This window comes from Lontra canadensis, unplaced genomic scaffold (genome assembly GCF_010015895.1).
Source record: "Lontra canadensis isolate GAN:19392208 unplaced genomic scaffold, GSC_riverotter_1.0 scaffold68, whole genome shotgun sequence".
Taxonomy (NCBI): domain Eukaryota; kingdom Metazoa; phylum Chordata; class Mammalia; order Carnivora; family Mustelidae; genus Lontra; species Lontra canadensis.
The window spans coordinates 1,398,001-1,470,089 of record NW_022631062.1 but is presented as its reverse complement, the minus strand read 5'-3'; the positions used below and the strand labels follow the sequence as shown (position 1 = coordinate 1,470,089).

Sequence of the window (72,089 nt, the reverse complement as noted above, 5' to 3'; positions counted from 1 at the left end):
TTGCTCTGTGCTCAACTCCAGAGGCCTGTGGGCTGAGTAGACAAGAGAGCTTGCAATCAATAGACGAACCTTCTGGGTTGCTGCTGGGAGCCTAAAGCAGCTGTCCTCAGGGGTATTGTGAGGCCCTGTTCAGTCCCCAGCCCTCCTGGTGACCTGCTGTGTCACTGTGGAGGCTTCTTGACCTCCAAGGGCCTCTGTTTTCTTGACAATTCGGCGAGAACAGTAGCACGCACCTTACTCTCTCTGGATGGCTTTGAGGCATGGACTGGGGGGCGGACTGCACACCCAAATGCCTTCGGGGCTCACCAGCCCTCTGGGAAGTCCCTGAGGTTGCTGCCGGTCAGAGGGAGGAGTAGGGACTACAGCTAAAAGGGGCCGAAATCATACACAGCCCACCTCCCGGGTTGAACAAAATCTTTAAAGGAATCTAGATCTTGGCCCAACCGAGCCTAGGCATGGGCTGCTTGCTGCCCTTCGGCAAGAGTGTGTACCCTGTACATGGGAGCTGTGGTCTCTGCCTGGAGGAGGTGGCACGAGTGTGACCTCCTCTCCCACGGGAGGGGTCCCTCGCCACACCAGTCGGGGCAAGCGAGGTCAGGCCACGGGAATGACTCTAAAATGCGAGCGGCTTTAAACAGCTAAGGTTTACCTCTTGTTCACACTAGGTGTCCCTGGAGGCACGACGCCAGCATGCACATGGCAGGAGGCTCACCCCCACATCCTCCCCTTGCAGACCAGCCAGGGCTGCGCTGGAGCCACACGCGGGCGGGCCGGGCTGGGCAAAGGAACGGAAACTTGTGCATGGGGCTCGTGAAGGCTGCTGGCCAGACGGGTCCTGCGCCGCAGGCACCCCCCAGGGCAGTCTTCTGCTGTCTGGAAGAACTGGAAATATCTGGGCACAACCCTGATGAGGCACATGTCCCTTCGGACAGCCAGCCGAATGTATGCATTCCTTTCTTCTGTTTCTACAGTTTATTGGAGAACGCTGTTCCTCATCTGGCTCTGTTCTTTAGTCTCGGTTTTAGAGACATCCAGAGTGACATTGATCGCGTCTCCGGGACGGTTCTTCTTCCTCGTTGCCATGGCACTCGATGCCTGAGCTCGTGCCAGCCGGAGCTGCGCCAGAGTGGCAACACTGTCCCCACTCCAGCTCCTGCTAGAACTGGGGGTCCTTCCTTTGGGGTCCATTCCCTGGCAGGTTTTTCTCCCGACTTGATTTTTGTAGAATTGTTTTAGGTTTACATGAAAATGCAGAGAAAGTTACAGAGATTTCCCATATTCTGCCACCCCACGTGCACAGCACAAACCCCCTCCACCCCACTCTCCATGCCACTCGCTCCGGCCATACCTACGTTATAGAGGATGAGCGATCACGGACATGTCATCGTCGCCCAGAGTCCACAGTTTACTTTAGGGCTCACTCTCTGTGGTATACCTTCTGTGGCTTGGGACCCATGGATAATGCCACGTAACCATCATTATCGTGCCATGCAGAGTGTTTTCACTGCCCTTACAATCCGCTCTCCTCCATCAATTCCTCTCCCCCAACCCCAATCGGCAACCACTTATCTTACTGTGGTCTCCACGGTTTTGTCTTTTCCAAAGGGTCAGTTGGAATCGTACAGGATGTACCTTTGGAGATTGGCTTCTTTCACTTAGTAATACGCATTTAAGGTTCCTCTGTGTCATTTCATGGCTTGATAGCACTGTTTTTCTTCAGCACTGAATAACAGTCCATTGTCTGGATGGACCACGGTTTATCTACTCGCCTACTGAAGGACACCCTGGTTGCTTCCAAGTTTTGATAATTATGAATAAAGCTCCTATAAACATCCATGTATAGATTTTTGTGTGGACATAAGTTTTCAACTCCTTTGGGTAAATACCAAGAAGCATGATTATTGTATTATACGGTAAGAGTATGTTTAGCTTAATGAGAAGCTGCCAAACTGTGTTTCAAAGTGGCTGGACCATTTTGCACTCCCACCAGCAATGCATGCGAGTTCCCTGTGGCTCCATGTCCTTGCCAGCATTTGGTTGTTGGTTTGGGTTTTGGCCATTGTCTAACAGATGCATAGTGCTTGCTCATTATTGTTTTAATTTGCATTTCCCTAATGGTACGTGATGTGGTGCATCTTTTCATACGCTTATTTGCCATTTGTATATCTTCTTAGGGATTTTTGCATCTATGTTCATGCGACATATTGGTCTGTAGTTTTCTTGTACTGTCTTCGTCTCGTTTTGGTATTAGAGTAATGCTGGCCTCATAGGATGAGTTATGAAATATTCCCACTGTTTCTGTCCTTTGAAAGAGATTGTAAACACTTGGTATGATTTCTTCCTTAAATATTTGATAGAATACACCAATGAACCCATCTGGGCCTGCTGCTTTCTGTTTTGGAAGATTATAATTATTGATTCAATTTCTTGAATTGATATAGGCCTATTCAGATAATATATTTCTTCTTGGGTGAGTTTTGGAAGATTGTGTCTTTTAAGGAATTGATCCACTGCATCTAGGTTATCAAAGTTGTAGGCACAGAGTTCTTCAAAGTATTCCTTTATTATCTTTTTAATTTCCATGGGATCTGTAGTGAATATCATTTCTGATATTAGTAATTTGTGCTGCATTTTTTCTTTGTTGCATTTTAATCTACTCATTCTCTGTCTTTTGTAGGTTTTTTTTTTTTTTAAGATTTATTTATCTCTTTGCCAGAGAGAGAGACAGACAGAGATCACAAGTAGGCAGAGAGGCAGGCAGAGGCAGAGAAAGAAGCAGGCTCCCATTGAGAAAGGAGACCAACGTGGGACTCGATCCCAGGACCCCGGGATCATGACCCAAGCTGAAGGCAGCTGCTCAACTGACTGAGCCACCCAGGCGTCCCTCTGTCTTTTGTAGTTTTAACCAAGCATTTTATATGAGTCTATTACCTCCCCTTTCTTAGAATATCAGTTATACATTTTTTTAACATTTTTAGTGGTTGTCCTAGAGTTTGCAATTATATATTTACAATGAATCCAAGTCCACTTTCAAATAACACTATACCACTTCACATGTAGCATACTTTAAAATAACAAAATAATCCTAATTCCTCCCTTTCATCTCTTCATTACTGTCATTCATTTCACTTACACATAAGCATACATGGGCGTGTACACTCCTAAAATATATACACGGTATACATAATTGAATACATTGTTGCTATTATTTTGAGCAAACTGTTATCTGTTAGATGAAGAATAAGAAGTGAAAATAAAAAATAAAAAAGTAAAAGAATCTGACACCATACATAAAAATCAACTGAAAGTGTATTAAAGGCTTAAAACCACAAAACTCCTAGAAGAAAACATAACGCGTAAGCTCCACGGTATACATAATTGAATAAATTGTTGCTATTATTTTGAGCAAACTGTTATCTGTTAGATGAAGAATAAGAAATGAAAATAAAAAATAAAAAAGTAAAAGAATCTGGCACCATACATAAAAATCAACTGAAAGTGTATTAAAGGCTTAAAACCACAAAACTCCTAGACGAAAACATAACACGTAAGCTCCTCAATACGAGTCTTGGCATTGACTTTTTTGGATTTGACACCAAAAGCAAAGGTAACAAGAGTAAAACCAACAAATGTGACTAACTAAATAGCTTCTTACAGCAAAGGAAACTATCAATAAAATGAAAAGACAACCTATGGGATAAGAGAAAATATTTACAAGTCATGTATCTAATAAAGGATTAATATCTGAAATACATATAGAATTCATACAGCTCAAGAGAAAAAAACCCAATCTGTTTAAAAATGGGCAGAAGATGTGAACAGACGTTCTTCCAAAGAAGGCACACAGTTGGCCAACAGGTACATGAAAAAGTGTTCAACATCACTCATCATCAGGGAAATACAAATCAAAGCCACAATGAGATATCTTTGTGAGATGTCATCTCACATCTTTTAGAATGGCTAGTATCAAAAACAAACAAACAAACAAACAAAAAATAAATAACTAGCATTAAGGATGTGGAGAAAAGGGAACCCTAGTGCACTCTTGGGGTAGGAATGTAAATTGGCACATCCACTATGGAAAACCTCAAAAAATTAAAAATGGAACTACTCTATAATCCAGCAATCCCACTTCTGGGGATATATCCAAAGGGAATGAAATTACCGTCTTGAAGAGAGATCTGCACACTAATGTTCCCTGCAGCATTATTCATGAAACACCCTATGTGTCCATTGATGGATAAATATACAATGGAATATTATTCAGCCAAAAAAAGAAGGAAATCCTGCCATTTGCAACAACATGGATAAACCTTGAAGGCATTATGCTAAGTGACATAAGTCAGACAGAGAAAGACAAATACCACATGATCTCACTTATATGTGGACTGAAAAAAAACCAAACAAACCCCAAATCCCTATAAACTCACAGATACAGAGAACAGATTGGTGATTGCAAGAAGCAGGGAGTGGGTGAAATGGGCGAAGAGGGTCAAGGGTACAAACTTCCAGTGATAAGATAAATGGGTCTTGAGGATCTTATGTTAACAATATGTATGAAAGTGGCCAAGAGAGTAAATCTTAAAAGTTCTCATCCTAAGAAAAAAATTCTAACTATGTGGGCTGATGGATGTTAAAGTAAACTTACGGTGATCATTTTACTACATATACATACCAAATTATTATGTTGTACACCTAAAACTAATACATTATATGTCAACTATATTGGGGTGCCTGGGTGGCTCAGTGGGTTAAAGCCTCTGCCTTCAGCTCAGGTCATGATCCCAGGATCCTGGGATTGAGCCCCACATTGGGCTCTCTGCTCAGCAGGGAGCCTGCTTCCCTTCCTCTCTCTCTCTGCCTCTCTGCCTGCTTGTGATCTCTGTCAAATAAATAAATAAAATCTTAAAAAAAAAATGTCAACTGGGGCACCTGGGTGGCTCAGTGGGTTAAAGCCTCTGCCTTCAAGCTCGGGTCATGGTCCCAGAGTCCTGGGATCGAGCCCCACATTGGGCTCTCTGCTCAGCAGGGAGCCTGCTTTCCCGCCTCTCTCCTGACTGCCTCTCTGCCTACTTGTGATCTCTGTCAAATAAATAAAATAAAAATCTTTAAAAAGAAAAAAAATGTTAACTATATCTCTTTTTTTAGTAAAAAAAAAAAAAAGTAAAATTAAAAAGAAAAAGAAAGAGTGAGACCCCTCTTAGCATTTAGATTCCAAAAGAGGTAGCTGGATAGGTTAACTTTCATATACATACTGCTGAATCACTATATTGTATATTTGGAACTAATATAGCACTGTGTGTTAAGTATACTGGAAATAAACTTAAAAGATAACTGCTAAATGATGGATTTTGTTTTCAAATGATCACATTTCAGAACGGTTTCTTAGCCCATGTCTCATACGTGACTCATTAGCACACACCCACAGCCATTTTGGTGGGATGGACTGTAGCATTTCCCAAAGAACCTGACTTTTAACTTGGCAGAATGAATGTACTCAGACATTCTGAATTTTTCCTTGGGGCAGACCAAGATTCTAAGTCCCTGTTGGACTAATGTATCACTAATATTTTAAAGCAAGAGGGAGAATGTAAAGCATAACCTAATTCTCTTTCCTAGAGAGATTCTATTTTACTTAAACTCTATTTTTACACTGGTTAGAATCCTGGTCATTGGCCAAGCACTTGCCTTGCATGTCTGCCCTTGCAGAGACTGGGGTGGATCACAGCATGCTAATTAAGGGAGCTAGAAGTAGTTGGCAAAGCTTGCTCGCTCCTCATTTTCCCATGATCGCCTCCATCAAGCAGCCCTACCACCAGCTGAGGGAACAGAGATTTTCAATTCAGCTGGGATAAATGTTCTGAAAGGCTGTGCCCAGAGGAATGAGCAAATAGGCAATGTTTCCCAACTACTTGAGTGTTTTTTAAAAAAAGAAATGTTCCAGAATAAAACAATCTTACCAAGATATGCAGAGAAAATATTTAAAAACAACAAACACATTGCTGGTCATGTTGGAATTTGACAAAATCATGTTAAGATAGAAGCTGTTAAGTGTTTTGTTCAGAAGGGAAATGAACCACTTCACATATCTGCACTATCTTGAACAATGAAATTGCATTAAAACAACTAAACTTTACTTTAAAAAATTAAATAGGTAGATAGGTAGGTAGTTCGGGGTGCCTGGCTGGTTCGGTTGGTAGATCACGTGGCTCTTGACCTTGGGGTTGAGTTTGAGCCCCACAGTGGGAGTAGAGATTACTAAAAAATAATAATAATAATAATAATAAACAGACTTTGAAATTTAAAAAAAATACAAAAAATGTTTTTATTTTACCTTGACTGATTCCTTCTTTGATGCTCTTCCTTTCCCTGTGTGGATCCGAGTTTCCGACTGTACCATGTCCCTTCTTTCTGATCTTCTGTTAGCATTTCCCGCGAGGCAGCAAATTTCAATTTTTGTTTGACAAGTCTTTATTTCTCCTCCACATTTGAAGTCCAATTTCACCAGGTACAGAATTCTCAGTTGGTGGGATTTTTCTCTCAACACTTTAAATATTTCAGTCTACTCTCGTCTTGCTGGCAAGCTTTCTGAGGAGAAGTTGGATATAACTCTCTAGGTAAGGTGTTTTTTCCCTCTGACTTCTGGAGTTTTTCCTTTATCTTTGGTTTTCTGTAATTTGGAAATCATATGCCAAGGTGTAGTTTGGTTTTGCTTTTGGCATTTATCCTGCTTGGTGTTCTCTGAGCTTTCTGAATCTGAGGTTTGTTTGTTGTTTTCCATTACTTTGGGGGAGATTTTCAGTCGTTACTGTTTCAAGTGTTTCTTCTGTTCCTTCTTCTGGAATTCCCATCGTGTGTACCTAACACGTTTCGTAGTTGTTCCACAGTCCTTGGATGTTATGTTCTGGTCCCTGCCCTCACCCCCCACCCCGGCCCAGTCTTTGGTCTCTGCCAAAGTCTCTTTTGCTAGAGGATGGTCGATAGCTCAGAGATGGTTTTCCTCAGCTGTGTCCGGTCTACTAATAAGCCCATTAAAGGCATTCTTCGCTTGCTCCAGCGTTGTCAAGCTCTAGCATTTCTTTTTGGTTCTTTGCAGGATTTCCATCTGTCTGCTGTTCCTCCGCGCTGTCTACTTTACCCCTGAGGGCCCTTAGCATATGAATCAGAGCTGGTTTTTAAGTTCCTGCTCTGATAATTCCCACATTCCTGCTCTGTTCGGTTTGGGTGGTCGCTCTGTGTCTTCGAATTGTGTCTTTGTCCTCTGTGATGCCTTGTAAGCTTTTCTGGCTAGCTGGACCTCAGGCACCAGCTGAAAGGAGCTGCTCTAATAGGCCTTTGGGCCTGTGGCGGCGAGGAGAGCGTGGAGGGGAGCCTGCGACAGTCCTGCGATGAGGTCCCCGTCTGGCAGTGGACCTGGGCCTCCGGGCCGTGAACAAGTGTTTCTCAGTGTTTGCTCTCCCCACGGAGGTGGGGTGGGATGGCTGGAGTGGGATTATTTTCCATCCCCAGGTCGGTTAGGTTTTGATAATACCCCAGCAGGTTAGGCTGTGGGGAACTAGCTTCCCCTGAGGGCATGCCCTCTCAAGAGACACACAGTGCTCTCCGGCTTATTTCAAAAACGGTTCCTGTTCCTTGTCCCCTCCTGGAAACCCGAGGGGATTTTCCTCCAGTATTTATTTTTGCAATCTGGTCAAGCTCACAAAACTGTGGTGCCCCCCGCCACCCCCAGGAGTTGTCCACACGAGGCCTCGGGCAATTTGTCAACTAGACTTCATGTTTTCCCACCTCCGACCCTGGGACCCAGACCCTTCCTCGGGCGCTGCAGTCCCTGCTGTGCTAAGCCACACCTCGCACGCGCCAGTCTCCCTCCAGGCTCCCTCTCGGCCCAGCGGTTTGCACGCCTTCCCCTCTCTGCCTTCCCCTCTCTTCCGAATCCCAGGGGACTTGCTGTTTTTTTTTTTGTTTTGTTTTTGTTTTTGTTTTTGTTTTTGTTTTTTCTTTCAGTCTGTTCAGCTTTGTACTTGTTATTAGGATAGAGGGGTGACTCCCGAGCTCCTGTGTGTGTGGAACCAGCCTCTGCCGGTTTTAAATCTCCACAAACAAGTGACTGAAAGGGATACATGCAAGTAATTTCAAAGTCAAATAATCCTGCAGCCCTTACTCAGAAAAGCAGCAGTCCCGGAGCCCATCATTCCACACCTGATTCCACTCCCTGGAGACCACCGTTGTCAGGTGGTTTTAAGTGTTAAGGAGGAGATAAAGGCCCTGGTGGTGGTGGTGGTGGTGGTGGTGGTGTGTGTGTGTGTGTGTGTCTGTCTGTCTGTCTGTCAAGGAGTGCCTTCCTGGTGGAGGGGCTGCAGTTTTCGAGGGGACATTCAGAAGGTGACACAGGGATGAAGGAGGGAGGGAGTGATTTATGGGGGTACTCAGAGGGTAAGCTGTTTGGCAAGGGGAATGAATACAAAATCCTGGGGTAGGAGTGTGACGGGCTGTTCTGGATCACTGCTTCCCACGACGACGATGTGTGGTGGAGTACTGGGAGGGGGGTTGTGTGTTAAAATGCAGATTCCGGTTCTGCAGGTCTAGGGTGGAACCCGAGATGCGGCATTTCTAGGGAAACGAGCAGGTGCTCACGTTGCTGGTCCAGGCAGCACACTTGGAGTAGCAGCATCCTAGAAAGAGGACGTCAGAGCAAACAGAAAGGGGCCGGTAGGCGGAACCGATGTCACCAAGCCCATAGGGGACCAGATCTTGCGATGCTTTAAAGGCCACGGTAGGAAGCTGGGCTATTGTTGTGAATGAGATGGGAGCAAAGAGATGTAATCTGGCTTCTTCTTTAGAAGCATCTCCGCAGGGGCTGTGCTGAGAAACGATGGCAGGAGGGCAAAGGCGGGTGGATGAACCCAGAAGAGCGAGGGCGGTCCTTCTGACCTGGAGGCAGCCGTGGGAATGGGGGAGAGGCGGCGGCACTGGGCGCTCGCGTGGTGGACCGGCTGCATGAGAGGGAGAGTTGCTTGAACAGAGTGGCCATTTCTGCCCCATCCCTCACATCCATCTTCTCTCCAGTTCTACTGGGGCCCCTCTAGTCAGGGCCCTTACTTCTCATCACTGTGATTGTCCGTGAGTAGATACTGCAAACACCTTCTCGAGAAGTGCTGTTCAGTCCAGGCCTGGTAAAGACCTTGCTGTTGCTTACAGAGTCCAGGATCCCACGGTCTAGCTGGCCTAGCAGGAAGAGCCTTCGGGAACCGGCCCCTTCCCACACTTCTGGGTCATCACTGCCTTTTGTGACCCCATTACCGTAGCCCAGGGCTTCAGGACCCTCTCCCCAGCAAACGATGTGGAGGAGAGAGCCGCGGGGTATTTGCAAATCCTGACGGGGGTGCCCTAACACCGCCCCGACGCCTCCCATTCCCACACTTTCATCCACTAGTGCTCTCCCCTTGTTCCTGACTGTTGTGTCGCATTGCTTCTCTCAGTGCTACTCAGTACGGAGTCCAGGCACTGGCAGCATCCACACCTGGGAGCTTGATAGGAATGCAAGTTCATGGCCTCACACCAGACTGCTGATTTGGAATCAGACAGCAGAGCCCAGGAGCTCCCCTGGGGATTCTTACACACGCTCGAGCTTGAGAACCAGTGATTACCCCCATACTTCAAGCTGCACATCAGTAGGTCCCTACGCCGTATTTGCAAAAGCTGATCTAGACCACTGGGCTCACCCCCGGCTGCACATCTGGTTCATAGGGGCGGCGGGGGGTGGGTGGGTGGGTGGGAGATCCACGCAATTCCAATGTGCAGCTGGGTCTGAGAATCCTGGGAGTTTGGCAAATGGGCCTACCTTGTTTCCCACACACAGCTACCTTTTCTGCCTCTCGCTGGGTGCTCTACCTGGAGTGTGTGTCTGTGCCACTTGTGTATTGTCGTGACTATCTATTCTAGGGACAGATGGAACCCAGATAGTTTCTCCTCCAACTGGTCTCTGATCCTCTTCTTTGAATTTCCTGAAGCCCTGTGGGTGGCTTCTATGGCACTTGTCGCCAAGTAAGACTCCTACATTGTTCTTTGTTAAAATGTAGCCTCATCCAATGTACTAGTGTTTCTCGAACTGTGTCCTATGGAGTATTCGCATTCTGTCATATACAAACGCCCATTTTGTGGAACAACTGTTCTTTGGTCAAAACCTAAAAACTGAGGGGTGCCTAGGGGGTGTGGCTGTCGGTTAAGCGGCCAACTCTTGACGTCAGCTCAGGTCTTGATCTCAGGGTTTTGAGTTCAAGCCCTATGTTGGGCTCCAGTACTTAAAAAAATAAAAATAAAAATTGAGAAATACTGCACACCACTTGATTTCTGTACATCGCACTTTGGGTTTTTCTCCCATCCCTAGACAACCATTTCGTCTTGCTTTGTTACTACATCTTTACGGAGCTGGAACTCACAGACCACGAGAACAGCCATTTTGAAGTGAACAAGTTCCACGGGATTTGGTAAATTCACAGTGTTGTGCCACCATCTTGATCTATCCAGTTCCAGAACGAGATTTTCATCACCTAGAAAGGCAACCCCACACCCACTCACAGGCACTCCCCATTTCTACCCCACCTCTAGTCATTGGGCATGTTCTTTACTTTTTACTTTGACTCTATTTGCTCATCAGAAAACTGGGGATCAGACTTCATCGGGTTGTTTGAAGAAACGAGGCAGGTAATTTGTGTACCAGGATCCAATCCAGGATCCCACGGTAATTAGCCGTCATGTCTCCTTAGTTTCCTCTGTTGATGATTTCTGTCCTTGTTTTTCATAACTCTGAGGGTTTTGAGAAGAGCTAGGTAGGCATTTTGTAGAATGTCCCTCAATTTGGGTTTGTCTGGCGTGTTTCTCACTATGACACTGGGCTTATGGATTTTGAGACCTACCACAGAGGTGAAGTGCCCTTCTCGTCACATCAAATCACATCAGGTAGCACGAGGTATCCACAGAACTTATTACTGGTGATGTTAACCTGGAGCGCTAGGAGAAGGTGGTGGCTGTCAGGTTTGTCCACCGAAAGTTGTCATTTTCCCCTTTCTATCCTCCGTTCTTTGGAAGCCAGTCACCAGTGCAGCCCTGACTTGGTAGAGGAGGGAGAGTAAGGTCTGCCTACTAGAAGGGGCAGTATCTACAGATATTTGAAATTCTTCTGTAAGGAAGACTTGTTTCTTCTCATTTATTATTCAATCATGTGTGTATTTCTTTTCTACTTTGGGTTACAATCCAGCACTATGTTGTATATTTGTTGTTCAAATTGTTCCAGTTTGCCCACTGGGAGGGAGCTCTTTCAGACTGGCCCTGGTATCCCCTTGACACGCCTCACTCCTTCCCTGCCCCCACCCCAGGATGTTAGCTTTTGATGTAAAATTTGGTTTTCTTCCCCACCTGTGCACTGAAATTGCCTTACGGTCCTTTAGATTACAATGGCTTCTAGATTGTCAGGCCAACGTCTGATTTTCTTTTCCTAGTTTACCAGATCTTTCTGTGACAATACAATTCATCTCTTTCTTCCAAATTGCATTTCATTTTCTACAAACTTATTATGGCATTTTCAAACACAGACCAAGCTACATAAAGAGCATAATGAATCTCCATGTGCCCATCTCCCAGCTTCAACACTTCTTAACATTTTGCTCATCTTGTTTCACTGGTCACCTCTCACATGCTCTGTCACTGGAATGCTTTATTTTTACTTTTATTAGACGAGGGGAGGGGGAAGAGGGAGAGAGTCTTAAGCAGGCTCCATGCCCAGTGTGGAGCCTGACGCTTGGCTCAGTCTCATGACCGTTTGAGATCATGACTGGAGCCAAAATCAAGAGTTGGATGCTTAACCGACTGAGCCACCCAGGTGCTCTGCCACTAGAATACTCTAAAGGAAATCCTAGGCAGGGGTACCTGGGTGCCTTAGTTGGAGGAGTGCGTGACTCTTGATCTTGGGGTCATGAGTTCGAGACCCATGTTGGGTGTAGAGGTTAAATAAAACTTAAAAAAAAGGGGGGGGGTGCGACTGAGTGGCTCAGTTGGATAAGCAACTGCCTTCAGCTCAAGTTATGATCCCGTCTTGAGATCGAGTCCCGCATTGGGCTCCTTGCTCAGCAGGGGGAATCTGCTTCTCCCCTTCCCCTGCTCATGCTCTCTCACTCACTCTCTTTCAAATAAATAAACTCTTTAACAAAAGAAAGAAGGAAATCCCAGAATCCTAGACATTCTATGAATTCAGCTGTAAAGAGTAGTATCTTTAACAGGTAAGAACTTTAAACAAACAAAACAAAGCATAACCACCAAAATACTATCACACCTAACAAAATTAATAATTCTTTGATATCCTCTAACACCCCATATTCAAATTTCCCCCCAGATTTTAATAACTAATTTGCTCAAATAAGGATCCCTACAAAGTGCACACATTACGTCTTGTAACAGTCTCCCCCTCTTGCCACCACCCCTTCTGCAACAAACTTTTTAAAAACCCAGTTGTTGAAGAAACTAGTTTTTTTTTTCCTATCAAATTTCATATATTCTGGAATTGTTTCATAATGATTGTATCTTTGTATCTTCATAGTGTCTTTTAACATGTTAGTATGAACTTCCTGCAAATTGGTACTTAGTCTTAGATTCTGTACATGTACATGTATGTATCTGCAATATACTTGAGATCCCTCTTTGTATCTGTGTCTTTGCAAAAAATGCTACATCAGTGGTGAAGTCCACTTCCCAATGCATCATAGTAAAAGCCATATTGTCTGGTTGTCCCACTTGTTATTTTCCCTTTTGAGACACGCCTAGCTCCCGGCTTTCCTCCTCCTCATCGTTGCCGTTTCTTCTCCGTTCTTTTCACAGACTTTTATGTTTTCAAGTCCTTGTTCTTCAGGGCCCCGCTGTCACTGGCCTATATATATGGTCTCTATATGGTCCCCTTTTCCAGATTCCCAAGGCTGAGGACTCAAATGTCTGTATTTTTGTTGCAGACCCTCTCCACTGAATTCCAAAGGCCAATGCCCAGTGACTGGCAGGAGGATGTCCCTGTATGTCGTGAGCTCTTCAAACCCTGTCCTGTACGGAATTCGTCCCAAACCTTCCTCATTGTCTTCTTTACCTCAATGACTAGAACCACCATCCCAGATGGAAACCTGAGCCATCCTAGCCTTTTCCCCACCTGCCCAAATCGCTGAGCCACAGAACATCTAGATCCTCGATATCTCACGTGTCCCTTTTCTTCTAGCTGCTCTAGCCTCATTTCTACAGTTCAGACACAAGTGCGCTACCCAGGGTCACGCATTCTCAAGCAGAGCTAGGACTCGTATGTAACCCCATGCTCCAGCACGGAATACATTGGAATCTTGCCGAGGGCTGTCATCGGCTCGATTCTTTGCTATGCTTTGGGTATATTGTGCTATATACATCTTGTGAATATGGTTGTAGAAGTCGACTTCAGCAGGGGAAAGCAGCCCAGTGGGGAGTTTAGGAGTCAGAATATCTGGGTTTCACACCCACTTCCACCACCCAAAGTGCACTCGGTTAAGTTGGTTTATTTCTCTGTACTGTTTCCTCATCTGCAAAACAGGGATCACACCCCCTCACTTTTCTGAAATCCCCAAAGCTCTGGAAACCGGAGGGTGTGTGTGTGCGTGTGTGCGTGTGTGTTTAAAATAATTTGTTTGGCAGTCAAGACCTGACTTGACGGTAAGGATTTGATGACAAAACCTGACCTGAATGAAACGGAGGATATTTATGGTTTTTACTTATCCCAGTTAGAATATCCTTCCATTCTACTGCACAACTGTCTTTGATGACAGGCTGCCCACCCAGCCTGCTGGGACAAGCTCTAGAACATGCTGTTGTACTTGTGAAAAGTACAATGTCTGTATTCCACAACACGTCTGACCTCAGGGTTTTGGGAAACAGGTTGTATATCTGAAATAGCTGCTTTACAGGTTTGTCACGCGGGCTGGCTGCTAAAGCAGTTCGTATTCGTAGAGCAATTAGAGAAGTGTGTGGCCGTAGTAAGCCCCACAGAAGCATTTAACGTTTCAGTACCAGTTAACCCTATGAATGCAGTGAAAGATAAACTGTATCAGAATAGAGTTTGAGGGGCGCCTGGGTGGCTCAGTGGGTTAAGCCTCTGCCTTCGGCTCAGGTCACGGTCTCAGGGAGCCCCGCTCAGGCTCTCTGCTCAGCGGGGAGTCTGCATCTCCCTCTCTGCCTACTTGTGATCTCTCTCTCTCACCCTTTCTGTTAAATAAATAAAATCTATAAAAAGAGTTTGATGAATTTGGGGGCTTCCATCAAAGTGGGGTTCCTACCATAGCTTTTCTGTAGAAAGAGAGGAGTATCAGGGAGACGGGAAAAGCCCTTCTGAATGGCACTCCGACCCTCTCCCTGCTCAGAAGCAAGCACTATTCTGAAACTGTATGGATCTTATCCATGCAGGGTGCTTGATTTTCAGACATGTATACGCATCCATAGTATGTCTTTTTGTTTAGAACAAAGAACGACCCAGCCCCGAAAGGCAGCCGTTGGGAGGCCGAGGAGCCCGGCCCTTCCCGTCCTCGCTCCCACTGCTGCAGCTCGCGCGCAGGCTACGCTGCACACCTGTCCACTTCTCCTCCTAGCAGGCCCGTTCCCCGCGGGAAGGCACTAGGGCTTAGCTAAGTGGAACAGAAAGGACTCAAAACCTCGCTGACTAAATCCACGAACAAATCAATCACGGGTCCCTCCCAGACCCCAAAAAGCCAAAGGCGCCATCTGAAGAGCGGACAGGGAAACATTTCTCGTTATTTGGAAGAAGTTTCGTGCCCTGGGCTGCCACCGGCACTCTGGCAATCTGTAAAGGCAGGGACTACACGGCAACGTTTCCTTAGTCTTGCCCATGGGGCCAGCACTGTGTGTTCACTGTGTGAATGCGCATGCGGCCTTCACGAGGACCCCACGCGGGGGCATCCGTACCCACCTGGGAGAGGAAGGCCGAGCGGCTCGCCCGCCCGCACCTGCGCTGACAAAGCCAGTGGGCCTCGGGCCGGCTGCCTGGTCTCTTCGGGGGGAGGGAACGCGAGTCCTTTGTCAAGAGGATGGTTCACTCTGCAATAGCTAAGAATCTGCTGCAATTACAGGCTTTGGTTTGTATTTGTGCCCGAGCCACACTTATTTTCTACTTTGCTGTAGGAGTTTCACAGAAAAAAAGCGAGAGCTACTAAGGCTTTGAAATTTTAGTCATGTGTCACCTCAGGGGAAGTTAATTCTGATTTTTGTTGGCAAGACTCAAGCACAAATCACAGCTCCAGGAATACAATGAGCGCTGGGGAAAATAAGCACCTGGGGCTGGTGAAAGCAATGCATTTGTCTCAGGGCAGGGGCTGAAATGTGGTGCGCGAAGTGTTCTTCGGGAGAAACATGTCAATACTCAATCTTTTCCCCAACCTTTGATGGATGTGCTAATCTTCTCAGGTCAACTTGGGCTCACCCTGCAACATACTGTAATAACTTATTTAAAAGGCAGCTGGCTTTTATAAATGGACTGTTCCATCAATTTTTAGATTTTTATCCTCAGAAATGCATTGTCTTCGCAAAGCAACATCCGCTATACACAGTAAAAGCTCAATTATACTTTCTCTACGACAGAGGATACTGCAGAGGTGAGCAGGTTTGGGAATTACTGATCTTTGCTCTCAATTCCGTGCGACATTCAAGCTCTGTAGAGATAATGAGATAACGGGAAAAATGTCAAGACGGTTATTCTCATTCCATTAGAGCAGCCGGTTCGCAAACTACTGCCCATAGGCGAAATCTGGCCCGAGGCCTGTTTTTACAAATAAAGTTTTGTCAGAACGCACCCATGCCCATTTGTTTACTTACCATTCAGAGCTGCTTCCAGGCGGCAGGGGCAGAACAGAGCAACAAAGGCTGTGTGGCCTGCAAAGCCGGAAATACTCTTTGCTCCTTTAGAGGACACGCACGCTGACCTCTGCAGCGGAGAGAAGTGGTGTCTGTCCCACGGGGTCACTTTCAGTGGGGGCTAAAGGAGTTTGAGCGGGAGAGGACATCGGACTCATTTAAGGCACGTGCGCTTAAGTTCAGGTGGGTTAAAGACAGGACAGAAGAAAACAGAAAAAGGCAAAAAAACCTAGGCGGTGTCTCTAAGTGAGGACTTTAATGAACTGGAGAGTATCAGTGATATACATGAAAGCATGATATACATGAAATTATCATTTTGGATCAACAGAAAATCTTTCATGTTGGCAACAGCACACATCTTGCTGACTTCAAGTGGCCAACGTGTTACATCCAGCCCTGAGACGGGCCCCCTGGGACTTTGGTGACCTGCTGATTTCTCAGTATAAGAGAAATTTCCCTGAGAAGATGCACAGGAGAGATTCAGTGAATCCAAAAGGAAGGGGGGTGATGGCTGGGTACGTGGCGCCCCGGGCTCAGAACTTGAGCGGGATGACCGGCCAGTACTTGGGCTGCTTCCTGTCACAGTGCTTGTCGAAGCTCAGCTGCACGGCGGCCTCCATGGCCTGGATCTTCGCGGCGCTGTCCCCATACAAGCGCTTCATCTCGGCCTGGCGCCGCTCGCCGGGCCTCTCGGAGGGGGGGTGCACCGAGCGGTGGGTGCTGTAGTACAGGTCGTGGTCGGCGTTCACGTAGTCGTCCAGGCGCTGGGCGTCCAGCTGCTGCTGCCGCCCTGAGAACGAACCGACACGGCGGTGAGCGCGGGGTGTGGCTGTCAGCTGTGTGGCCAGGTGGCGGCGGCTGCCCAGATACCCGCACACCACTGCCCGCATGCCTAGGAAATGCACCATTTGCTCATCCGGGAGGCGACCCTGCTAGAAACATGTCACCCAGCACCGTCGAACCTGCGCACTGAGCCCCGAATACAGCTCTCCCTCTTCCATCTGCGCGGCTTGGCCGCCCACAAGCCGCGCCTCTGGAAGGGCTGGCGGAGCTCGCCTCGATTCACACACTGTGCCAGGCCAGCAGGGAAACGAAACGCTTCCTGCAAAGTCCAGGGTTGCAAGAAGTAGTAGTTCAGCCCACAAAGGAGGTGCTGGGAGAAAAAGTCAGCCCCGCGTTCGAGGTACTGATTTTAGGTGATCTGGAACAGAGCAAGTGCGGGTACTAGGGAATCGCAGCGATGATCCCTGATCCTTCTACACGGAGGCACGGAGCACGCGAGGAAATGGAGTCAGATAATAGGACACTTGCCCAAGCAGACGGGGCCGAGCCAGGCTAATTCTGCCAATGGAAGGAAGAGCTTCACAGCTCAGCATAGGCTAAATTTCAAGTGACAGAGCCATGTGATTTTAATCCTAGTGATATAAATGGATTCTTGTAAAGCAAGAAATCCAGTGTGTTCTCCCCTGTACACGTTTTCCTAAAACAAGTCCCAGTATCAGAACTTCTATCCTTATGTATACAGAAACAACGTATCCCTGCATAAGGTAAAATTTAGCCAGCTGACAGATTTGTGTAGGCCACTCTGTCGGGACCAGAGAGACGGGAGAGTAGAAGGCACACGATGCACCCATCTGTAGGTACTGCTGCTACCGAGGAAGGAGTGAAGATGGTTACAGGGGATAAAACAATGACATAAACCACGCATTCCTTGTGAACCCTAAAGGGAGCAGCAAGGTATGCCTGTGGCGAGGCAGTCATGCTCCTAAGTCTGTTATTCGCACGTATCCCCTTGGAGTTGGACGGAAGGAGCTTTGGACACCCAGGAACACGAAAAACGTGGGCGGCCACTTCTCAGCACATCCGCAGCTTCTTTCTAACTGCAGGAGGTCACCTACAGATAGGCAGGCCAAATGACCGCCAAGCAGGTAAGCGCAATGTAACTGCTCCCTTACCCGCAAACGGGAGACGTGGCTGACTTGCCGTGAAATGCAGAACTGAACCGAAACACTGGCGTAATGTGCAAACGAATGCGAGGTCAGTTAACCACTCGTTTCTCGGTTTTGGTCGTCTTGCCAGTCTGAAACCTTAGGATGTAAGCTGTTCCGTTCCCACAGGTGTTTACATTGTATAGCCCCACCCTCCAAAGACCACTCCTCTGAAAGCGGGACATTTCCACATTAGCCAGGGACAGCTGTTCCCTCTGCCACCTATGGGAGCCCTGCGCTGTTACTAGCCCTTGGACCCGTTTCCTCCCGGGCCAGGAGGAAACAATCCCGTGGTGGAGGGTGGGGAGAGGCCTGCGGGGGCGCCCAGGGCCTGTGCATCTAGAGGACAGAGGTTCCCAGACTGCAGTCCTTTTACTTTCACATTTGTCCCAAGACTATAATCAGCCTCACCGACAGATCTAGTGACACAGCAGATGTTCAACTTCCTGTGTGAGTCTGAGGCTTCACATTTCCAAGTCTGAATAAACACCGGATCCACACTATCTTACCAAGTGTTGCTCTCTGCCGCCAGGATACGTGAATTTAACCTTCTTTCTTTCGCATCTTTCTTTTTCTTTTCCTGATAATTTACCATGGTTCTGCTACTCTTCTGACCAAAACTATCTTACAGGTAGGAAATCAGTGTAACAATTCTACATCGAGATGCTTTCTTACGGCTGACATCTGTCGATGAAGCACTGTTAAAAGGAACCAAGTGCAGCCGCCAGTCCGCGTAGCCAGTGTAGCTTTCCAAGTTCACACCTGGCATGTGCTCATGGGTACCATCACAGGGTTTCAGCTTATGAAGCTCATTCCGTGTAAGAATAACAGAATAAAAGACACAACCCTCTGTTCTCAATTCTTTTCTTGTATCTTCTTCCTATTCGGGTCTCCTTATGAAAATTTAAGACTCAACCCTTGTCCTCTCCCGGCCTTGAATGAGGCTTGGGGCTTTCCTGGTTTCCAGCATGGTGGGTAGGTGCCCTAAAACACAGACCTAAAAGGCAGGGAGCCTGTCCCCTGCACTGAACGGCTAGTGCTAAAACCCGCCTGTGGAAGTCATGCATGGGAAAAGGGCACTGTCACCTTCACCAGCCCCCGCTGTCCCCAGGCCGAGGAGGACACAATGCCTGACACTAAGCAGGTGCTCAGGAAATGACTGTTGAGAGAAAGTCTGGACAGAGGCCACACATTCTTGTTTGTAAACGGCTGTTTCTTGCAGATGCTGTTAAAGAAGAATGATGACAACTCAGGGATAGAGAAACAGATGGTCAAATCTCAAAGGGCGCCAGGTAGAGCTCCCTCCAGAGGGTTCCTCAGAAGCCTCCACGGTAGAGAGGCTGAGGGAGATGTGGGCGGCCGTGAGATGGGGTCTGATCTCGTTCCTTTACTTCTGCGTCACCGTGCCTCTACTGACTTAGACAATTATAAAAAAAGAAAAGTCCTATGGCTAGACTACAAATTTGAAAAGCGGTCAGCTTAAAATCCAACGCGCTCAGACGGGCTGCACACGGGAAGCCGCCGCTAGCTTTTCGAAGTACTTCAGCTTACACCGACTTAGGGGACCAAGCAAACTTCAGAACACAATATACTCGTTCGAAGGCATCACTTATTCTGTTTTCTATTTATTGTTCCTTCCTCCCGATGAAGGAAAGGCTTCTCCCTCACTAGCAGTTTTTCTTCCTGTCAAAACAAGGTGAGGGCTCAACCAGATGGGAAGCCTCTGACTGAGGCAGAGGAGGAGATCACACTTCGGACAGGACAGGTCCCGTGTCGCCGAGTGGCTGATCATTCTTTACTGAAAACAGCTGTGGGATCGATGTTCCCCAGTGCTTTTTCTCCTACAGGCTATTCTGATAAAAACCGGAATGTGTTATTAGATTTCAGGTTTCATGCAGGGCTGGAGTGGGTTGAATAGTGTCCCCCCCACATTCACACCTACATGGAACCTCAGACCTTCTCTCTCTCTCTCTCTCTCTTTTTTTTTTTTTTAAAGAAACAAGGTCTTTGTAGATGTAACGGAGGATCAAGATGGGATCATACTGGATGAGTGTGGACCCCAAACCCAATGAGCGTGTCCTTATGAGAAACAGAAAAGGACACACAGAGACATAGGGGGGAAAACCAGGTAACCAAGGGGGCAGGACTAGAACAATGTCCCCACAGACCAGTGAACACCAGAAGCCACCAGAGGCTGGGAAGAGGCAAAGTCCCAGAACCTTTGGAGGGAGTGGGTCCTGCTGACTCCATGATTTCAGACTTCTGGCTTCCGGAACTGAGAATACATTTCTGTTGTTTTGAGCCCATTTATGGTCATTTGATACTGCAGCCCTAGCAAACTAATATAAAGGTTAATATGTATATAGGGTTAAAACAAGAAAACAGTAACATCTTATTAAGGACAAACACTACTGAATCCTGTCTGGGTTCAGGATATATAACCTTGCTATCTTCCCCATCAATCTACCAATTTACATGACGCTACTATCAATGTGGACTTACAGTTAACAAAGGAAAACAAAATCATGAGGAATGACTTAGATTTTAGAGGACCTGACCTAGCGGGAAAACATTCATTCAGTATTCCACAGATAATCAGCCCAAAGGCAGAACATTCTGGAAGACAAAGCACTAAGACAAGTGAGTTTCAATGTTATTTTTCTAGGATCAGCATGTCCGACTGTATTCTCTGCTATGCTGCCAGAATTAATGATTTTAGCACAACCGAGCACAAGCACAGGCTTGATTTATGTCACAAGTGACTCGCTTCTGGCTTGTCACTCCTGGCTTGTCAGCGACACACCCGGAACACAGGTGCTTGCCAGCAGACCTGGAGCCGTTTCTGCTGGGCCTTCGTCCTCACCTCCCATCCGTCTCCCCCTGACAAATGAAGTCAGTGGATAATTACTGTTTTCAGAATAAGAGCACACTTCCATCCTGCCCTTCCACTTTTCTTCAGCCTTTTATATGCATCTTCACTCCGACTGGTTTTCCGTACCTCGAGCATCGGGACTGGATGGGACATGGTGCGGTGGAACTGTGTTCGGTCAGGAGGACGGCACAGTGGCTCACTCAATACCGTGCCGTTCACTATATCCTCGATGTTTTCCCCAGAGGGTGGACTGAGGGTGAACTGGCTGGGGTTCCAGCGGCCTGATGGAAGGTTTGGTGATGAAAAGTGGTCTAAACCTTCCAACTCTCCCAGCTAATGTCTAAAAGCACTGCTGGGCCCTGTGGTAAGAACAGCACGTTGAGTGCTAAGTGGGGAGTGGACTTACCCCCTTTCTTCCTCTCTTGATCCCAACGGACCCCATCCCTCAAGGCTAGAGCATACTCCATTTTCCACCACTACCCTGTGAAATTTCTCTCATGGCTGAGTTCACGGACTCCACTCGTCACTGCAAAGGTACACACGGACCAGGCCACAGATGGCTCTTCTAGCTATCAGGTTTTGTTTTTTTTTTTAAGATTTTATTTATTTGAAACAGAGAGAGCACAAGCGGGGCAAATAGCAGAGGGAGAGGGAGAAGCAGGCTTCCTGCCGAGCAGGGAGCCCAATGCGGGGCTCGATCCCAGCACCCTGGGATCATGACCTGAGCCGAAGGCAGATGCTTAGCCATCTGAGACACCCTGGTGCCCCTAGGTATCAGTTTTAACTTGATTTTGTCTCCTCTTCCCAACTGGGTTTAAGCTCTTTGTGAATATGTCTCTGTTTTGACCTAACGGTTACCCCCAAAACACAGAGGATAATATCTGATTGGCTCAAGCCTGAGACAACGGTGGTGGTGTTTGTTCCAGAGGCTTTCTGCACTGGGAATGATAACTTTCATTCGTCTCCCTTCTAAGTATTAGGACCATATCCTTGCAGTCTCTACTGATGGTTATTTATGACTAAAACATGGTAGTTTTCTTAACAACAAACATTTTTCCTAAGAAATAATTGAAAACATAGCTGACCTTTAAAACTCCAGAACTGTCTACTTTCCCATAAGTAATGTTACCAGTGAAGTTCTGAATAACGGAAGTATCTCATTAGGAAATGACATATAACATAATCAAAAGCATGTCTGTTCCCACCACACAGAAGGAGTTCTTTATTTTCCTACTTAGTTTTTTTTTTTTTAATCGCTAAAATATGTTAGAGATTATCTGGAAGAGCAGTAATCATAAACAGGAACATGCTGTCCAGTATGAAGGATTTTATTCTAAGAAAATATTAAATAAGACTCTGATGATGATGAATTATGTAACATATAGACTCCTGTGGAAGTAATACTGAAAAATAGAATTAAATTTAGCTACGTCTTTCCCTGCTGGTGATACATTTCATAAAATTCTGTGTTCTCTAGATGATCTCTATTCAAAGCTGAATTTGCCTTTATTGAATAAGTAGCTTCTAGTGGTTCAAAGAGCAAAACAAAACAAGTTTCAACTAAGTATTCACACTACTCAGGTCCCTAATCACTCCTAAAATATATCCCAACTGTGTACGTAGCGCAACTTCTACGAACACTTCTAGTGAAGTAACGGGTCGCAAAGCACCTCGGACATTCACAGCGCTTACATCTGAGTTCCATCCCTCAGCATTGCTCGAAGGAACAGTATGCGGCAGTATTCATCCTACATGCCACCGAAAGCGCTGGTGAAAAAAATAATGCCCATTGTTTTTGGTGGTACAGGGTCAGGCCCCAGGAGCTTCTAAGTCTTTACTAGTCAGATCAGACTCTGACCCCACAGCATGTTCTCACCCTTGCCAGACCATCTCCTCTTCTCCCAAAGACCTGGTAATATTTCCAGGGCAGACCGCAGGACACAAAAGCATTGCGGAGACCCTAAGACAAGCAGTTTTCAATTATGCTACAACTACACATTTACAATGCACGAAGAAGCAGAAGCTCGGTGTGTTTAGTGCTGTTATTAATAATATGGAAGTGGGTTTTTCCACGCATTTTCCTACATTGTTACATCAGGCAAGAATGTCCTTGAAATGGACTAAAAGTTGTGTTAATGACTACTTTGATGAAACTATGTTAATGACTAAATAGGATCGACACCAAAACTTTAATTCTTTTCCTTTTTAAAGACTCTAAGTCAATTTAAGAATTTAGAAAGTGCAGAGCAGAAATGACTTTGTTTTGAAGCCACAGAACATCTTTACTACAAGTATGCAAACCCTCAGTCAAGCGCTAATTAACACAGCATCGGAGTAAAATCCATATTTGGTTAATGACACACACTAAAGGATGAGTTATCAGCAACTAACCCTAACTAACATTTCTTGGGCACTGACTTCGTGCCAAGCATGGTTCTCTCACTTATCGTTTTTTATCTCACTGAATCTTCATAATTACCACTCTACTGATTAGGATCCCCTTTCACAGGTCAGGTGACTGAGGCACAGTCTGACCAGGATAGGTGACCCACAAGCTAAGTGCCTCTAGCTGATGAGTGGCGGGGGCGGGTGGGACTCTAACGTGAACGCTTCCGCCACAGCTCGCTCAGTATACTGTTATTAATAATAACATATACATGGAAGAATAAGGTTGAAGATGAAGGCTGTATGGGTTTTCACAAAATTCCCTTTTTTATTGGTTGCTGTCTACATCATGGTAAAACAAGTACGTAACAGTTTCTCCAAAGGGATGGGAAGACCTCTGTAGTTCACTTCATGTCCCACTCGCAGACTGCATGTTGGGACAAAGAAAATTCTCACAGGGGGATTGCATTAGTTTCCTAGGGTTGCTGTAACAAAGCACCACAAACTGGGTGGCTTAGCATAACAGAAATTTCTCGTCTCACAGGTGTGGAGGCCAGAAGTCTGAGGTCAAGGCATGGGCAGCAGGGCCGTGCCCCTTCTGAAGGCGCTAGGGAAGATCTTGGTCCAGGCCTCTCTGTTAGCTTCCAGCGGCAGAACTCCAGGCTTCCTGTGGCCTTCTCCCTGGGTGCATGTCTACCTCTGCGTGCACATGTTTCCTTTTCGAAGGGCACTAGTTGTACTGGATCAGGGCCCACCCTAAAGATCTCATGTTAACTTGGTTACCTCCGTAGAGACTCTATGTCCACATGAGGGCACATCCTGAGGCTGGAGAGGGGGAAGCTTAGGACTCCAAAAGATCTTTCTTTTAGGGAACAAAATTCAACCCACCACAGTGATGACAACAGTGCAATCTGGAGCCTTGAGGTCAACTCAGTGGATATGGGAATAATATAAAACCAAATACAAAGTTCATCAAAGCCTAACTCACTTTGTAAAATGTCCCGCACAAGCACAGCAAGCTTAGCACTTTATGGGATACTTGAAAACCCTGATTTAAGGCTCATAATTAATACCAAAATCATTCACTCATTCAAAACCAGTATTAAGTGTCAGGCACAACTTAGCAGGTAATTTTTATGACTTTTTTTTTTTTTTAAACTTACCTAGAATTCTACCTGACCAAGGCAAGAGGAAGAACGGTTCTTAGCCATATCTGTAACTGAACTGCTGACGTCAGAAAGACACATTTCGTTACTTTATTTTCATTATCATCACATCTATTTTTTATTGAGTAACTATGTATCAAGCTTATTTTAAATGAGCAGATAATTCAAAATGGCTTTTTGGATGATTGGGGTTTGCTTCCATCTCTAATTAGAACTGCTATCATATACATATCAATCTGTGGAGGGAAACATGTTATTTTACCCTCTAGTAAGGACAAAAGAAAGAAACCCCACATCCATCGTATTTTTTCCAAAGCTATAAAAAAAACGGCATTCCAGCCGAATGTGGACATGCCGGAACACCTCCTCTCTTTCATCACTGTATACTTTTCAGACACTAAAAGGCACGATACCTTATACAAAGCCCACCTCTCAGTTCCTGGCACCCTGCGGGGATCGATCAACCCATCATCAGGAAAACACAGATCAATCAAAGATGGAACCCCATCTTGGCCATCCCCAGACTTCCATGTTTCTGTTTATCTTGTTTCTTTCTATTTATTAAAAACATTCTAAGTAAAGTATCATATAATTAGAACTCAATAAAAACAATATTGAGACTAGATACTGTTTATAAGGAGAAAAGCACTTATGTATCTGAGACACTTCAAATGTAAACAGTCTGGTGAATTTTCATAGTTCTAGTTCTTTGTAGGAACTTGGTAAGAAATTATTAAAAAAAAAAAAAAGGAAATTCCTGCTTTGCCATGGAAGAGGGAAAAGCATTATCATGTTTCTATAACCTTAACAGCAGACTGCTTCGATGCGGGATCGGACCAGAAAGGTTTGAGTCCCAGACATTTTGTGGCTGTTTAGGTTCACACTGACCTCTGCTCTGATGCCGCTTAAAAACTAAGGCCTGGTAGCTTGCTAGCAAGGGAAGTCTCAGAGCTGTGTAGGGGTGAGGTGACAGCAGTATTTAAAAAAAACCTAGCAGTCTCAGGGACAAAACCTAATCCCTAAATGTGTGCTAGAGGAAGCAGCACAGGAACTGGGAGTCAGACAGACCTTGATTTGAACCCCAATAGCTCGTTACTAGCTGTGTACCATGGAGTAAGTCAACGGACCTTCTGAAAGGTCACTTGCTTCATTTGTGAAATGGGTGGCATGGCCCTGAGGGGCTGGGGGTAGATAAGGGAACACAGGCACACCCCCATGCACACCCCCCGATTTGCGGTCTGCTACTCAGTAGACGGCAGAGGTACCACTGGGACAAGTCTTGTTCTAGAGCTAAAAAAAGTCCTGTCTGAAAATACCTCTGGAAGCTGACAGAGCTGAGGTGGGACTGGATGTGGTTTGGTAGAAGTTACAAAATAACTCGAGGGAAGAAGGCAGTGCGAGAGGCAGGGCGAGGAAAGGAAGCGCGCAGGGGGGGCGCACACTTACGTCGCTCTTCCCGGTGCCTCTCCGTCTGGGCGAAGTACTGGCGCAGCTCCTCTGTGATCTCCATGTTGCTCAGGTCGCACTCCACACCCCCGTCTGACTCGGACTCCGCCGCCTCCTCCTCCTCCTCCTCCTCGGCAGGCCAAGCTTGGTGTTCTCTGGGGCGGGCTGCTGGATGCTGCCTGGACCTTCTAGAAGGTGAAGAAATGCAGCGCGAGTCCGCGGAGGCCGGGTGATGGTCACGAGAGGGCTGAGGCTTGGCCTTGTTCGTGGGAGGGCTCTGGGGAAGAGTTGCAGGAGGGAAGGCCCACGGGTAACTGCAGTAAGATTCCACCGCCTTCCTGTAGGCGCTGTGGTGGCTCCGCATCCAGGCCATGGCCTGGTGATAATGGCGCCAGTACCTTGCATAGACTGGATGAAAAGACCAAGGCTCAGCGGCTTTCCAGGACGCCACCTACAGAATAAAGGGAGGTGGAAGCCAGATGCCACACAGTCCTTCCTCAAGAGAACCCTCAAGTACTGAATTGGCTAAACAACACGTTTTCTATGGAGTATCTAGTAAATACCGACTCTACGTCAGGATGCTACCACTGGGCCAAAGAGGACGCAGGACGGGTCCATGCCCACAACGGACACGACATGCATGTGCATGAGGTACACACAGGACTCAGTTTAACGTTATGGCCACAATGAAATGGGGACAGAGGCTAATGATTATCATTTTTAGGTAAGATGCATGGAGAGATATGGACATCAACCACCTTGGGCCTCTCTACCCACTGGAACCTAGTGCCTAGTTCCAAGAACCACATGGACTAATGTTCTCTGGTTCCTCCCTCACTACCCCCCTAAACATCTGCTGGTCTGGGCCACTCTCAGTAGCTGGACAACAGCTGTCTAGCAACCTGATTGCTAGCAACCCACTGGTGCTTTTACTTTTCCCTTCTGGATGTATTTGTTTCTTTGGTCTTCTCCGTCATGGGATGAGAATACCAAGACCCTAATGGCTAAAATTTACCCTTTGCTCATGAGTTAAAAAAAAAAAAAAAAAGCTTAAAAAAAGAAAAAAACAACAACAAAAAAACAACTTACCTTTGCTGTCATCTCTGGTTGTGGAAGTCCAAGTGGGCGCTGAAACTAGGAAAGAACAAGCACAGTGCAAACATCTGGTCAGTGCACGTGGGGGACACTTGTGGCTACTTCAGGGTTTACAGAGCAGCCCCTTAGAGGCTGGCTCTTCTGAACACCACGCCTGGTCTTCACCCAACATACGCTACAGGGGCCTGGCACCTGGGAGGGGTCCCCTTAGGTATGATTAAGTGGCTCAAAGGACACTGCATTTTTCAAGTATTTGTTTACCTATTGGAAGTAAAGACTGGAAAGCACCATACAGTTAGTGGCTAGGACCGGTATTAAAAATATTAATACAGAACAGGAACTAATAATATATGACTCTCCCTGCCTAAGCACTCGGCATCATTGCAGGAGAAACTGTTCCCCGGAGACTTTCCACCAATCGCCTGCATAGAAGGGCTTTGCTCAGCAGCCCTGCTCAGCCAGGATTTACTCCTTTCGCACCTGCTTGTGACGTACTGACGTGGCAGAAGATACCTAAAGGTAAAGTTTAATCTGCAGCGATATCTTCTGGGAGCTACTGAAAACAATTTTTTCTCCTTCCTGCTCAGGAGTTCAGAGCTACTAAAATGCCACGGCATGTCAGGATATACTTAAAAAAAGAAAGTTAAACAAAACATCCTGGGGCAAAACATCCTGGCCGGCTCATTCTGTAGAGCATGCAACTCCTGATCTCAGGGTCATGCATTCAAACTCCACACTGAGTGCAGGGATAACTTAAAAAAGTTAAAATAAAAAAAAAAAAGCAGTATCCTAAAATGCACGAGAACTGAAGCATCCGTGAGATGAAACCACTAACACAATGTGGTGCTGAGCCAACAGCTACTTGGATGTTGACACTCTGGGAAATCAGATACAGAAGGAGGCCTGTTTTTTCCTCCTTCACTTCATGAGAGGGCAGAATTTAAAAATCTCTAAGCCTTAAGAAATAAACTTGAGTTATTTTGTTATCTCTATCAGATGTTCTGCTATGGTTAATGTGGAAAACTGAGCTGTTAAATTGACCACATCTTTTAAGATTTAGCCTGAAGAGAACCATTCACTTTCTTTTTAAATACAATAGGCTTTCCAACAGGCTATTTCTAAGAGAGCTGACCTGATCTTCTGTAAATATATCTTAAACACAGCCCACACTTCTTATTCCCTGTTCTAAATTCAAGAATACACACACGCAGTGAGTGTGAACTGGAAAAAAGCTAATCCACGCAGTGAAAATGTAAGTGTAAATTAAGTTCGCAATACTTACAAAACTACAATTTAAATGTTTAAAACGTGAGCCATTATCTGAAAACCTGGCTAACTGCCTATGTGCTTTACAAGCTACTGAAGAAAAACAAAAGTCAATACAATTAAGGGGTTAACCACCCAGAGAAGTAACACTGCACAAACGAAATTACGGTAGACGTCAGTACATACTTGAGCGCTAAACCGCACCGCTTATAGGTGCGGCCTGTAAGTGGCTAAATCATTCCAGACCGGTTTCATATCTGTATCACTGAAATCTAAGCATTTTTCTAAGAGCCTGCAGACATAATGCCATTAAAGTGAACTTTAATGTGTGTCTTAATCAAATTTGTTTTAGAGATTAACAAGTAGCACAGGAATTGAATTTGAAAAGTCTACAGGGCATCTGTGTGTCTTCTGGAAATTCAGAGTTTTGAATCCAGACTTCAATGTCTCGTAAAACGTACTTAGAACCAGATCAACGTAAATATTAATTATCCCGAACTGGGAAGGTCTGGCTTCAGCCTCAAAGATGCCATAAACTTTATCGTCACCGAACACTACTGCAGACCTTGGGAAATCCTGCTCTTATTTATAACTGGGAAAATCCAGCCTGGCTTTAAAAGTCTTTGTACCAGTATTCTGAAAATGTGCAAGGTGGCTTAGGAGAGGTTGCACTTTGCAGAGCTGGAAGTGTAGGCACGTGCCATCAAGTAGGCGACTGTTTAAGAGGCTCTGGTGTAATTCATCACGTCCACCAGGCTGCTCAAATGTCAATGGCTGTGATTAAAAGGGGGCACGGAGAGCTAATTTGAGGAGAGGCTACTTATTTATGCCTTTGATTTGACAAATAACTTGCTAGAAGGGCCACCATGTTACACGGTCTCAGAGATCACACAAGGCATGGCCTGACTGCTTCTGCGAGAAGGAAGCCAGGGCAGTGGGCTGAAGAAAGCCGGTTCCAGGGTCTGGGGCACAAGTAGCTCGGATTCAGCCTGGTGTGCCGGTGACCTATGAAGCAGATCAACTAGTCAGCTAAGGCACTGGACGCTTTCAAGACCCAGGCTGTTCAAGAAAGCTGAGTTTATCTTAATGATGGAATACAGGCATCTCTGACATCGATTTTATTCTGATAGTGCTTCCTGTTTTGGCCACTGGGACACTTCTGAGCAAATCCGCCACCAGCCTCCGGCAAATTAAGAGCCCGGGAGCTCTGTGTCGCATATGCTCATTTACCCCTGGCTCTATTCTTCCCCCCTCCACATTCCAAAACCTGTCTATCATAGAGTTTTACATTGTAAGTATTTTAAGATTCCTAAAATCCTACAGATATTCAGTTGAAAGTTGTTCCTGAGAATGAACGACAAATTAAGCAAATTCTCAGAAAGGAAATGAAAGAAGGTCTAGAAAAATATGTCTAAAGGAGTAGCAGTTTGCATACAGCTTTCTAATTCTTGGTTTGCTTTTTCCAGCATTACTCCTGGTATTTTATACCAGCAAAATTTTTGTGTAAAGAGCCAAATAGTAAGTATTTGGGGCTTGTAGGCCATATATAGTCTCTGTCACACACTCTTCATATTCTTTTTTTTTTTTTTAATTTAAAAACAACCCGGGATGCCTGGGTGGCCCACTCGGTTAAATGTCTGCCTTCGGCTCATGTCATGATCTCGGGGACCTGGGATCCAACCCCGCATCAGGCTCCCTGCTCAATGGGGAGTCTGTTTCTCCCTCACTCTCTGCCCATCACTCCCCCAGTTCATGCTCTTTCTCTCTCAAATAGATAAAATCTTTACAAATAAATAAATTTAAAAAAATAAATAAATTCAAAAACAACCCTTCGACAATGGAAACACCATTCTTAGCTCCCAGGTATAGGAACAACAACAAGCCGTGGGCCATCCTTTGCCAGGCCCAGCTTCACGTGAATACATCATTCGGCTGCACACACTCCGCGGTCAGTATGCAGGGGACTCTCATCGCTGCTCATTCCCCACTTGGCCATCTGTGGAGAACTTTGTGATTCTCTCTCGTCTCGTAGATGATTAGGCTTGGAGTAAGCCTAGTGGAAGCTAGACAACGGTGATGATGACCACCAGGAATCCTGGTGACCAGTTCCTAGTATCTGGGACAAAAGAATCGTCTTAATAACTAAATAAGGAAACTGGACCATTTCTTCAACATCTACAGAGATATTTAAAGACTTAATTAAAAAAAACCCCACCAAACTCCTGAAATCAACTGGGCTTATAATGCACATGCAGTGCCATGATTTCTGATGGAGACCCTACTAGTTGCCATGGACAGCAACCCCACAAGGACGGGAAGCAGGAGAGAGCTCCCAGACTCTCTTCCCTGGAAGAAAGAATACATATTCCTTCCTGCTAGGTGCATCAGTTAGCTCCTAAGGAAAGGCGATAACCTACTCTAAGAATGGGTCCTGTTAACTTTTTCAAACCGGCTACTCTTTCTACATGGAGAACTTAAGGACCTTTAAAAAAAAAAAAAAGCCTGGGTTTCTGAAAAGCCAACATGAAACTAATTCTAGACATTAAAGCAACACTTTCTGCCACCAGTTCAAAGAGAAGCAAGCTTATGGTCACAGCAGATTTAGATGCCTTTCAAAGGTCTTTAATTTTATCTTTCATTCGCCACCTCTTTGGGAGTGTCTCTTACTCCTGCGGCACACGTCTTCATGGACTGAACAGCAGCTTTCCTCCTAATGGGATGGTGGGACTGAAAGAAAAGAGAATGGCAATGTCAGGGCAGGCCGGGATCCACAGTACCACCAAACCGGCAGCCCTCCCCAGTGAGCACAATGGCATAATAGTCACTACCCAGCTGAGCCCGGGCGAGCACAGAGACCAAATTCATTGTCTGTCCTCAACCACCAGAGGAGGAAGGAAAAAAACAGCGCTGAGGTCATTCATGAAACCCTGCCGAGGCCTGGGGCCCACTGGCAAGATAGTGCCCTGGGTCTTAAACCATGTATTTTCCCATATAGCCTTTTTAAAAAAACACGTGCATTCTTCAATCAATCTGCTTATCCTAGAGATGTATTTTTAAATGCATAAATATACATGAGGAATAACAGACAAGAACTTTGTTGTTTTTAATGGAAAAAATCCAACTATTTCCATTCCACAAGTAAGTAATGTGGCTTTGTTGAAAGGTAGTGACAGTGTACATATTCTTTTTACTGTGTATTTCTATTCCTACAAATATAGGATCTAGGATGTGTCATTGCAACCAATAAATAAAATAAAAACAGAAATTCCTCTCAAATAATAATGTGTACTCTGCAACTGGATTTTCCTCTCTATCCTCCTTTTCCAGTAGAATTCTGAAAATTAAATATGTGAAAACTCACCTGCTTTGATTTTTTGCATAGGAACACACTGGAAGTCAGTCATTAAGTTATGCTGGCTAAAGTCCCAAAGGTCAAGCCTTTCCAGTAAGGCTCCCAACGATCTGGTTCTCTGAACCAAACATGTAATTTAGAGGATCTAATGTAGGCCTTCAGTGTATGTTTCAGGGTAGAAGGGGGTCTGCTGGAAATTGCTCAAAATAAATGAAGGTACAATGAGAAATGGAAATTACATGAACTGAGTCATTTGTGGTTCTAAGGCATTTCTGTGTTTGTAGTAATAACCCTATCAGAGAAGAGTCTTCCAAGAATGCATACATCAGTAGTAACTTCCTGAACTAAGATAATAGAAAAGTTTTCTGATAGCATTGCTTCCTGCCACCCCCAGTGGCCTGACAGCAGCTTCAACTAGCCTGATGCCCTCAGGGACTCCCTCCTGCGGCTTAGAATGGTCCCTGCTGGGTAATGTGGACAACAAAGATGGCTCGAGACTGAATGTCTTCCCACCCTCAGGAGTCCAGGCTCTGTCTTATGGCCAGACATGAGCCTCCCACAAGGGCACACAATATCCAGTTCAGAGAGCCTGCACCTGTCTGTAACAACCACTGTTAAGACTGATGGGCGAGGGAGCCAAAAAGGTTTTATTTCCTTTTCATTCCTTCAACCCCAAACCCCAATTTACTCTCTTCCGGATGTCGCAGTTAGAAGTAATGTCACAAAGGAAGGCCCAGCATGGTGAAGGAGAAAGACTGAAAGGATGTAGTTAAGTGTTCTTTTAAAAAAAAAAAAAAATACAAATAACCTTCCACCCACAGAACGTTGTTGTCTGTCAGCAGGGTGATGGATTTGTGAGCAGATCTATTTTCAGGTTCACCAAATCCCCAGGTGGCTAATGTCAAGATCTTAAGTGAAGTGTGAGGCCACTCCAAGACAAAGTGACCCTCTGACCATGAACACAACAGGCAATGGAAGAGGCGAAAACTGGGGTAACCAAGGGCATACCAGCAATACAACTCAAAAGAGGAAACAGGTAAGTTCACCTCACTCCAAGTGTATCCCTCACAAAGCAAAAGCTGGTGTGACTGTAAAGGACTAAGGGTTGAACGGGCAGGTCATGCAAGTTCAGAGCCTATCCGCAAAAGCCATAGCTCGTTTAAAGTGCTTAAGCCCACCAGCAGATTTCAGAGGTTTTATTTCAAGTTTACTTCTATAAACACATACATGGTAATTCCATGTGATCACTGTGTTTCCTGAATTGATACAGCACTACGTCCCACTCATTTAATAAATTACTTGTAGGCATTGATTCTGTAATCTTATTACGTTTCCTATTTTCCTTCCAGCATAAAAACCACAGCTGTATTTTCTTGCCTTTGGATGCTGCTGAGATTGCTGTTTCCTGATAATAGTCTCTCCTCCTTCTACCCTCCCTAAGTAAACAAAGTAGCTAGTCATTCAAGTAACCCGTAAAGCCACAAATCTTTTCAGGAAGCAGACGTTTAAATACATTAGGATGTTTTCAAAACTATTTTCAATTCATCTGATCTTTGATCAACCACAGTTATGCTCTTTTTTTCACGTGTCCAACTGTTCTATGGGTGGATTTCCCATTGGAGAGAAGGCGTCCAAGAGTTCTGCACCGAATTTGTAATCTCTCCAGCCTCCACTCTGGCCTTAATTGTTCAATTTTCTCCCATCCTTCTCTTCTCACCCCATCTTTAAATGCTGGATCCTAAAAACCAAAATAATCCTTTACCATCTGTAAAAACAGTTTTAGAATGAAAATTCCTCTCTGGACCTTTAGCTTATATACTTTCCCAGCAATGAACACAGAAGAGATCTGTACACCTTCTGTGAACCTGTCTTCAGTTACACCTATCCCAAGTCACTACCCAACGATCTTTAAAAATATAGGGCAGCTCTTCGCATTGCCATCCCAAAGGGGTCCCTTACAAACTGTATTTATAAGTTGTATTTGTAAATGTTATCTCCACCCCACAATTCACGGAAACTCTGAGAGTAAACAACCCCAGAAGTGTTACTAAACTTTAGCCTAGAGTTTCTAGTAATGTCCTGACTTCTGGTACAAGAACCTACCTAGCCTATGAAACAGCTTTAAAAATCATTCCTGATAAAGATAAAATTGTTCAGAACCATCTGATCTGTACTAAGGAACTCCCAGGATTTCACAGCTAAAAGGTACTTCGTTGGTCCCTAGCTCAACTCCACTTTATTACTGAGGAAGAAAAGTGGGCAAAGACCTTCTCCACCTCCACGGGTAAGGCGCATAAAAGACCACAGTGGCCATATGTTCCCTAGGTAAGTTCCACCAAAATTCTGACCTCCCACAGAGGTCGAAGTGTGAGGGAAAAAAAAAAAGAAAACCCTAAGTTTTGAGTAGATGGGCCGATATTCCAGACATCCCTCCAAGGATGAGGCTGCCCTGGGCGACGTTCTGTTCAGATACCGGGCTGTATGGCCAGAGCCCGAATTCACTTTACAGACTTAGCTTAACACATTGTTACTCAGCACCTCAGAATCACGTGGGGGAGTTTCATCAAAATACCGATGCCTGGGTCCCACTTCTACAGATTCGAATTTAATTGGTCTGGCATGGGCCCCCGAGCAACAAAAGCCATCCACCGATTGCGAAGCACGGCGGCTGAGAGTCTCTGGAACCAGTCCCCTGTCACAATTAACCAGCAATAATTCAGGAATCTCACGGGCCCCGCGAGATGAGGCTAATTACGACAACGTGACAGGCAAGTCCTCGGCTCTCCCAGTATCTGAGGAAGCCAGGCTTCGGTGCCTCCATGCTCCTCCCTCACTCCCCAAAGGAAACCCAGCCGTCCCCGGAGTCACCTCATGGGCTCGTAGCTCGCGGATCTCGGGCGGTGGGCGAGCAGGGACCTACTTCCTGTAAGGAGACAGAAGGGGCACGGGAGGGAGGGGCTGTTGCCCGGGAGACCGGAAAGGCACTTCCGGCGCGGATCACGTGACGTGCGCGCCGGAAGTCCGCGCACGGCGCCGCTGACGCCACGTCCGCTCCGCGTTCTGCGCCTCGTGGGAGACCGTCGGGAGATGAGGCTCCGCCTTCTGGGGCGGAGCGTAGGGAGGGGCTGGAGGAAGGTGGTGGGCCAAGGGAGTGGGCGCAGCTCGGGTGTCGCGGCGCGGGTCTAGCACCTGTATCTCCGCTGACGCGTGTGGCGCGCCGGGAAGACGACGGTTTTGTCCCTGGGCAAGTTCCTTGACTGTCGACTTTTCGCCGTTGTCTCAGCTCCCTTATCTTACCCCTCTTGTCTTTAGTTAGCCTTTCCTCTTTTTTTTTTTTAAACTAGCAAGTCTTGAGGTCCTGGCCCAGGAGAACACGCCCCGGCGTGTTGGAAGTTGCGTTTAGTTTATTAACCTCGGGAGCCTCGGATACTCTCCAAAAGATGGGAATAGTCCCTAGGGCACAGTGCCTGGAGCGGTAGAGCAAACCGGAGTTAGTACCTGTTAAGGTTATTTGTATCACAGGTATCACAGGTTAGCATCCCAGAGGATTCGTTAATAACCAAGCCAAACCCACCGAAGTCTAAGGGCCTTATCTCCTCTGGGGTAATTGGGCAAACCGTGGCAAGAGCCCTAAAAAGGGCATACTTTTGTCTGAGAATTTTTCACTTCTGGGAACTTATTCCAAGGAAAAACAGATGTTAAACCGGATGTGCACTGCAGAATTATTTTTAAAAGCGAAAACAAAAACACTTAAGTGCCTAATAAGAGCAAATGGCTAAGTCATTTAGGCTCTGCGCACGGCGTGAATATTACCACGTAATCCTATATTACAGAAGAATCAAACAGTATAGAAGATTAACAAATACGTACTGGCTGCCTGCGATTCGACAAAGAATGTAAAATACCTCGTTTTACTAGTGATAATATGTTAGAGAAGGGCTGTTTAGGCTAAATAAAATGAGGTTAAAATTACTTTCACTTTTCTCTTTTTACTTTCTTAATGTGATTGCTAGAACATTTGAAATGACGTATGTCCCACGAATCATTGTGTATTTCTATTGGACACTGGTATACTATTTACCAGATACACAGTGGTGAACAAGACAGTTTTTGTCCTTATAAAAGTATCATTTTTTTGAGTACAGCATGGACAATGACCAGGTAGATAATGTCATTGTATATCTTGGTTATATGTAGAACATAAAGCAAGGTAAGGGCCAGAAAAGGTGTATGGTTTGAGGGCAGTTATATTTTTATTTATTTATTTGACAGAGAGAGACACACCGACAGAGGGAACACAAGCAGGGGGAGGAGGAGAGGGAGAAGCTGGCTTCCCACTGAGCAGGGAGCCCCATGCGTTGCGGGGTTCCATCCCAGGACCCTGGGATCATGACCTCAGTCAAAGGCAGACGCTTAACAACCGAGCCACCAAAGCACCCTGAGGGCCATTATTTTAGACGACATCCTTCCTCCCCTTTTCAGAAAATAGATATGGGAAGAATGAGATCTCTATAGATAGAGTGGAAAGAACGAGATCTCTATGGATAGAATGGGAAGGGGATGGTAGGAGCGTGGGGTCTTCCTTGCAAAGTCAGCTATGGATTGAGACTGATAAATCATTTGTGCCTCTTGGAATCTCTGCCTTATGGAAGAAACCACACCAGGAGAGGAAGGCAAGAGAGAAGAGCAGTAAGATATCAGGGCGAACGAGCTCAAGGGGCCGCTTGGAAACACAAAACAAAGCAGGCTTGCTGGGGGTACATTTCAGGTAGAGAGGTTACTGGAGTAATACCAGTATGTATGCTGTAGTACCGTGGGTGGCTGTAAATATAAATAATGAGTATACTCTGGTATTAAATAGCATATTACTTTGCTTGCTGTCAAAGAGACTCAGAATGTTGGATTTTTCTCTTGTGTTGGAGCGCCATCTGGTGGAAATTCACGAATCCTACAGTTCTTCACCCTCTTTTGTGCTGTAGCGCCGCCTGGTGGAAATTTATAAATCCTACCGTTCGTCACCAGCTTGCTTGGAATGGGCTTTCCCTCTTGTCGGGTGTAAACCTCAAATTATAAATAACCCTTAAGTGGATTTTGGCCAAACTTGAAGGGTCCTCCTCTTTAAGACGAGGAACTCTTTAAAGTAGGGTTTTTCAGCTCCAGCACTATTGACGTTCGGGGCCAGATAATTCTTCACTGTGGGCGCCGTCCTGTTCACCAGAGGATGTCGAGGCCCGCAGTACCCGCCTCCTCCACCCCGCCATCCCTACCCTCTCCGCTGGTGACAACCCCAAATTACCACATCTCCCTTGGGGGCCACATCGCTCCCCGCTGAGGGCTGTTCCTTTTTTACAGAGTAGTAAAGAGTCCACAGTCTATTAAGGCCACCTGCCCCCGGGACTGGGCGGGGCACGTCCGGAAGAAACAGGAGGACAGTACCGGGCCCCTGGAGATGAGACTGCCGAGGGCCCGAAGGCCCGGGAAGTGGATGTGAAATTTCTTTAAATCCCCCAGGGCAAGGGAATCTATAGAGGTCATTGCCTAAAGCATTAAGGCGCTCGGAACAGGCTCAGACTGTGGTACTGGGGGGGCCCAAAGTCCTGCTCGGGGGTGAACAGGTGTGGATGATCGTGCTAGGTATGGGAAGCCATAGTTCATCTCTTGGGGGCTTTCTGGCTCTCCCCACGCCTGGTCCCTCTCTGCGACCTGAGTGCTGTCAAGAAGCTGGTTAGGAGCCACTCCCCTTGCCTCGGTCAAGGGAGTGGAGCTAAAGGAGCAAAGGGTCAAGAAAGAATTCTTGGCAAAAAAAAAAAAAAAAAAGGTGGTTTTATTAAAGTCCAGGGGCAGGACCCGTGGGCAGAAAGCTGCAGGGAGACTGTGGGGAGTGACTGATTACACACTCTCAAGCTGGGAGGGGGTTAGGGAGAGTGTCAGTCTGTAAGGAATTTGGGAGCAAGGTTTTCAGGACTGTGAGGGGGCTAGGCTGCTGTTAAGATAAGGTCATTAAGGTCATTTAGGACTGTCTGGTAAGACCTTAGTCACGAGACCCTTCAGATGCATATCCGTGGGCCACAGATTGGGAGGATGATCACTAACACTAATCTCGGGGTACTGGGCTGGGTAGAGATAAAGGAAGTTTCCAAAGGGATTTTTACAGCCTGGAGGTCGGGCTATTGTCAAGCTTGCCTTTAATGTCAAGGTTGCCTTTCGCCTCTAGCAAGGTATTCACAGCGATGCAGTTGAGTTCCTGCAGGAAGGTCACTCTGCCTGTCTCCAGTACTTGTCAATGGGCTGCAAGTTGGAAGGACATTTAATTTTTTCTACATTTCTTTTGCCTTTGTTCTGCCCATCAAGTTTCCCAGGAGGGTTGCCTAGTGGCAGCTTCTGCCCCCTCCCCCAGGGCCTCTCCTACACTTTTCGACCCGCTCTCACCTTCTTGTCAGCTTTGCCCCACCTTCCTGTCCCTCTGTCTCCACAGAGGACCTCAATCCTGACAAAAATGAAACTGCTGCGGGATTTGATGCTCTTGGCCATATCCTCTTTATTATTATTATTTTTTTTGCCATCACCACATTCTCCCTCCCCAAACAGTGACGTAATATGTGCGCAGTGCACAGAACGAAACACAAGAAGAAAACCACCAACTTTGGAAGAATGAAACACAAGAAGAAAACCACCAACCTTGGAAGACACATGTACCTAAGCACGAAGGAGAACAAGAAGAATCCCTCCCAGCACCATGACTTTAAAAGAACCATTCTTTATAATTAGTGTACATCCTCCCACTTTTGTTTTATGCTAATAATTTCAAACACACACACTACTTTTTTTTTTTTTTTTTTTTTTACATGCGCACATAAAGCCAAGTGGCTTCCTGCGGTAGATCCCTATTGGGCAACTCTTCCCCAGGAAGCTGGCTCTGTGACAGAGCTTAGGGGGGCTTGTGAAGAAATGATTATCAGTTCACGGGTTAGCATCCTCCACCCAATGACAAACCTGAAAACCGGGGCCATGCCTTATTGGGTTCTGTGCTGCCCAGACCTAGCATGGCAATCAATTCTGGTTAAATGAAATAATGAAATGAAATGGGACAGTAACTGTGGTTATGTGGATCTTTGCAAACTGAAAAACAATGATGAAAGGATTCATTATGCATTTGCTTGAGACATGGGAAACTCTAGAAAGATTAAGCCATATTTACTTTATGATATTTAGTTATGTGTCCTTTTTTGGGAAAAATAACGAGTCAGTATCTGCTGACAATATTAATAGTTCTGAGATCATCTTTAACAGTGTTTTGAATCATCAGTAGATGAGATTCTTTAATTGTAATTTATATAGAGGATTAGGGGATTGGTGTGGGATAGAACCAAATACTTGTGAAATATTACTTAGAATTCAAGTGCTGAAAATTTTTGCTTAAAGAGGGGATTATAAAGCACTATGTTTATGTAGAGCTCTGCAAAGCAGTACCCTCTTCATCCAGCAGAGGGCGCAGGTGTATAGCGTTAGCGAAGGAGAAAAAGTAACCGGGAAGTGCGTTCACAGCCATACCCTTGAGTGACATATGCCATCCCATGTAAATCTAAAGTTCAACAATGTTTTGTTTGTTTACTGCATTCCCAACTCCATTCTTTCACATTTTAAGAAAAGTTATATCATCCACCAGCTCAGGATTAGGCTAATGTCTAAATAATACTGTTTATTTCAACTGGCTAAAAGCATTTGAGCCCAACAACGTGTAAGGGTTTTTATTTTTTTTTTTTAATTTTTATTTTTTTAAGAGCATAATATAACGTATGGCATGTTTTGTCTTTTCACCAGGTACTTTAGGGGTCATGACACAGAAGTAAAACACACCTACCTACACTGTGCAGTATTCTCTCTATAGATTACGGGGGCGGGGGGAGGGCAATGTCAGGTTCATTGCTCCCCACTCCCCGGTGTTTTCCGATTTTGCTTGGCGTGGATATGGACACCATGAGTTCATGTGGTGAAATGGACAGAAGTGCTCTAGGGGATGAAAGATCTGGCTTTGTCCCTTCCTAATTGTGCGGCCTGGGTCAAGTGACGACTTCTCAGAGCCTATCTTCATCTGTCACTAGAGGAACAAGAATGCCCACTGGGCCCTCTTCACAGATGGACGCTGTGTGCTCAGAGTGTTGGAGCCGAGGACAGGCGCGCTCGGCGCAAGCAGGGGGTCCTCTGTCCCGTAATACACGAGTAACTGACAGGAGCCGCTGTCAGCAAATGTCCACCAGATGGCGGCAAAAGGTTCTAGTTTTCTCTCTGCGAAGCCCTTGACCAAATCTCAGGGTGCTCCGGCCATTTAGAGCAGGATCCAAGCGGGGCAGCGGGGGTGGGAGGAGTGCGGCGGTGGGTGTTAGGTTGAAGCTAATCGCGGAAGGAAGGTTTTAATTAGTGTTAGGGCCGCCTGTAAAGCAAGAAGTGCTTCAGATACCTTCATCGCTTTACATGGCTCGTTCCATTTTGGGGGCATTTATCCTTTGTTGGTAATGGAAAACTGTAAGAGAACATAATAGCTATATGTCTACACCTTTATGTGTATAAATGTTTATTACAGTATTGTGTTGAAAAACAAAACTCAACTGAGTAAGTTTAAAGATCCTGGGGCGCCTAGTTGGCTCAGTCAGTAAAGAGTGCCACTGTTGATCGTGACTTGTGAATTCAAGCCCCATCTTGGGCATAGAGTTTACATTTAAAAAAAAAATCTAATTGGTTTTATTAGGTGATTCGCGAAAGGAGCAGTACCCCAGCTAACAAGTACTTGTACAGGGATACGGGAGGAGTTGTAAAGAGTGGAAGGTTTTTACAGGAAGGAGAGTGGGGCATAAAGTTATTAGCAAAAGAAAAGAAAGGATTTTTACTTCCTGTTTTGGGGCGAAGGGAATAGGAGTGCTTTTATCAGCAGATGACCTCACTAGTGCTAATCAGGACATTTTAGACTGACTGTTATGTTAAAAGATCTCATTCTCGGGAGAGGTTGAAACTAAGTCTGCATTTGCTTTTGGTGGGGGGTGGTGGTGGTAAATGACTCCCTTTTTTTTTTTTTTTTTAAAGATTTTATTTATTTGACAGACAGAAATCACAAGTAGGCAGAGAGGCGGGCAGAGAGAGGGGGGGAAGCGGGATGTCCGCTGAGCAGAGAGCCTGATGCGGGGCTCGATCCCAAGACCCCGAGATCATGACCTGAGCCGAAGGCAGAGGCTTAACCCACTGTGCCACCCAGGCACTCCATGACTCCCTTTTTAAAAAAAAATATTTTTCTTATTTATTTATTAGAGAGAGAGAGACAGCATGAGAGGAGAGAGGTCAGCGGGAGAAGCAGACTCCCTGCTGGGCCAAAAGCCCAATGTGGGATTTGATCCAGGGACTCCAAGATCATGACTTGAGCTGAAGGCAGTCACTTAACCAACTGAGCCATCCAGGAGCCCAAATAACTTCCTTTTGAGCTTCTTGTTTGTTTGTTTCCTTCTTCCTCCCTCCCTCTCTCCCCTCCTTCCTTCCTTCCTCTTTCTCTTTTAACAATTCTTTATGGATAATTAGTAAGAATGGAAGCAACTTAGGAACATGGAATGTCAGGCGGCCATCAAAGTAAAAATTAGGAATATTATCTAGGTGCATGGAAATAAGTCTGGTGAATAAATAAAATAAAAGCAGAATGAATTACGTGTCATGTTAATAACTACGGCAACACTGAGAACATATGTGCCTGGGAAACAAAAGGCAAGAAAGACATAATAACCCCGACATGTCAGGGTTAGTAGTCTTGCTCTTTCTGTGTCTGTGTGTCTCTCTCTCCTTCGGAAATCACATAATGGCTGTTATAGTGATATTTGCAGAACACGACACTTCTAAAGGGATTTTCATGCTTTGTTTGAAATACAGTAATGCCTAATGTATCCAGCATATTCTGAAAGAAGCGGCATATTTAAATGACTTCTGAATCGGATTTCTTTTTTTCTGTTACAAGGTTTTTTTTTTTTTTAACTGATTAAAAGGTAAAAGATCTTTTTTGGGTGGGGGGAGGGTGCCTGAGTGACTCAGTTAAGCAGCTGGCTCTTGATTTTGGCTCAGGTTATGATTTCAGGGTCCTGGGAGGGAGCCCCAGTCTCTGAGCTCAGCGTGGAGTCTTCTTGAGGCTTCTCTCTCCCTCTCCGTCTGCTCCTCGCTCTGCCTTCTACCTCACGGGCTCTCTCCCCCTTTCTAAAATAAATAAATAAATCTTAAAAAAAAACGTTCTCCCCTCCCCCAATGTTTACACATTTATTTTATTTTTTTAAAGATTTTTATTTATTTATGTCATGGAGGCGGGGTCAGAGGGAGAAGCAGACTCCCTGCCATGCAGGGAGCTGGATGCAGGGCTCCATCCCAGGACCCTGGGAACATAACCTGAGCAGAAGGCAGACTCTTAATGACTGAGCCACCCAGGCGCCCCCTCCTTGATTCTTGTTTTTCCAGGTTTTCTTTTTTTGTTCTTTGGTCTTTTTGTGTCTTAAAGTCCATCAGGTGTCATTTCCATGGTTGCCAGTGTCCCAGCCTTTGTCAACCTTCCCTTCCTAACCTCTACACAAACTTGCTGTTTTTGATGTGCTTTGCTAGAAAATCACACAGAGTTTACTGGAACTCTGTGCAGAGAGCTCCAAAGGGCTTTCCTGTTTATGTAATGTTTGGACAGTGGACACATGGTCATATCTTTTTTGGTTGCTCAGAGGTGTTTGGGCTTATTTCTTGACTCTTGGCTGTTTCCTGACTACGCTGAGGTCTCTAGGAAATGACCTGTGCACCAGGGAGAGGCTGCTGCAGGGAAAAGAAAACACTGGCTCTCAGAAACAAAGCATCACAGGAGTAGGTCCAGTCAACACCAACGAATCGATGGAAACCGAAAGCAGAGCCAAGCAATCAATAGCCATCTCAGGGGCGCCTGGGTGGCTCAGTCGTTAAGCGTCTGCCTTCAGCTCAGGTCATGATCCCAGGGTCCTGGGGTCGAGCCCTGCATGGGCCTCCCTGCGCAGCGGGAAGCCTGCTTCCCCCTCTCTCACTCCCCCTGCTTCTGTTCCCTCTCTCACTGTGTCTCTCTCTGTCAAATAAATGACGAAAATCTTAAAAAACAAAGTAGTCAACGGGAACCCCACACCTGCATCTGTTCCATATTTTTCCCATTTCTCTTCATCCTTCCATTCACAGCTTTCTCCCTGGGCCATATTCACCTCCAGCTTAGAAAGGAGCAATAGAATGAGAAAAAGCAGAAGTTACACAGAATAACAGTTTATGTGATTCAAGGATCTTTTCCCTAGCCAACCAATAAAGAGCATGCATTTTGAACATAAAAGGCATATTTTTAAAAAAGATTATAGTTATTTATTTGAGAGACAGACAGAGAGAGAGAGCACAGCAGGGGGAGGGTAGAGGGAGAGGGAGAAGCAAGCTCCCTGCTGAGCAGGGAGTCCAATATGGGGCTTGATCCTGGGACCCTGGGATCATGACCTGAGCTGAAGACAGACGCCCAGCCAAATGAGTTGCCCCATAAAAGGCATATTTTTAACACATAAAGCAGGTTACCAGATGCCATGAAGACTAAAGGAAAAAAAAAGTAGGCATTTATGCTCCCTGTGCTTTGTTGGTTTGTAAAGAGTTAACTAGGAGTTGACCATTAGTGAGATTAAAATGGAATTAAATGCCATTCAAATGACACATAACTCTCTGGGAATATATGTGTTATATGAACGCACATATTTTTGCTTTCCAGGGTCAATGTAATTTTCTTTTGGTTCTGGAATCTAAAGACTCCAATTCAATGTTAGCCACGACGGATGTGTAGACACTCTTTTTTTTTTTTTTTAAAGATTTTATTTATTTATTTGACAGACAGAGATCACAAGTAGGCAGAGAGGCAGGCAGAGAGAGAGAGAGAGAGGGGGAAGCAGGCTCCCTGCCAACTGGTGAGCCCTATGTGGGGCTCGATCCCAGGACCCTGGGATCATGACCTGAGCCGAAGGTGGAGGCTTTAACCCACTGAGCCACCCAGGTGCCCCTAGACACTCTTTTGAAGAGAGTTTTGACTACAATTTATTCAACTCCACCCTGTTCTTGAAAGTATTTATGTACTTCTAGAGCCTGGAAAAACTCATGGCACTCCCAGGCCTTCTCTTTATTCCATTTAATTCCATTATTTATTTATTTTTATACCCAACAAAATTGGCAATATCCACAAAGCAAAATAAGCAAGCCCATTCCCTGATCTTCGGAGTAGTCACTGAAAGATAACTTGTAACTGGATGTAATTTTTGGTTTCTTTTGCTTAATTCTGATGAAGCTTATGGATTCCATGGATCAGTGTGGTAAGGAGTGACCTACACTTAGATCCATGTATGAGAATTGACCATCTTCTAAGATTCAATGCAAATTGCTGGATATATTTTTGTTTGGTGTGATTAGAAATGATAATCAATACTAGAGAAATGATTAGAAAGTGTAGACTGTCCAGGGAGTGAAAGGGAGGATGCTTGGAGTGAATAGAGTGTTGTATCTCCACTAGACAAGATTTGCTGGTTATTGTGTTAGAAAGCAAGTTGAAAAAATGGCCATCTTTTCCACAGTTTGAAGGTTATGTTATAAAAACCTACCATGTCCTGTTGTTATCTGATTAAATCCCATATTAGAAATGCATTTGTTGCATTTGATGCATCTATTCAATTCTGGATTGTTCTTGGTGGTAGGGACAAGGTGAACTTGTAGAAAAATCACCTAATCAGAAATATTGGAATAACCCAAAAGAAAGTGTTTAGAGCCATGAAACCATCCCAAAGCACATTTTACCCAACAATTTAAAAAATTTCCATAATAATTTTACAGTGTTTTGAACAACTATGAAAATAATATCGTTTCCACCTTTTTTGTTCAATTTCTACTAGAAATGATGATGGGAAACAAGAGGGCCAAAAATCTAGGAAGTAGAGAATACTTTCCCTTCCAGCTAGGGAACTCTATAAATGTCCACAATTTTGATGATCACTGAATGTTGATAACAATATATGTACTCAATTTATTAGGTAACTGGTTGGTTTTCTATTAAGCTAAACAAATGCAATCAGTTTAATATACATAATTGATAAGACCCATAGAAATAAAGTACTAGTTGAATAATTTATAGCAGTGGTTCTTAGCTTTGAATTCATTCTAGCAGCACTTGGAGAGCTTTTAAAAACCCTAAACCCAGGCCACATCGTAGACCAATTAAATTAGAATCTCTTGGGGCTGGAACTCAGACATCAGTATTTTTTAAGCTCACTAGGTGATTCTAATATGTAGTTTGGGAAACACTGGTTTATAGAATATCTGTTTACTCTTAGGTAAGCTTACGCACATTAGGGACTCTTTCTTTACCAATCTTTACCAGTCTATTAGCCTTTAGGGACTGTTTCTGTTTCTTTTGCCTTAAAGAAAGGTAAATCAGTCCAAAAGAATAAGTGTATTTGTTTTCATTTCTTCCTACTTTCTTTTCCTCTGCTCTTGGTTTTTCTGCCGAATTGATCAACAGAGCAAAATAGCATATGGTGGCAGGTCATCATAGGTTTGAATACAGGTTGGGCTGTTTACTAGTTACCATATTGGCGATCTACTTAATCTCTAAACTAGTCCCTGCCCCCAGCCCCCCTACCATCTGTGGAAGTTTTTCTCAACGGCGAGTAATTTTAATCCCCCAGGAGACATTTCTTAACGTTGGAGACATTTTTGATTGCCACCACTAGGGGGATGCTTTTGACGTCTAGTGGGCAGAGGCTAGCAGTGTTGTTGAACATTCTACAGTGCGCACGACAGCCTTCGCGACACAGTTTTATTTGGCTCCAAATGTCTCTAGTGCTGAGGTGTAGGAACCCTCATCTGCCAAATGAGGCTCTGGCGTCCGACTTCCTGTATTCAAGTTCTTTTTTTTTTTTTTTTTAGAATTTCATTTATTTATTAGACACACAGAGAGAGATCACAAGGAGGCAGAGAGGCAGGCAGAGAGAGAGGGGGAAGCAGGCTCCCCGCTGAGCAGAGAGCCCAATGCGGGGCTCGATCCCAGGACCCTGAGATCATGACCTGAGAGCCACCCAGGCGCCCCCTGTATTCACATTCTTGTTCCTCCACTTCCTAGTTGTGAAACCCTTAGTACCTTATTATTCCTGCCCGAATCTGTCTGAAAATGTGTAAATATCATCAGCACTCACTTTGGAGCTGACATGAGGTTTCAATGGGCTGATGCAGGTAGAGCATTAACACGGTGCCCAGTAGCTAATTATTCCTGAAATATGTCTCTTTCTATGTTGGGGCATTCATGCCTTCTTGTCAGGGTCCTTGAGATCATTTGCTTGACCCTACTCCTGACAACCTCAGCATTAATATTTTGTACTTTGGTGGTAGGAAGGGAAAAGGGGTTGCAGTGCAGAGTGGCTTCGAACAGGAACCTGCTTTGGACTCCAAGTGGATATTCAGAGGCGACAAGCCCACAGAGAACTGTTATATTCCTTCTTCCCCCGCCACCTTTCACATTCCTCTGCCACCTTACCACTAGCTTGACACTTGTGTTGGGGTGGAATGTCCGAATAAACAAGCTTGTATTGGGTAAAAAACAAAAAACAAAAAAACAAACCAATGTCAAATGTATTGTTGCAAGTGCTGATTCTAAGAGAAGAGGGTTAATGCCAATGAACACAGTTCAGTAATAAATTTTATAGTTATTATTAAGAGGCAGATAGCTAGCTATAGGAGTCAAACTCAGCAAGGAGTGCCACAAAGAGTGTAGTAAATAGACTGGAGAATCATTACTACAGAAGGAGTCAAGGTTATAGGTCATAATGAAACTGTGGGGGACAGTATAGGGAGGAGAGAGAAGGGGCTCAGGATATAACCCAAGAAGTATCTGCTCGACTAATATTTCTTGCGGACCTACTGTGTATCTACCAGTTGCCTTTCTTTTCTTTTTTTTAAAAGATTTTTGTAAGTGAGCTATTTCATCTTTATTTTTCCTTTTTAAAGATTTTATTTATTTATTTGTCAGAGAGCACAAGCAGGACAGAGGCAGGCAGAGGGAGAAGCAGGCTCCCCACTGAGCAGAGAGCCCAATGCAGGGCTCGATCCCAGGATCCTGGCATCATGACCTGAGCTGAAGGCAGAGGCTTAACCAACTAAACCACTCAGGTCCCCATTTTTAAAAAGATTTCATTTATTTATTTGAGAGAGTGAGAGAGAATATGAGTGGGGGAAGCAGGAGAGGGAGAGGGAGAAGCAGGCTCCCTACTGAGCAGGGAGAGCCAGATGTAGGCTCCTTCCCAGAACCCTGGAATCATGACCTGAGCCGAAGGCAGGCACTTAACTGACTGAGCGACCCAGGCACCCCTGTATGTTGTTCTTCAAAAATGTTATTTTGGGCGCCTGGTGGCTCAGTCATTAAGCGTGTGCCTTTGGCTCAGGTCATGATCCCAGGGTCATGAGATCGAGTCCTGCATTGGGTTCTTTGCTCGGCGGGAGGCCTGCTTCTCCCTCTCCCACTCCCCCTCCTTATGTTCCCGCTCTCGCTGTCTCTCTCTCGGTCAAATAATAAAAATCTTTAACAAATATTAAAAAAAATAAAAATGTTATTTGATATGCGTTTTCCGGGACATGATCCGTCATAAACAACATTTAAATTAGCTTCAAAATATTCTTTCAAATGGCTATATTGTAATTTACTGGACCATTCTTCTATCTGGGGACACTTAGGTTGTTTCCAGGTTTTTACCATTACAGACAGATTTCCCTGCATACCGATTTTCTAATGTTTGGATTATTCTCTTAAGCTACTTACAAGATCTATTTTTGAAGTGTTTCTTTATCCGTGAAGAATGTATAAAAGAATATGCAACTGGAAAATCTTGTGTGATGGAGAAAAGATTCTATCACGGATTAATATTTATCATCAAAAGTTTAAACTGGCATAAAGCTCCCATGAAAGAAAAGGATTCCAACCACGAATGAACATGAGTTGGGCCCACCTACTCTCTCTTTGAACAGAGATGGAAAGGTCTTCTCTGATTTCCACTTGAATAAGAACAGAACTCCCAATGCTCACTGTTTATTTATTATTGCCTAAAAGTAGATTTCTATTGCATAAAAAACAGGAAATAAAAGCAAAAAGAAGGCAGGAAAGTCCTCTTCCCTGGAAATAACCATCACCTCTTTCTCTGGGGCCCCTGGAGGAGCATCTTTGAATCCTCAGCAGGTCTGGACCACCTCCAGTGGTTGGGCCTGAGGAAAACCACCTCCCGGCAGTTTCGACAAATGCTCCAGCCCCTGAGCTCTGAGACTGCTGGGCTCTCTCCAAGGAAGTCCCCTCTGAGAGAAGTAACATTTGTTTCTCTTTTCTTTGGTCTTCTGGTTAGTTTATATGTATTTCAGAACAAACTTCAGACAAATAGGTGGAAGAAAGTTCTAATACTTACTTCAGAAAATTGATTTAAAATTGGAGTGATGGGGGCGCCTGGGTGCCTCAGCAGGTTAAGTGTCTGCCTTTAGCTCAGGTCATGATCCCAGGGTCCCAGGATTGAGTCCCACGTCAGGCTCCCTGCTGAGCGGGGTGTCTGCTTCTCCCTCTGCCCTTCCCCTTACTTATGCTTGCATGTGCACCCTCTCTCTCTCTCTGAAATAAATAAATGAAATCTTAAAAAAATAAATAAAATTGGAACGACGGGGTGCCCAGCTGGCTCAGTTCCGTAGAGCATGTGACTCTTGATCTTGGGATTGTGGGTTTGAGCACCATGTTGGCTGTAGAGATGACTTAAAAATAAAATCTTAAAAAGATAAAACTGGATTGGCACTAATTCACAATGCATTAATTAGACAGCTTGCGGGGTCCATCTTCTGCTAATTTAAATAATTTCCCTAAGTTCTATTTTGTCACTTTTGTATGCAAAAATGTGCCACCGAACTAATTTGATTGTCACAAAAGGGACTTCTTTGGACTCTAAAAAAATAGATCTTTAAAAAAAAATCTTTGAATGTCAAATTTGGAATACAGGAATACTGGCACACATTTATTATTCACATTCAAACACGTATTGAGCACCTACTGTGCAGAAGGCAAGATGCTGTGTCCATGCTCTCAATTATAAAATCGGGGTGCTAGGGAGAAAGACTCATCTCAAGGCAGAAAAGCTGTATTATGAATGGAAAAGGGCCTGTTGCATGGGGATTCTCTGAGGATTTCCTAGATGCCAGCTTTATTTCGGTTTCCCTTTTTAGAAAGCAGAGGTAAAACCCAAACAGGATGGAGACAGCGAAGGGCCTGGGGGTGTGTGACCAACTGAGGAGCAAGTGTGGAGCTGTCCGCCTTCACAGTGCTGGGAGAGTGTGAAGCCTGTCAGTGGGCCTGGGAAGTGCAGGAGAGAAGCAGATTAATCTCACTGTGCACTTCTGCCCTGGTCCCATGCCCCCAGGGAAATGTGTGTAAAGCTGTCTTCCCTTGAAATCTCTTACGCTTCTTTAGAAGAATATGGACAGCTTGAACCCAAGCCACAAGATTATGACTCGGTAGGTGAGGAGCCTGGCAATCTCTGTTTTTGCAAAACTTCCTGGGGCAATGCTCAGGAATGGCCAGTTTTGGGAACGTGTACAAGGCACCCAACCCACAAATGCCAGTGTTGCCTTATGACCAGGATGCACATCGGAATCATCCGGGGACGATTAAAAGAGCGGATGCCCAGGCCCCATCCCTAGAGATTCTGATGTCATTGGTCTATGGTGGGACTGAGCGCTGGGATTTTTCCAAGCTGCCAGCTGACTGCGATGGGCAGCCAACTTGGGAACCACTGGCTTAAAGGCATTCAATTCCGATGAACCATCCCTCTTGCTGTCAAAGCTCGAAGTGAAGAAATGGTGGCCATTTGAACTGATTCAGAGAATTCAAGAGAACTGAGATCAGATGAAAGGATTCAGAGCAGACAGAGGGAGCAGACAGGCATGTCCATATCAATGCGGCACCATCCAGAGCACCTCCTCTCAGAGACAGTTGTCTTTTAACCTTCAATGGGGGAGGGGGAGCAGGGAACACAAGCGCTCCTTAAAAGACCCGCTGCTTCTGTGATGTTCATAAAGTGGCCAGTGCCTTCGTTATGAAATGAGGCCTTTGTTTCCAGGGGACAAGGAGTCTCTACACTTCTCCAGGGCCAGTAGAATGGCTGGTGATTTCCTCACCCAAGACAGGACATCAGTCCCGAGAAAGAGGTGGCCTGTTCACAGGTCACAGAGAAACTAGGATGATTGTTTCCATAGATTCCGTATTTGTAATCGTGTATTGCATTGGGTTTCTTTTCATTTATTTACAAATGGCACAGCAGATGGCAGTCTGAGACAAAAAGAAGGAGATGGGTCTGTGACCATCTCCAACCCGGGGCGCCTAGGCAAGAGAGCAGATTCTGGGCGCTGCACAGCATCTGCCAAGCACTGTCTGATAGAACTTTCTGGGAGGATGGAACTGTTCTATATATGCACTGTCCAGCAGCATAGCCACCAGCCTCATGAGCTCTTGAGCAGTTAAAATACGGCTAGTGAGAACAAGGAACTGACACTAATTGCCTATTCAGTATGTGCTGCCTATGGCTGAAATATGTTATTTGCACCTTAAAAAAAATCTTATTTGTGTCACCTTGGCCCTTGTTGCTAAGTGAGTGCTTATAGATCATTCTTGTACATAGGAATCAAGCCTCTTCCTGAGAGCGTTAGAAGTGTTAACAAAACAATTACTGCCTCGCCTGCAATTCCACCACCTGACCTCTGGGTGGTGGTGTGTTCGGTCCAAGCCTCTTACAGGCCCTTGTGGCCAACCGGTGCTGATTGAAGTAAAGATCAACACGCCTTTTGTCCCTCAAAACAGGTTTCCTGTAAGACAGCTGAGTGTAAGTAGCATGGCATAAGAGATCACATTTGTCACTTGAATTTTCAGCCAGCGTTTTCATCCAGGAGGTGGAGAACTGTGGGGATCCTTGCAGATTCTGGCAGGGAGTGTTTCATGATTTAAGGCCTGGGGAATCTCGTGTTTTCCAGTACGCTTAGATTTTTAATACCGGGGCTCAGGTGTCCTGAGTAAAGACAATTGCAGCTCCACTTGTGAAAACCCAATAGCAGAATGCTAATCCAGGAAAAGCTGTGTTCCACATTTTGCTATCTCAAGAGAAACCTCATTTTGTACTCATTTCATTTCTGCTGTTCACTCTCCATGCTGAATAATAAACACAGGCATAAACTAGAAAAAGATATTTTCTCTTCCAGGAGATGGAATTGCCTAGAAAACTCTGGAATTAAAAAAAAAAAAAACACCCTAAATATAAATCTTGTCAGACCTGATAGCTAAGGCTTGAAATTTTTATCTACTCTCAGTGGAGAGAGCTACCAAAGACTGTATTAAAAAAAGCATCCCAGAGGCACCTGGGTGGCTCAGTGGGTTAAGCCTCTGCCTTCGGCTCAGGTCATGATCTCAGGGTCCTGGGATCAAGCCCGGCATCGGGCTCTCTGCTCAGCAGGGAGCCTGCTTCCTCCTCTCTCTCTCTCTCTCTCTTGCCTCTCTGCCTACTTGTGATCTCTCTCTGTCAAATAAATAAATAAAATCTTAAAAAAATATTTAAAAAGCATCCCAGTTTGTCTCTGAAGAGGTAGGGTGTTTATCAGTCAGTATTATATATGAAAAGTTCCCCACAGACTTAACACAACCTGTCAAGCTCCCTTGTTTTACTGTGTTTGTAAATCAGAGCGTGTTTGAAATACAAAGTAATGGTGAGCTCTGATGTGTGGTAAAGGGTTTCCATTAGTGTCAACTTTTTTTCCCCAACACCTTTATCTAGAGCTCCCATGAGGAAAATACTCATGTGCTAAGGGAGCACATGCCAAGAAATGGTCAATATTAGAAAGGGGTATTGAATATTTATTATTATTTTTTTGAGGGGCAAGTTCTTTTTAGGACCTGAGTCACGGTTTTTGAATATCCCTAAGGTTGGTAGATCAGGTGAGGTACAGCCAGAAGAGAAGCCACGCAAGTTATTTGAGCTCTCAGTGGAATAGTCTGCGAAGTTCTGAATTTTCACAAAAGGTGCCGTGAAGTGCCATCGCTGTAATCTGACATGAAAACTAAAATGATATATTTTAGCAGTTTCCACGATTCAGACACAAATAGAGTGAGGTTTATTTAAAAAAATTGTGCTTGAGTCTGAAAAATTATATTGTAGAAGAAAATGCTAATTATGAAGAAAATATTCAAGCTAAATTGTTAGGTGGACAAAGCGAGTTGCCAAAGAGTATGGGCAGAGGATTTCCAGTTTTAGCGATGGCAGAACAGCTTGGATTAGACTAAATCCCCTACATATATAAATTGTAAACCTCTGACAGAATATTAGCCAAGCAACTATTTGAAGGCACTAGAAAAAGACAAGAAGGCTGCAGAAACAGGATTTGACTGCTGAAAGGAGGGAACGGCATTGGGTAAGATCCAAGTTTCCGCTGCTCTTCCTTGGAAGGCATTCTGCAGTCTACACTAAAACTCAGACAGAAAGCTGATGTCATATTGGCCAGAGGTGTCAGAAGATCGAATTGGGAGATGCAGGAGTGGCTGGAATTTGGGTGGTGAAACGTCTAGAAAGGAGGGAGTCACAAAGATGGCTGCATACAGTCTCCCATCGAATCCTATCTATGCATCTCATATACGCATACGCATCTGGGTGTAATCTCCCCTTAATCTTAGGTTGATCCTGGCATTGAACTTGTACCAAGGAGCATCCAAGGATACAGTGGAAGGCAACAGCTAAAATGCGTGGGCAGAGATTTAAGCTCCTGCCCGTCACAGGGGAGACAGAGTTTGGAGTTTGAATCCTGCCTAGTTATAGAGGTTTGGCAAGTACTTTTGGATTTCCACCAAAATTCCAGAAAGGCCATGCCTAGGGAGCTAACTTTGTCACAGGACTAAGAGATCAATTCTAAGACTAAGGACAAATCAAAATGGATCCTTCCCCCAACCCTCCCCGTCCCAACAAAGTGTAAAACCAAGCCTCCACAAACTTAAGGTTATCTGTCTGTAATTTAATAACCCAATAAAACAAAAACCAACAAAGTTTTATAGGGAACAACTGAGTTCAGATTCTTTAAAACACATCTTTCACAGTGTCTAATATTCAATAAAAATGGCAAGATTAATACTAAACACAGAAACATGTGACCTAAGAGCACTGGAAATGAGAAATATTTGCACACATGCAAAAGACTCGTTTTGTAAGGCACCTGGGCGGCTAAGTCGGTAAAAAGCATCTGCCTTCAGCTTGGGTCATGATCCTGGGGTCCTGGGATCGAGTCCCACATCGGGCTCCTTGCTTAGTGGGAGTCTGCTTCTCTCTCTCCCTCTGCACCACCCATGCTCTCTCTCTGTTCCTCAAATAAATAAATAAAATCTTAAAAAGACTCTTTTTGTGTTTAATCTTCATTTCCTTAAAATTCAATAGACTCTTTAAAGCAAAAACAATATTTTGGCATTAATAATGTGTAACAATGATAAGAAGGGAGAGGGTAATAGAATTATACTGTTACAAGGTTCTTACATGTTATCTGAAGTCGAATAACGTTAAGTCTACATAGTTTCTTTTTTAAAGATTTATTTGTTTATTTTAGAGATAGAGACAGTAGCAGTAGGGGGAGGAGCAGGGCTCCTTCTCACAACCCATCAGATCATGACCTGAGCCAAAACCAAGAATCAGATGCTTAACCAATGGAGCCACCCAGGTGTCCCAAGTCTACATAGTTTTTGATAAGTTTAGGATATATAGTATGATGTTTAGCCTAACTACTAAAAGCAATACAAAAAGGTATAGATAAAAAGTCAATAGAGGAATTAAAATGGGGTAGCAGAACAATATTTGATTACATAGAAAGCAAGGGAATAGAAACAGAGGGACAATGACAGAAAACGGGCAAAATAAATAGTATTTTAAAATTTACCTAGAAGAATCAAGAAATAGAGAAAGACCAAGAAAACTTAAAAAAAGTGTTCTACCTGATATCAAAATGATAAAATTATAGTGCTTCAAATATTGTAATACTAGTGTAGCAAAATATAGATCAGTGGAAATGGGCCCATGAGCATAGGAAGATTTGGTATCTAATAAAAATGGTATTTCAACTTGGTGGTGGCGGTGGGGACCCTACAGCTAACATACTCATTGGTGAAAGGCTCACCACTTCCCCCCAAGATTGGCAAGAAAGCAAGGTTATCTGCTCTCACAACTTCTACTCCACGCTGTATTGTCTTTATCCGTAGGTGACATGATTATGTCAAACTAGTTCAATGGGGGAAAGGGTAACCTTTCTACCAAACATTCCTGGGACAATGGGATATCCATATGGAAAAAAAAGAAACTTAGCCTAAAACTTAGCCTCAGGTGAGTCAACCCTCTTCAGCTGAGGGCCACCAGTCACCTGGCACTTGTGGCAGCTTCAGACCTTCAAGGAAATCTGGCGGGTGCCTCAGAGCCTCTCCTACCATCCAACCTCCATGCCAGGTGGGTGCCCCTTGCATTTCATAATAAGTTTTGGGAATAGATTCTCTACAAGTCTGCTTTTTCTCTTTTCCTTCATCTCTGCAGCTCTTCCTGAGGTCCCAACTATTACTCTCGCCAGCTCTCTCCTCTAGTGCCCATCTTACATTTTACTCAGCCTCAGCTATCCACAGGGGACAGTAAAAACACACCGTGGTAGAGCTGTGGGCTGGAATCCCACGTGCATATGGTGGAAAACGGGAAGCAATACAAATGAGTTAACTGTTTCTACATGCAGCAACGTGAATGAATCTCAAGAACGTTTTGTTGTCTGAGTCCATTTTTATGAAGTTCAAGAACAGGCAATACTAATCTACACCAACACAAGTCAGAAGAGTGTGTGCCTATGGAGGGTGGGGGTTGATGGAATCCTTCGGCGGGAGATGGAGGTATTGAACCTCTTTATTTAGGTGTGTTTTTCCCCAATGAACACATATTTTTTGAATAACTAGGATTTATTTTTAAGAAATAAATTGATTTGTTCTTTGATCTGGGGAGTTATTTTTCTTCTTTTTTCTAATTTGGCTATTACAAATTGATGTCTGCACAAGGTCACATTTTTCCCTGGATGTACTTAATGCCGTAACATTTGTATTAGCATATTGTTTACAGAGGATTTAAAAATTCTAGCAAATCATAGATTTTGTATGGTTGGAAAGTAACTTGAAGAACCAGCTGGTCCAGAAGATTCATGTCCATAGCACTCAGGAGAGGAGGCAATTTAGGTTTTGTGTGTATGTATGCCTGCATTTTTTTCCTGGTATATCTCTAGGTACAGAGATACTTCCTTAAGCCAGCCTCTTTCAGTGTTTTCTTATCTTGCTGGATAATTGCTTAGAAGATCCTTTTGAGGCAGGTAAAGCCAGAGAGAATACTGTTATATTGTAGACCAGTGAGATGATTGATTTCTAGAATGTTCTTCCTACTGCTCCATTATTGATATTTCTATAGTTTGACTTTTCTATTATCTATCATGAAATTAAAGAGCTGTTTATGTGTGAAACTCATTTTTCTTTCAGGACAACTTCCTTTTATTATCTAAGAAATTTTTAGCATGAAAGCTCCATAATGGTGCTTCATCTTTAGTTCAGAGTAAAGTCATTATATGCATCCATGCCTTCTTCTATCTAGTTGACTGCTCTCAACATACTAAGAGAGGAAATACTTTGTCAAGAAACTTGTATAAATATCTTAAATTTGTATGAGGACCAGGTGTTTACAAATAGAGAGTCATGGCTTTGTATCCTGTGTGAGTAAATGATTACAGCTTCCTCCCTTTCCTTAACCCCCTTCTCTCCTTCCTTTCTTCTCTCACCTCCTAATCCCTTTTCTCTCACCTAATCTATCCCACAAGCCTGCCATATGCTAGCATCTGAGAGGTAATTCCAAAGGAAAGTTGGAGATGTTCAGGAATACCAACTGGGACTCAGAATTTCTTATTATGTCAAATCAGAAGAGAATGAAAATATATGTGGGTATCCTTCAATGTGGACATCATAGGACCAAATGGTTTCTCTTCCCAACCAGGACATTTCTGAGGGGGAACAGGGCATTATCACTAACTTAGCTAGCACAACAGCCATAAATGGGACTGTCCCAGGCAATCTAGACTAGAACAAGTTCATCTAAGCTGCTTTTAGCTGACCTGTGAGGGATGGCTATAACTGCGTGCATATTTGTACACGGAGTGGAATGAGGGAATAGTGTCTCAAGACAGGAGATGCCTGGTAAGGCAGGTTTTGTCTTTATGAGTTTAGGTAAAGAAGAAAAGTAATCTATTCCTGTTGAAGTCCACAGCTGTCATTAATAATGTTACAAATACAGATTTCATTACATTTTTGTGGTTTATGATGTTCTGAATATTGGTGGGAGTATGGTGTGGTGGGAAGTTATTTAATTTGGGGGTAGTCTGTCTTCCTACTGATTTTTTTGTGTATGCATTGTGTGTCTGTTTATGAGGGACAATCTGTTCACCGATTTGTAAGAAAACTTCCCTTTGATTCAGGTTTTGGCCTGCTCAGCCCTTCCCTCCATTACTGTTTTGCTTTACACTAATCAAAATTATAGCTATCGACCTACTCTGAAACCATTATGAGTATTTTTGCCCACAAAGTGCCTCTTGCTTTTGCCTGTAATTGGTAGAGTGGCTGCAGGATCATTTTTACATTTAATCGGTTGTTCTTGACTTTAAGTCGTTTTTTTGTGTGCCAAACAGCTACTGCGTAGTCAGATGAGAATAGCGTGCATCAGCTGAAAAGCATAGTCACATTTCTGGGTCTGCGCTGAGAAGGAGGAAGTTTGTTAAGGAAAAACGTGTAGACCCTGCAGTGGACTCTCAATGTTCAGTCATGTCTGGGAACAAATAAGGGCAATACAAACGTGATAACTTTCACTTAATTCAATCACTTGTTACTTTGATTCTATTTAATTTGATCAAAAACCCATGAAAGCAAATAATTTGTAATAAGGGCAACACAACTCCTCCTCTTTTATTTTGATAGATGTTAATTACTGCAGGCAGGAGCTACGGAGTCATTCAATTACTGGCTGTAATAATGTTGTCATTTAATTAATAATGCATGCCTCATATCCGAGTGAGAGAGAAGAGCGTGAAGCTTTTGGAGAATGACTGCAACAACAGAAAAAATGTAATTCAGATACACACGATGAAAAGTCTAAGAACTATTTTTTTTTAAAGGTCTATTTATTTATTTATTTGACAGAGAGAGAGAGCACAGCAGGGGGAGTAGCAGAGGGAGAAGCAGGTTCCCTGCTGAGCAGGGGGCTCGATCCCGGGACCCCGAGATCATGACCTGAGCCAAAGGCATACGCTTAATCAACTGAGCCACTGAGGCGCCCCATTTAAGAACTATTGCTGGGGGGCCCCTGGGTGGCTCAGTGGGTTAAGCCTCTGCCTTCGGCTCAGGTCATGATCTCAGGGTCCTGGGATCGAGCCCCACATCAGGCTCTCTGCTCAGCAGGGAGCCTGCTTCCTCCTCTCTCTCTGCCTGCCTCTCTGCCTACTTGTGATGTCTCTCTCTCTCTCTGTCAAGTAAATAAACAAAATTTTATTTTTTTAAAAGAACTATTGCTGGGAGTAAAGGCCTGCTATAGCCCACAGGGAATGGAAACGATAGACCATGTCCAAATGCTTGGTGAATAAACTCTTTCTCTGTGAAAGAAGGTAGGAGGCAGTTTGCAACAATTGTTAATAGCGAGGTTACCAACCATTAAAAATGGAGATGTAGTAATAAATAATAATAATAGTACTGATGACAGCAAAGGCATATAGTGCTCATTCTAAGTCTGGTGATGTCTTAACACAAGTAGCATTTAAACACAAGTAGTCTATTTGGGAGGTCGGGGAAACTCTAGTAATGAGTGTGGAAGTGAGATAGGAATGGAAAGGCAGGCAATAAGGGATTAACAAGTATGTACCACTAACGGCAACTGGTGAAATTTTGGGAGCCAATGTGAAACCGTATCTGATTTATCTCAACTAAAGGGCAAAGGAAGAGGGGTACTTTCTTCTTTTTTTTAAAAGCTTTTATTTATTTATTGGAGAAAGAGAGAGCAGGTGAGTGGGTGAAGGGGCAGAGGGAGAGGAACAAGCAGACTCTGCAATGAACATGGAGCCTATCTCGGGGCTTGATCTCACGACCCCAAGATCAGTGACTTGAGCTGAAAGCAAGAGTTGGCTACTTAACTGACTCAGCCACTCAGGTGCCCTGAAACTGGGGTATTTTTATATGCCAGCTCCCATCGGTCATTTGTTGAATGCTTCCCAGATAGAACTTCTAGCCTTACAATAGGTGGTCAAGGCAACTACAATGCCAGAGAGAGACTTGAGGCCAGGCCAGGAGATGTTGGGGGTGACCGTAGGAAGTTGGGCTGCAGGCACTGAAGTGGTAAAGGCTAGAGACCCTAACAGCATTTACTACAGTCCTTCATAATGTCTACAGTTTTAAAGGCAGTGTATGAAACAAGGTGTATAGAATGACTTCATTTTGCAATCCCACTCCGCATATGTGAACACACACAAATATGTCAACCCTACCACTGGCTTGCTGTGGTTCTCTTCCCTCCAACCCTCTGGGCTCTGGATCCCATCCTCTTATCTTTTTGAGCACTTCACACCTTTAGCCCGTCTGGCTGCTCCTCCTCCCCCTGCCCAACTTCCCTGTCGAAGACCTCTGTCTATTGTAATATTTGCATCTGCTACGCATATACTCTACTAGTGCTCATGAGATGTCTGTCCTGACCAGAGACTGAAAACACATGGCTCAGCCTGGATTTCAACAGTTTACCTAACATATGCCTAAGTGTGGTTTTCTTTGTATTTATTTTGCTTGGGCTTCATTGAGCTTCTGGAATCTGTGGGTTAGTATCTCTGGCTGCTTTCCTCAGTATTGGAGACATTCTTCGCCATTTTTGCTTTGCCTTGAACAGCAGTTCTGTATCATTCTTTTTATCCCCTTTCTTTCTAGGAGTCCTTTTATGCTTGTATTAGGCCTATTCTCCATGTCTTATATGGTCACTATGCTTTTTTTTTAATGTTTTCTATTTTCTTTACACTCTCTGCATTCATTTGCATGCATCTACTCACTTGTCTTTCTCTGTTCAATTGTTTCTAATATTAAACCTACTTATTGAATACTTTTTTTAAAAAAAAGATTTTATTTTTAAGAGATTCTCTCTCTCTCAAATAAATAAACAAAAAAAAATTTTTTTTTTTTTAAAGAACCATTGCTGGGAGTAAAGGCCTGCTATAGCCTACAGGGAATGGAAACAATAGACCATGTCCAAAGAGATCTCTATACCCAGTGTGCGGTTCAAACTTACAACTCCAAGATCAAGAGTTGCATGCTCCCCCAAATGAACCAGCTAGGTGCCCCCCATGCCCCACAATTTATTGATTCTTAAATGCAGATATTTTCTTTTTCAGAGGGAGTTCTAGAACTTGTTTGCTTTTCATTATGGATTCCAGGTATCTGCTGAAAATTTTCATCTTTTCCTATATTAATTATTTTAAGAGTCTGTCAATGTCAACTATTTTAAGATTTTAATATCATGAATCACTTGCCATTCCACTTAGGTGGCTTATTTTATTTCTCTTGGTTTTTGGTTAATTATTCCTGCTTTTAATTTTTAGCATGACCTATAATTTTTTAGTGGACTCTAGATATCGTGGGCAAAAATTGTAGAAGTTCTGAATGATATTATCCCCATCCAAGGAGGGTTAGGTTTTCTTCTGGCAGTCAAATAAAGTGCCAGTGGCTCACCTTGGTCCTCTTGAGCCTTGGCTTTTAGGTTTTGTGAGGGTTGATCTATTTCGGTCTTCCCTTAATCCTAGAGCATATTTCTATGTCTTGGCATATGACACAGGAGTGTTTACCAAGCCTTCAGTGTTTATCAAGACCCTTCTACCTTGGTAGAGTTGGAGCTACCATGGACTTCTTAGCACCATGTGGCTGCTGTGACCTCTGCCTGGTTTGTTAGCCCTGGGGTCTCATTCTGTGCATAGACAGCTTAGAAGGCAGCTGATTTCTTGAGGGGAAATTTTATGCAGATTTTGGGGCTCAAAGTCTCTCTGGGACTTTGTCCTTCAAGTTCCAGCCATTTTGGCAGCTCCAAACTGTGCCTTCCATCCCCTCAGCACAGTAACATGATGCTTCCTGCTTGGGCCATGAGTGTGAACAACTCTCAGAGAAAATCTAGGGTGAAGGTGGAGCTTATTTCTTGTATGCTTGGAAGGTTCTCTGAAAGTTTCCAGCCCTGCTCGGTTTGCCCGCACTGATGTTCCATGGTGTCTTCGAGTGGTTGCTTTCTTTATCTTGTTCAGCATTTATAATTCTTTTCAGGACAAGTATTAGTCTGACATTAACTGGTCATCCTTTGGGCGATGCTGAAATGTCATTTCCTCAGAGAGGTGTTCTCAAGCTACCCATACCCAAGTGTCCTCTCTCTATCTCTTTATCTCTTCTTCATCTATTTCTTAGTTTTTTTTTTTAAATTAAAACAATTTTTTAAGTAATCTCTATGCCCAACGTGGGGCTTGAACTCACAATCCCGAGATCAAGAGTCACACGCTCCACTGACTGGGCCAGCCAGGAGTCCCTGTTTCTTAGTTTTTAATCACAATATGTACTCTTATTTATTTATTTATTTATTTATTTATTTTTGTGGCTGTTAACCCCTTGAATGAATGTGCTGGAAAAATTCTATCCATTTACTCATGGGCTATCTCATAAGTTAGTGGGTTGTGGAGAACGGCGGAGGGGCAGCAAAGAACTCCCTACTTTGCCAGGAGTAAGCTTGGTGGGAGGGGTTGCTAGGACCTCCAGGGAGTGAGCTGTAAGGTGCTGGCGTGGGTGTCTATGAGCTGATAAACCACGTCCTGAGGCTGTTTCCTAATATGAAGATACAATTCATCTGTACTCTTCCCAGGGACATGGAGGTGGATATCATCATCCCCACTGCCCAAGGGGCACACAGAGAAATAAGATTTGAATCCAACCCAAAGCTGTTTGACTTCAGAGCCAATGCTTTTCCCTCCATATCTTCAGATCACACATTTTAGTGTGTATGTGTTTCTGATTCTAGGTCTAAGCTGAACTCAGCCATCTATTTTTGGTGATTTGGATATTAGTTGCCCAGTGGACATCGTCGGGAATCTTGTGTTATGGCAGTGAATTAAATTCAAGGTCCAAAGACCTTATTTATTAATGGCCTCTAATTAAAAGAGACAATTATTGGGGGTGCCTGGGTGGCTCAGTCGGTTAAGCATCCAACTCTTGATCTCAGCTCAGCTCTTGATCTCAGGGTCATAAGTTCAAGCCCCATGTTGGGCTCCATACTGGGCATGGAGCCCACTTAAAAAAAATAGACATTATCATTAAATGAAAAAAAGCAAGAGGCATTCCAGTGTGTACAATAGAGATATAAAGAGGGAAGGAAAAAAGGGACTGGCACTTGCTTGGGTGTGCAGAGGAAACTTTTAGATGATACACAGAAACTAGTATCATGGGAGGAGGAATGGGTAGAGAGGAATGTGGTGAGAAGAGATCTTTTTGCTGTATGCCCTTTTGTAACTTTAATTTTGTATATTGAAAATTTAATATGTATTCAAAAAATTAAATTAAAAATATCCATGTAATACTCGTGCTGATATAAGTGATTAATATTCTTTGCCTTGGACTATTTGTCTCCTGCACCCCTTATAAATCTTCTGTTTCAGGCTCCTCCTGCCAAGAAGCCAGTTTTGGACATATCATGTGGACATTCTGGACAAATTTCCCATAGGAATACATGGAAATTAGAATTATAATTACATAATTATATTATATTAACTACCCAGTTGATTGAATAAGGTTTCCGATCATCTTGATCTTGCATCATACTTTTTCTATGGGATTACACATTCCAAGGTTCCTAAAATATAGATATACCTTAAACAAACACAACACAACTTTCATAGGTTGTCATCATTTAGGTAAAATATACCCATGACTAATTAAAAAAAATATTTTGTTCAGCATTTTCATGTTCCTCTGGGTAGAGCTGCTAACTTTCGGTGTTGAAAAGGGAAAAGTCAGGTTTTCATTTTAAAAGAGAAAACTCACTTTCTGGATGATGACAGGAATGAAGGGTGTTAGGACATAATTCCGTAATTCAAGCAGACTCTTAGGAATCAAAGAAATTCTTTGATGATCCAATTGCCTACTTAAAAGAGAGGATTTTTTCCCCCTCTTCTGTTCTCTCTAGGATAACTGATATTATTCATCTGAATAAAATGTGGCCTATAAGAGAAAGAAAGCATGCTCTATGCCTTTGCACTTGGTGTGTTTTTCTCCAGTGGACTTTCTTTCACTTACTTCATTAGAGAAAAATAAATGATTCTGCTCCTTAGTGTCACATACGGTCATGTCTAAGTGAGGCTTTATGTGTATCTTAAGACTTTTTTGGCTTAAAGGCAGCAAATGAAGTCTTCAGCTTCTTAAATCCTAGGGAGCACCATCTGAGTGCCTGAATAACGTTGGAAACAGTGTACTGATGACTGGGCAATTCTAGGTCTCAAGAGCCTTGCTAATTGAAGTCGTGTCACACCACCCCCTTCATTTCAGCATTCTGCTTTGCAGATGGTGACTGCCCTTTTCCATTTGTGCTTTTCCTTCCAAGCAAATCATGCTTGGTTTCTCTGCTCCATGTCAAGGAAGACAAAGGGACTGCTCAGTGGTATGAAGCGCCTAGCATGTGCCTGGTATGTGGCAGTGAGTCCTCAATACATGGGATTATGATCTAAAGGCAGTAAAAGGGGGATTTGTTTGAGTTCCGGTTCCCCAGGAGCAGACCGCGACAGGAGCATTGGAGAACAAGGGATTTTCCAAGGGAGTGCAAGGTTGCTCCCCAGAGGAGGGAAGGGCTCTGGAGAGGAGGGAAGGAGGGAGGGTGCAAGACAGCAGACTCTCAGCCTCAGCCTATTCCCTGGGAGCTCTGGAGGGTGAATAAGCCTCAGAGAGTAGATTGCCTACAGGCCTCTAGGCCTTAAAGGGAGGGAGCTGGGTCTTTCATATTGCCACACTCCTGGGAAGGAAGTGAAATCCCAGACACGTCTGCTCTCAGTACAGGAAGGAGAAGTGGTTACAGAGGCTGGGGACAGCTCTGAGGAAAGTTGTAGGGCCAAGCTTCAGAACCAAAGCCCATAGAAGCTAGGTGAAGGACGCACAGAACCTACAAAAGAAATCTGAGGTGGTTGGGGTGGGGCATCAAGCATGTCTGCTGCAAGGTCAAAGTAGGGCCTGCTTCATGGGCATGTGACCAGTGCAATTGCACAGGGTCCTACCCTCAGAGGGGTTCTGCACTTGGGATTCAGTGCTCTATAGTCATCATTTTGAAATTCTAATTTTGTCTTCATGTTTTGTAAGTGAAGTGTGAATGGAGAGTGGCACATGTGCATCCCCTCCTCCCACTGCCCAGGGTCCCCCTGAAATGGGTTCTTAGCCACTAGTGTAGCTGGTCTGACCCTGGTGCTTGGTGCCCACCTGGCCTTCCCCACTCCCCCTTACCCAGCAACAGTTGCTGACCTGTGCTTGGACAACCACTGTTGTGAGGGTATGGGTGTGGCGGGGGGAGGCCAGGGATCCACAGCTCCAGAGGGACATGTCTCCTGAGGTAAGGGAAATAAAAGCAAAAATAAACTACTGGGAGTATGTTAAAAGCAAAATCTTCTACATGGCGAAAGGAACAGTCAATAAAACTAAGAGGCAGCCTACAGAATGGAAGATATTTGCAAATGATATATTCAATAAAAGGTTAGTATCCAAAAATGTAAAAAACTCACACAACTCAACACCCAAAAAACAAATAGTCCAATTAAAATGGGCAGAAGACATGAACAGACATTTCTCCAAAGAAGACATCCAGATGGCCAACAGACACATGAAAAGATGCTCAACATCACTCATCAGCAGGGACATGCAAATCAAAACCACAGTGAGATACCTCTTCACACCTGTCAGGATGACTAAAATTAACAACAAAAGAAACAACAAGTGTTGGTGAGTACGTGGAAAAAAAGGCATCCTCTTGCACCATTGGTGGGAATGCAAACTAGTGTGGCCACTGTGGAAAACAGTACAGAGGTTCCCCAAAAGTTAAAAATAGAACAACCCTATGATCCAGAAATCGCACTACTGGATATTTACCCCCAGAACACAAAAACACTAATTCAAAGAGATACATGCACCCCGATGTTTATAGCAGCATTGTCAACAATAGCCAAATTAAGGAAATAGCCCAAATGCCCATTGACTGATGGATGGATGAAGAGATGTGGTATATACACACAATGGAATATTATTCAGCCACAAAAAGAACAAAATCTTGTCATTTGCAATGACATGGATGGAGCTAGCAAGTATCATGCTAAGTGAAATAAGTCAGGCAGAGAAAGACAAATACCATATGATTTCACTCACATGTGGAATTTAGGAAATAAAACAAATGAGCAAATGAAAAAAAGAAGAGAGAGAGAGACAAACCAAGAAACAGACTCTTATCTATAGAGAACAAACTGATGGTTACTAGAGGGGAGGTGGGTGGGGGGAATGTGTGAAATTGGTGATGGGGACTAAGGAATGTGCTTGTCATGATGAGCACTGGGTGGTGTATGGAAGTGTTGAATCACAATGTTGTATACCTGAAACTAATACAACACTGGATGTTAACTATACTGGAACTAAAATAAATTAAAAAAGTAAACTATATAAAAAACTACTGATGTGCTATATGGTCACAAACATAACACAATAAAAAAAAGAAAACTAAAGCTAATTCATCAAAGAAAAAGTAAAGATAAACAAGTGAAATTAATTTTAATAATCTATTTTATTTAACCCAATATAGTCAAGATAATACCATTTCCAACTGTAAGCATTGTAAAAATTACGAGTGAGAACTCCTATATGTTTTTCACACAAAACCCTCAAAATCTAGTGTGTATTTCACACTCAAGTCCCAACTTCATTTGGATATTAAATTTTTATTTGACCTACTTAGTTCATGTTTAGATTCTATAAAAGTTAGAGTTGAAGACAGATTCACCTATGCAAGATCTTTTTGCACATTTTTTAATTTAATTTTTTCAGTGTTCCAAGATTCATTGTTTATGCACCACACCCAGTATGCAAGATATTCTAAGCATACTTAAAAGCTTCCCAGTAACTGCATCAAGCATTTATTTTTCTATTTAAATGTAAAATTAATTAAAGGAATAGAACATAAAAAATTCATTTCCTCCAGTGCTCTAGGCATATTTCAAGTGCTCAAGAGCTAAACATAGACAGTTACCACTGCACTGGACAGCACGGCTCCAACATACGGAGACAGAGGCAGCTGTGGGAAGCTTTCTGGCAAGGGTCTTGAGATGAACTGGGAAAGAGTCAAAGGATAAGAAGTGAGGCAAGAGGAAGGGCTACAGGAGGCAGCACCAGCATCTTCTCAGGTGCAGAGCCAAAGCATGTTACTGTCTTTCCAGTAAAGAGTTATTATTGGGTGCCAACTATGCCTTAGGCCCTGTTTTGGGTGTTGGAAGTATGGGAGTTGTCCTTGCCCTTGATTTCATGTTTGTGGTATATGTGGCCAGGGTCTGGGTGGAAGATAGATTGTAAACATATCTATTAGATTCCTGTGGCTGTTATAACGAAGTACCACCAACTGGATGGCTTAGAACAACAGAAATCCAATTTCTCCCAGCTCTAGAGACTCTATGTCTTAAATCTGTAGGAGTGGGGGTAAGCCCGTGGTCCCTCTGAAGGGCTCCAGGGGAGAACCCTTCCTTGCTCCTTCCTAGTTTCTCAGCCTCAGATGTTCATTGCCTTTTGGCAGCATAACTCCAATCTCTGCCTCTGACTTCACATGGCTGATATCTGTCTCTGTGTTTGGGTCTATGTCCAAATTTCCCTCTTCTTATAAGGACACCTGTCATATTGAACTAAGGGTCCACTGTACTCCAGTACCATGTACAGGTATCTGAGATAAAGACTTCAAACGTATCTTTTGTGAGGGGATACGGTTCAACTGATAGCAACATGTAATGCTGTAAAAATAAGGTCAATAATTTCAGAAAGTGCTTCGGTGAAAATAAGACAGGACAATAGGATAAAGAATGATGGGTAGAAACTGGGCTGGAGCTAAATCTCATGGGAGGAAGCATAAGCTGAAGGAATAAAGGAGAGATATACCCACTGTCTTCCAGCTGGGCCAGATGTGCCCAAGGATTGACAGTCATTTCACTTTCTCCTCTTTGACCCTCCTAGTCTTGCAAGGGGATTCCAGCCAGTGGCCAAAGGGAGTTGGAAGCTCTGGCGAATTTGGTGTTCCCTGTGGTGTGTGAGTACCCACCACTCTTATTCTATTGCTCTTTCTTCAGCTCCTTGTTAAACTTGTGAATTAAGAATCATCACACACAAGGATGAACTTGTCAACCAGCACTTTATCCCCACTACATGCACAGTAACCCAAGAACAACTATGAAGGTGGGCAAGACAACTTGGCCTCAAACACATTTCTCTGAGACTGTGTCAAGTGGGCATGGACCTGGATTGCCAATAAGTCTTATCATGGTGTCCCCACTCAGGTATTTTCCCTTCCTTTTCTTTGACTTAAACTTGATTTTATTCACATCTAAGCTGTACACTCTGGTTCAAGTCCCCATTGGACCAAGTCTGGGATCATAAGAGATGTCCATGGAAAGGAAACGGGGTCTAACACCAGGCTCTGAACATTACTTTTGAGTTAATTCTGTTGTGAATCTGCAGTTAAATTATTCTTAATGTAACATATGCATAAAGATAATTGAAAAAGTTAGAATAAAAACAAAAAACCTCACTCCTTCTAAAACAAAACCAAATTTCAAAAACCCCAACCAACCAACCAACCAACCAACCAACCAATCGAACAAAACACAAAATGCTGCCATCCCCTTCACCATAACAAACACCAACTCCAGGTGGACTAAGACTTAAACAGGAAAAGTAAAACTTTCCTAGAAAAACAGGTAAAGAGGGGCACCTGGGTGGCTCAGTCATTAAGTGTCTGCCTTCAGTTTGGGTCATGGTCCCCGGGTCCTGGGACTGAGCCTTGCATGGGGCTCCCTGCTTGGCGGAGAACCTGCTTCTGCCTCTCCCACTCCCCGTGCTTGTGTTCCCTCTCTCGCTGTCTCTCTCTCTCTCTGTCAATAAATAAGTAAAATCTTTAAGAAAAAAAAAGAAAAGCAGGTAAAGAGTCCTAATACCCAATTTCAGTGTGTGTGTGTGTGTGTGTGTGTGTGTGTGTGTGTGTAATTTTTCCCACACCACCAAGCAATTGTTGGACACCAGCTAGTGTCCTACAATTCAATGCAATTCTGACACTATCTACCCAGAGATAACATCAGATTGCACAAGTTAAGGGCTCAGTCCCACAAGACTGCGCCCTACCTCAGATGCCAGCTGCAAGCACCAGGGGTCACCTGTACTCTGACTGCCAGGCTACAGATCTGAGCTTCCAACAGCCTCCACCTTGGATTTGATTAATTTGCTAGAGTGGCTCACAACCCAGGGACCCATTTTATTTACTAGGTCACCAGTTTATTGTGAAAGGATATAATTCAGGAACAGCCAGATGGAAGAGAGGCAGAGGACAAGGTATGGGGAGGAAGTGTGGCACTTCCAGGCCCCCTCCAGGTGCTCCAGTCTGCCCCACAGTTCGGTGTGTTCACCAACCTGGAAGCTCTCTGAACTTTACCCTTTTTGGTTTTTATCATCATGATTGACTAAATCACTGGCCATTCGTGGTTGTACACAGTCTCCAGCCCCTTGCCAGTCTCCCCTCATTGGAGGTCAAGGGGTGGGACTGAAAGTTCCAACTTAATCACATGGTTAGTCCTCCTGGCAATCAACCCCCATTTGTAGGTTCTTTCCAAAAGTCACCTCACTAACATAAACAAAGGACATCTTTGTTGCTCTCATCATTGAGGAAATTCCTAGGGCTTTAGGAGCTTTATGCCAGAAATGTGGAGGGAGACCACATATGTATTTCTTATTATAAATCACAGGATCTCAATAGGAAAATATTTTCCTAATCTTTTAAAAAAGATTTTATTTATTCATTTGAGAGAGAGAGGGAGACAGAGAGAGCACAAGCAGGGGGAGAGGCAGAGAGAGAGGGAGAAGCAGACTCTCTACTGAGCTGGGAGCCTGATGTGGGGACCTTGATCTCAGGACCTGGAGATCATGACCTGAGCCAAAGGTAAATGCTTTACCATCTGAAGCACCCAGGTGCCCCAATATTTTCTTAATCTTGACATGAAGTCTCCCTTAAAGAATGGCAATGAAGTCAGAAACATTAAAATATTGAGAGATTTGACTTCACCAAAAACACTAAAACACATTTCAGGTGGCCAAAAATACCATAAATTAAAAGACAGACACTAACTCATGGAAAAATACACAACATATATGAGAGGGAAAAAAATGTGGGGTATTAGCTATCATATAACAGTCTCCAAATCAATAAAACAAACAGCTCAATAGAAAAAATGGGCAAAAGATGGACATAAACAATCAGTTCTTTCTTTTTAAAGATTTATTTATTTATTTGAGAGAGACAGAGAGTGTACGAGTCAGGGGAGGGAAGAGGGAGAGAATCTCCAAGCAGACTGTGCACTGAGCACGGAGCCCAACCTCGGGCTCCATCCCACAACTAATGAGATCACGACCTAAGCCGAAACTAAGAGTTGGACCCTTAACCAACTGACGCACCCAGACACCCCAACAATCACTCAATCAATTTATTTATTTAAGATTTTATTTTATTTTTTAAAAAGATTTTATTTATTTGACAGACAGAGAACACAAGTAAGCAGAGAGGCAGGCAGAGAGAGAGAGAGGAGGAAGCAGGCTCCCCGCTGAGCAGAGAGCCCGATGAGGGTCTCGATCCCAGGACCCTGGGATCATGACCTGAGCCGAAGGCAGAGGCTTTAACCCACTGAGCCACCAGGTACCCCTAAGATTTTATTTATTTATTTGCTAGAGAGAGATAGAGAGAGAGAGACACTGAACAAGCAGGGGGAGGGGCAGGCAGAGAGAGAAGCAGACTCCCATGTTGAGCAGGGAGCCTAAGGCTGGACTTGATCCCAGGACCCCAGGATCATGACCTGAGCCAAAGGCAGATGCCTAACCAAATGAACCACCCAGGCGCCCCCAACAATCAGTTCTTAAAAGCAGTTCAAATGGTCAATGTCTGGATAAACATAGCTCAACTTTGTTAATAATGAAAGAATGCAAATTCAAATAAGAAGATATAAATTTTGACTTATTGGTTGCTAAAGACCAAAAAGATTGGCAATGCCCAGGATTGTGATGATATGAGGAAAGGGGTCCTCACACATTACTGGTGGAAATCTAAATTCATACAAATTCACACTTCAGCAACATTCATCTTAGGACTAATGGGCACATCTTTTGCCCAAGAAATTCTGCTTCCAGAAATGTATCCTGACAATGTAACCAAGCAAATGAGCAAAGATACTGGGAGTCTTATCAAAACACGGTAATAATGAAAAAAATGAAACCACTCAAGAGCCCAACACTAGGGGACTGGATTACTAAACGATGCTCCATTTGTGTAATGGCGGCTCCCACTGCCATTCGTGAGAGTGAAATAAGCGTAGAGACATGAGAATATGCTCATGATGCATTTGATTTTAAAACCGAGTTTTGGAATATTGAGTACAGTAGGATCCTCATTTGGTTTAAAAAGATGATCTGAAAATGTTTTGTTAAGAGCAGTTTCCTCTAGAGAGTGAATTAGGGAAGACACTTGTTTCTTTCCAGGCAATGGCAGGTAGGGTTTCAGAGCCAGACTTCTGGGGTTGGACCATGGGGTTCCAATTCTGGCATTGCTATTTACTAGCTTTCTATCGCTAGGCTTTTTTCTTAATCTCTTTCAGCTTCTGTTTCTTCATCTTTTAAACTGGGCCCAGACACAGTGTCTAGGTCGCAGCGTTCTTGTTAAGATTCAGAACCCTATGTGTTGGTTCATTGCAGCACAGTGTTAGCAAATGGCCAGGGCTCGGTACATGTTAGCTATCATTATGACCTCTTTTTATATGCCTTGCATTTTACAACAAACATCTATTGCTTTAACTGTGAAAAAACAACACATATACGAGGTGGCCAAAAAGTGGAAACATAGGCATATGTGCATATAAAATGGCTTATTGGTGTTATATCACAATATAACAAACCAGCATCCCTGAGTCCTGACTTTATGACCCACCCTGCCTATTTACTCTTTTTTCTCTAGTTTTTTAAAAAATTGAGGTGAAACTCACATAACATAAAATTAACCATTTTAAAGTGAACAATTCAGTGGCATTTAGTACATCCACAATATTATGCGGCCACTACTTGTATTCAGTTCCAAGGTATTTTTCTTTCTTTTTTTTTTTTAAGCATTTTACTTATTTGACAGAGAGAGAGCATGAGAGAGAGCGTGCACAAGCAGGGGAAGCAGCAAGCAGAGGGAGAAGCAGACTCCCTGCTGAGCTGGGAGCCTGATGCGGGACTCAATCCTGGTACCCCGGTATCATGACCGAGCCGAAGGCAGCCGCTTAACCCACTGAGCCACCCAGGAGCTCCCCAAATGTTTCCATCACCCCAGAGGGAAAGTCCTTATGTATTAAGCAGTCACCCCTCAATCCCTTCTCCTCCCCTGCCCTTGGAAAACCGTCTGCTTTTTGTCTTTATGGATTTACTTATTCTGGATATATATATATTTAAAGATTTCATTTATTTATTTGAGAGAGAGAGAAAGAATGAGAGAGAGCAAGCATGAGAGGAGGAAGGTCAGAGGGAAAAGTAGACCCCCTGCTGAGCAGGAAGCCCGATGTGGGACTCAATCCAGGGACTCCGGGATCATGACCTGAGCTGAAGGCAGTCACTCAACCAACTGAGACACCCAGGTGCCCTATTCTGGATATTTTTAATAAATTGAATCATACAATATGTTTCTGGCTTCTTCCATTCAGAATCATGTTTTTGAGGTCCACCCACGCTGGAGCAGGTGTCAGACCATCATTCCTTTTGATGGCTGCATAATACTCCATTGTAGGGCTATAGTATATATTTGCTTATTCATGTATTTATTGATGGACATTTGGGATCTTTCCACCTTTTGGCTATTGTGAACTGTGCTTCCATGAACAAGCACGTGCAAGTTCCTGCTTGAACGTCTCTTTCAATTCTTTTGGATAGATACCTACTAATAGTGTTTCTCGGTCAAACAGTAATTCAAGGTTTTACTTTTTGAGGAAATGCCACTGTTTCCCAGAGCAGCCAAACCATTTTATGTTCCTATCAGCAACGCATAAGAGTTCCAGTTTCTCCACCTTCTTTCCAACACTTGTTCTTTTTCATTTTTTTGGGTTCTAGCCATCCTAGTGGGTGAGAAGTAGCATATCTCATTGTGGTTTGGATTTGCATTTCTCTAATGGCGGATGAAGTTGAGCGTCTTTTCAGGTGTTCGGTGGCTCCTTGTATATCTCATTAGGAGAAATGTCTGTTTAAGCCCTTTACCCATTTTTTTTTTTCCAGTTGGGTTGCCTTTTTGTTGTTGAATTATAAGAGTTCTTTATATATTCTGGATGTGTATTTGCTTTTGAAAACAGAGTATGACACATCCTTTGAGGACTCAACTAAGAGCCTCCAAGAAGCTGAACTTCCCCAGCTAGAATTTTATTTCTCCACAATCAGAGAACACGCAACAAAGACTGTATGTGGCCCACAAATCCTAAACTAGTTGCCATATTGCTCTTTATGGAAGATGTCTGACACGTGGACTGCAGATTCCTTGAGGGCAGGGATTGCTCTTAGCAGAGCCTTAAATGCTTCAAATGATGGCCTGTGGTTACTGAAAAATCTGGGGTTTCGCCTTTAATGTAAAATGAAGGAATACATTTTGGAAAAAATTCTTTCCCAAATGATTGTGACCAAAAGAATTCTGACCTTCACATTTATTTATTTGAACCCTTTACTTGTCTGCAATATCTGAATAACTTATGATCCGGTAAAGCAGAAGAGACAAACTGTTCCTTTAATTTTGTTCACCAAATATTGCAGCTGAGCTCTTAGGAAATGATCTGAAAAAACCACGTACGTGCTTGGAAGCCCTGACGTCTGAAACACAGCATTAAGACCAAAAACACCATTATCATTTGGTCCGTGGCTGTTCTCATTTGTGGCCGTGGAAACACCAGGATTATTGGCACAAAGTGCCACTCGGTTTATGGCTTGGGAACTAGAGCCAGCAATTACCTTGAGGATAGCAGAGGCCTGCACATGTCTTGGCTCTTACCTGAAAAGGTTTCAGACTGATGGAGGAAATGTGCTTAAAAATAATGCATCTGTTTCAGAGTTCCCCTAATGGGGACATCTCCACATCGCGATCTGC

The 72,089-nt window shown here is 44.0% G+C and overlaps 1 protein-coding gene across 3 annotated transcripts; it reads right to left on the bottom strand.

Annotated features, from left to right (window-relative positions):
• Positions 1-16,158: 16,158 nt before the first annotated feature.
• Positions 16,159-34,457, bottom strand: GEMIN8 (gem nuclear organelle associated protein 8). Of its 3 annotated transcripts, XM_032880156.1 has the most exons (5): positions 34,358-34,457; positions 30,786-30,864; positions 26,868-26,912; positions 25,779-26,229; positions 16,159-16,711 (listed from the first exon to the last, which is right to left on the bottom strand). In XM_032880156.1, exons 2-5 carry the CDS (start codon positions 30,825-30,827, stop codon positions 16,455-16,457), a joined length of 795 nt encoding a protein of 264 aa, XP_032736047.1. In that variant the 5' UTR covers positions 30,828-30,864; positions 34,358-34,457; the 3' UTR covers positions 16,159-16,454. The 3 variants fall into 3 exon arrangements, with proteins under 3 accessions (XP_032736047.1, XP_032736048.1, XP_032736049.1); XM_032880157.1 differs by lacking the exon at positions 30,786-30,864 and having other exon boundaries at positions 34,360-34,457; XM_032880158.1 differs by lacking the exons at positions 30,786-30,864; positions 34,358-34,457 and adding an exon at positions 28,788-29,033.
• Positions 34,458-72,089: the final 37,632 nt, after the last annotated feature.

Coding starts and splice junctions, on each gene's coding strand:
- GEMIN8 (XM_032880156.1), bottom strand. CDS start 30,827: ATGAAGACGTGTGCCGCAGGAGTAAGAGACACTCCCAAAGAG. Junction 26,913..30,785: donor TAAGAGACACTCCCAAAGAG/GTGGCGAATGAA, acceptor GTTCTTTCCTAG/TTTCAGCGCCCACTTGGACT. Junction 16,712..25,778: donor GAGGCACCGGGAAGAGCGAC/GTAAGTGTGCGC, acceptor GTTCGTTCTCAG/GGCGGCAGCAGCAGCTGGAC.